Here is a 72,089-nt window from a genome sequence, read left to right on the forward strand (position 1 = left end):
GGTGAAATGTCACGTTATTTTCTTACGTATTTTGTCAAAATATATCACAACGTGAAGATTTCTACCAGATTTCGTTCGCGACTTCAAAGAATTTGCCATTTATTTCCCCACCTCATTTCGGTGAGGAGGGATTTACCAGAAATATCAACGATTCATATATCAATTTGTTGCCTTGTTATCATGTCAATGTTAGGAAAAGATTGCTTCTTCGATCATCATTCGTATCATCATCGATGGTCATCTTCCGAAGTCGCACACGAAGCGCCGTACGCGTGTGCATGTCCATTGCCATTTCGCATTGCATGATTATGACTGATCGAATGCTCATTTGTTTTTAGGCCTATGTGAGAGTCAGCATATACACGCAGAGCAGATGTATCATGGACACCAGTGGATGATAATCAAATGAGGAAGTAATCTAAGTTGTGGTCGGTTCCTGCACGATTAAATAGATCAGTGACTTTTCAGTGGGAATTTGCTGGCTTTTGAATGAAATGAACCCCAATTGTCAAAGCAAATCTCGTTACGCTCTGCCTTCACATAAAGTTAAACAAGACTAATGAATCTCATTGTATTATAGGCAGCTTATCGCTTTCGTTAATCGTAACCAGCTTTGCTATTTTTTTTTCTCCGGTCCAATCGGATTTACATTTCACAAGATGTCCAGCTCATCGCCGAGCTCATCGACCAGGGGGTATGTCTTCGCCATGGCATCGTTGTGCGTGGCAGTCTGTTCGAGATGGGCCGTGGTCGTTGACGCCTTCAACGTCGATACATCGAACCCTTTGATTTTTCAACACAGCGATACAGGCAGTCAGTTCGGCCTCGCGCTAACGCTTCACCGGGAAGGTGGCCAGAATATGTAAGTACATGTGAAGGTAACGATTTTCTTTTGCTGGTATTCCTTTCAAAGAAACCTCTTGGACGTGGATCGCAGGAAATTCGATATTCCAATGTAAACATTGAATATATGATTAACTGGAGTTTTGAAGAAAAAAATCAACTTCAAAGTGGAGTTGTTTTCAGAAACAATACATTCAATGTATTGTTGATCAGAAGCAATACATTCAATGTGATGCAGAACTAAAAACTTTATAAAAGCCCTTATTCATATCCGCAAAATAATCATGTTCCTGGTACTAAATAGGTTCCTGATGTTGACAGTAACAGTAATGAATAAACAATAATAACTTCCATGAAACAACAGTTCTTCTGCTGATGCAAATAACAAAAAATCACGCCAATATTGAAAATATTGCTATAAACACGATAATAATCGGAGTTTGGGGTATTTACTCTTCAATTACCGGCAGAAATATGCTATTTCATACCTTCTCATCCTGAAATATATGAGTGTTGTATTCTTTTTTTAAATCAAGAGTCGGCATCTCCAAAGTCCCCTTTTCAGATTGTAAAAACATGGAGGTAAATCAAACATGATGTCATTATCTCGTTCATTCCCCATTAAAACAAAAGTCCTCACAGATGAATCTCTTTTTTTGTGCGAATGAGCGATTTTTTTTAATCTCTGCGAAAACTATTTTGATTATTATATAAAAAGGGGGCTTATATTGGCAAAACTTGACGGCTTAGCCAAAATCGTTATCAACCAACCTACCACTTTCACTTTTTTACATGTCATAAAGTGTGTAAGTGGTACATGTGGCAGTTTGGGGTACTCAAGGGCAGTTTCTCTCTGGTTGGTGAAGTTTGAACCACGTGATGAATTTGTTAATCAAACAGAGTGGTCTTCTAGATTTGCATTGATTTATACAACGAAAATTGGCATTATCTTGAGTATAATGCGCAAAGTGAACGTATGCGGATTATTCGTTGCTTTTCCCCTACATGCACTCGCGTACGCTTGATGCCCCCCCCCCCCCCCGAATTTTCACCATAAAAAAGAAAGGGAAAGGAAAGGAAAGAGAGTAGATGAAATATCCTATTGTAATTTCTTAATATTATGTCAAAATGTGTCATAAACTTGGATTCTTGTTTTTTTTTAATCAAAATCGTTTTAATTTTACCCGACATGCCATATGACCCTCTCAATGTTTTTTTTTTGCTTATTACCCCACTGCCGAAATGCATATCCAAACGTTTTATGTATGCTTAATACTCCTTAAGCTAGTTAGGCCAAGGCATACTCTAAAAAGTATGTTGAAATGCCAGTGACCCTATTTCCCCATTATCTGATTACATTACAGTTACAATCGAAATCAAAGCGTTTGGGTGTTGTAATAAATGGCTGAATTCTGAGTTACTTCGACAACCAATACATTCCTGGTCGTGTAAACTAATATACAAAACTGATTTAAGTCATGTCCTATAAACAACCAACCCTATTAAAGGACAAGTCCACCCCCAACGAAGAGTTGGTTTGAATAAAATGAGAAAAATCCAACAAGCATACATGTAGCACTGAAAAATACATCAAAATCGGACTCCGATGTAAAATAAGAAAGTTATGACATTTTCTCCCCATTGTCATGTAAAACAAAGTTTTATTCCATTCTGAATACGTGTGATTAACATGATTGTTTTAACATTCGTGTGGTTTAAACAAGATGTTCCTTACTGTCAAAATTGTAAAAAGAAATAGTGAATGAGGGACATCATCGACTCTGATTTGCATAACACTGAGTTGTGCATGTAACTGTTCTATAAAAATAAGGGAAACTTTAAAATGTCATTGCTTTCTTTTGTTATATCCGACTCAGTGTTCTGCTTGTTTGTTTGTTTTTTCTCTCTTTTTATTAAAGGCGAGTGAACTGTGTGTGGTATATTATTGACCATGTGTTATAAATACGTAGTCTTTAAAATATACGTTTTAAGATATCTACTACAGATAATAAATTGACCTATAATTGTTTATGTATAGAGAGACTGAAATGTGTTGAGAGAAAAAGTAAATGTTTTGCTATTTGGTTACATAATTCCAGCGGTATATTGTAATGATTGTGTAGTTGATTAACGTGTTATTATTAAAGTGTGTCTATATTAGTAGACTACACTAGCATTATGGGTCAGGAACATGGTGTGTGTGTGTATTTGAGTTTTGTCAGACGTGTATCAATCAGATATGATTATTTACGTCTGGGACCGACCTTTAACGTCACCAACCGAAAGACGTGACTAGGGCTCGAACCTCGAACCTCTGCATCAATAACTTCCCCACAGCTTGGACTACAGGCGCACGCCACAACGCCCGGTTATATGGTTGGAGTTGACCTTTAAAAAGGGGAATCCAGCCTTGGCCATAAAATGTTGTGTTGGGAAGGAGAAAAATAAATTAAACAGAATGGTGAAAGTTTGAAAGAAATTGGACAAAAAATAAGAAAGTTATAGCTGCTTTAAAATTGAGATCACTAATACTATGTAGATTTCAAATTGGCAACTCAGTAAGTAAATTATGACAAGGGGCAAGGACAACATTCTCATAGGCCATGTACTTTATTATCAGGGATTTGTGGTTTTCTCCAAAGTACCCATTCCCCTGGGGCAGTAATCTAAATATAACCCAGGTAGTATATTGTTTTATGTCCTCATGAAAGAAAAATATAATTTGAAATAAAACTTTTGGGAAAAATGACATTTTAGCCAAAATATGTATTGGAGTACATGGAGGAATAGTCCTTGCCTTACATCACTATGACATCCCATGTGTGGCCAATTTGAAGTCTCCATGGGTATAGTGATTACCAATATTTACAACTTTTAAAAATTCATAACTCTCTTGTTGTTTGTCCAACATTGTTCAAACTTTCACCTATCAACTTGTCTGATTTTTCTTTTCCTTATAAAAACATTTTTTCATTTGGGTTGGATTCCCCTTTAATAACGTCTAGGCAGGAAATGTTTGTTCAATATTTGTAGTAAACATTACTTCCAATCACTTATTCCTGAACGGGAAATTTTTCTTAAAAAAAAACAAACCCTGGACACAAGTCATGCTAGTTAGGCTTACTCACACTATAAAAACAACTGTGGTGTTAAAACTGACACCAATTTGTGTTAATAGAGGACCACACACTGAGGTGTTAAAATTACACTCTAGAGATTGAACATAAAACCAAAGAGTGTAAATGTAACAACCAAAGGTGTTGTAATAACACCTATAGGTGTAAAACTAACACCACCAATTTAACACCGGTGTAAAATAACTGGTGTGGTCCTCTATGTCTATATTTTTGTTGTGTATCAATATGAATACCATGTCTACGTACTATGAAAAGGCTTTATTTTTATATTTTCAGAGTGTAAATTACCCTACGATACTCAATGCCAAGACATCGAATTTCAATTAAGTAAATCTTGGAAATGTTCTATTTTCAATTTGATTTTCAGTTCAATTTCAATTTAGTTATATTATAATTCCGCAAGAAAATAGACATGAAAAAAACAATACGTTACAGTATGCACTTATATGTATTATAACCGAGAGTAACAAATTTGTTATCATACAATTTGCTATCATACCTGCTTCTAAAATTTTAATTCCTATCACTGTCAAATCCAAGATAAAAAGCGATAAAGGGCCACCCTCTCCAGGTTTCATGACAAAGGAAAAAGAAAACAGAAAAAAGAGAGATAGAAAACGAAGAAAATGTAATAGAAAGGGTGAAATATTAATTTTCCGAATAGGATTTTGAAATGTATCCGAAAAATAGAATTTTGTATTAAAGAGGTCAACCATGTTGAATATGTGTTTTTTTTCCTATGCCCCCCCCCCCTCCCAGGCATTGAATGCATAAGATTTAATCTAAAACTCGTTTGGCGCTAGCATTTTGTAAATGCAAGTTTTAATTTCTTACTAAAGCTGCCCGCAAACTATTTCAAAAGCGAGAATCTACGTTAGTGGTTGATTCTTACATAATATATATATATATATATTATATATTTCCTAAAGCAATGGACGAGAAATATTTATAATCACCGGTTTGGGGGAAACAGACTATATTTGAGAACCACTAGAGTGAAACAATACAAACAAATCAAACTGCAGTGCCATCCGAATTCCTTTCACCACTGATCAAAAACATATTTGCTCTAAATTGTTATGCTATATTATTTTGTTCAGATTAGCCTCAATTATTAAAGGATGTTTGCATGGATAACTAGGAAAATGGTTTTTATTATAATAGATCACCCTGTGTGATACAAATATTACGCTTGATTGGAAACGCTCGGTAAAGGTCATTTCACATTTCAGGAAATCTTTTTTGTTGTTGTTGTTGTTATATGGTAATTTTAAAGTGTTTTCTAAACGGAAATAAAAATAAATTCTGCTGAAACAATAAACGTTGGGACTTCTTTGGTTTACAAAGGAAATCAAATATTTCATTTTCACTTTTCTTTTCTGTGGTTTCCTGATAAACTGTATTTCTTTTTAATTCCTGTACGTTTTAACCTTTTTTTTAGCTGCAAAAAAATTATAAAAGAACTGAACTTATAATACAGTATAGTGAACAAAATCAGCCAAACAAGCCCGGGTAAGAGCAATGGACTATGGGTAACTAAATTGATGGAAAAATGATTGATACATATATAAAAGAAATAATAAATAAGTAATGAAGAAAATTGCTGACAAGTATTTCGTACGAAGGTGGACGGAAATTGAAAACCGATTTTGAAAATATCAAAATACAAAATATAACCCGTCCATCATCTATTGATGTAAAAAAAATTCTGAAAAATCGATTCAAATATTTTCTCTAAAGCTTGAGTTCAGGAATGTGATCCTGCTAGATTTCGACGATTTTATTTGCATCTCTTGATTTTCTGAACTATTCCGATGGTGGCTGCCACTCAAACTTGAAAAAAGGAACATGATATCATGTCGTCACCAAGTCAACCAAGACGACATTTCTTCTTAGTCATTTTTTTTTGCTCATGAAAATTGCCCGGTTAGGGTACCAGCAAGATAAATAACCCTTCTAAAATGTCTACCAAGCTCAGATTTCTACCCTGAACCTTGTATGTACACTGCTGACAGAAAACAAGAAAAAAAATAATAAGAGTCGGGTTCTGATAAATGTAACAACTATTAATTTATTTTTTAAACATCAATCATCTCCTTATTCGAGTCATCTGTTATGCAGATTGCAGCATTGGGGACCAATGGGGCAAACACTGAAGTAACAAATTGTTGGCAGGTCGTCGCCTGCCCCCCCCCCCCCCGACTGCATTTCTGGCACAAGATACATGATTATGCGTCCATATTTCATGTATTTAGCAACGGTTTTGCGTTGTAGTTTACACAGATCAGATTTCAATGGCATCCAGCAGGGATAAAATGAAAGAAGAGTAAAAATGGCACTTTTGAGTGTTCATGACTTTAATGTGATTAACCAACCCATTTCCCGAATTACGATAATTCGCCATACCATTTTCTGGAATTTCCTCATTTTACTTGCTCCGTCCAATGGCTGTGATCATCAAGTTACAAAATATGTTTGCTATTAACTTTTTTAATTGCATATGTCATGGTCGCACTGCAGTGAAAGTGAAACATACATTTACAATCCTAAGTATCTAGACAAGTCCGACATTAATTTGTGGTTATATGCCACAATGTAAAAACTTCTTATAAGACCTTGTAAGAAATGGGTCATTCTAGTTTTAAAGATAGAATTACATGCCATGGTATTATGCACATTTTATGTACGAGTATTGTAATTAAGCTAAACAATGTGGCCAATGAGTCTTTCAGTCTTTCTTTGACAAGGGCGAATCCATGACGGGTGTCTGGAAAACGAAGACCGGGGACACGTATCACACTCTTCGTTTTCCAGACACCCAATCCATGACGCACTGAAAGGGAGGTCCACTCAATAAAACAAGTGACAAGCATAAATTGTCCTAATAACCCCCCCCCCTTCCCCCTTTCCTGGTCAATGGCCTATCGGAAAGGGGTAGAGGCAAGGCCTAGGAACAGATGCCCTGTAGACCATTTAATCAACATTTTTTTTATTTGATCTGAAAACTTTTCTTGATTGTCAATTTTGGGGCATGAGAATAGGTGAAAGTTTTTGAAGTGATGATCTTATTTTAATGAATATTTGGATGAATATTTCAATGTGCCCCCTCCCATTTTGCAGCCCTATATTCTTTATCTTTTTTTATTCCATTCATGCAGGCTGTTGGTGGGGGCTCCTCGGGCTGTCTCATCGGGGTATTCTCCGGACATGGGCATAGGACGGAGTGGCGCCCTCTTCAAGTGCCCGATCGATACATCTACCAGTGTTACCGACGCTGACTCCGAATGCCAGGAGATTGTAGTCGATACTACCGGTGAGTCTCTTTACCTTGAACACACTGGCATACAGACGAAGGCGCTTGAAGCCATGCCCCCCCCCCCCCCCATAAGCCATATCTGACGCTACTGCGTTCAAGTCTGAATCGAGAGATCGGAGTATTTTATGAAATTCGATCATGATAAACTCAACACATGATCGTTATTTGGGGGTTATGTACAGAGAAAAAAAAAGAATTATATAAATTATATTTATAAATTATATAATCATATAAATTAATTATATAAGATTAACAAGATCACGTATTCTTAATAAACAGTGAATACAGGCAGATTGTTATCCCATGGCAGATTTGGGGCATTATTCAAATTAGTCGTTGATAAAACTTCTGCTTGCCATATTACCAATAAACCAAGGTGTCGCTGCTTTGTGAATATCATTGAAAGATTTATTCAAACATCAATATGCAAACTCCTTTTTATGATGGAAAACATGCAAACTAAATGAGATCAGTTTGTGTTCTCACAAAACACAAGCCCAACTGTTCCAAGGGTTCCACTCTCCTTTTTGTCTCACCTCCTTGGCAGAGTATTGCCAGCCTGACACTTGCACGATTTTGTGTCACGCATTGGCACGACTCAAGTCGTGCCAGTGCACAAACTAGTCGTGAACTGGCGTGAAGTGTGCGTAAACACGTCGTGACATGTCGTGACTGCGTGCCATGTCGGGACGAGAATTTTGGAATGTTCAAAATTTTGGTCACGAAAAAATTTAGCCACCGGGTCGTGAACTATGCGCAAATTGTTCATGAACTCGTCGGGACGATGCGGGAGGATGCGTGCCAGTGCGCGCCATGCCACGACTGTCACGAATGGTTCACGAACCGCTCACGTCGTGTTCACGAATAGTTCAGCACGACACCGTCCGAATTGCGCAAACTGGTCGTGCCAATGCGGGAAGTGCGTAAACTATGCGCAAAGTATGCGTGAACTCGTCGTGCCAGTTCGTGTCAATGTGGACACTGACGGGCACGCATTCGTGAACTATTAGTAAACTCGTCGTGAACTTGACGTGAACTATGCGTGAACAAGTCGTAAAACAGTGCGGGAGCCTCCCAATTCGTGCCCCAAAATGGCACGACTTGCCACGACAAAATCGTGACCAAAAGTCGTGCAAGTGTCAGCCTGGCATAAAGTTCATGAACAGTTTGCGCATAGTTCACGACCCGGTCGCTAAATTTTTTCGTGACAAAAATTTTGAACATTTCAAAATTCTCGTCCCGACATGGCACGCAGTCACGACATGTAACGACGTGTTTACGCACACTTCACGCCAGTTCACGACTAGATTGCGCACTGACATGACTTGAGTCGTGCCAATGCGTGACACAAAATCGTGCACGTGTCAGACTATGGGCGCCGCTTTTCCAACGTTGGTGATGTCAACATCAAATCTTAATCGAAGGTTTTTTGTATTTATTTATTCTCAATTGAGGTACTTTATTGTCCATAAAATTTGAACAGATACAAGTTTTTACATAATCAAAATTCATATCACATCACACAACAATATTTAACCGAAGGTTAAGTTTTTGAAATGACAGCAAAACTTAGAAAGTATATGGACCTATAGTTCATGAAACTTACACATTAGGTTAATCAAGTATTACTAAATATCCTGCTTGAGTTTCAGGCTATATGACCAAGGTCATATGTCATTTAGGATCATTGAACTTAGGCCATGTTGGGGGGGAATCAACATTGAAATCTTAACCTAAGGTTAAGTTTTTGAAATGTCATCATAACTTAGAAAGTATATAGACCTAGCTGATGAAAATAATAAAAAGACAAGTCCACCCCAACAAAAAATTGATTTGAATAGAAAAAGAAAAATTCAAAAAGCATAACACTGAAAATATCATCAAAATCGGATGTAAAATAAGAAAGTTATGACATTTTAAAGTTTCGGTTAGTTTCGAGAAAAAAAAAACCGTTATTATGAACATCCTGGCTGGAATGCAAATGAGGAGACTATGACGTCATCCACTCACCTTTTCTTTTGTATTTTATTATATGAAATATCCTAATTTTCTCCTCATTGTCAAGTGATACAACGATCAATTCCTCCCTGAACATGTGGAATTAGCATTGTTTAATACTACATGGTTCAGTCAAGTTGTTCCTTATTGTCAAATTTATAAAAAACGAAACATTGTATAATTCAAACAATAAAAAACAAAAGAAAAGGTAAGGGATGGACATCATCGACTGACTCACCTAGTTGTGCAAATCACTATTTTGTGAAAAGCGAAACTTTAAAATGTCATAACTTTCTTATTTTACATCCGATTTTGATGAAAATTTTTTTCAGCAATTTGTTTTTTCTCTATCAATTCAAGTCAGCATTTTCCTGGTGTGGACTTGACTGATTTCCAAGTCACATGATCAAGGTCAAAGATCATGTGACTTGGAACTTTGGCCAAGTTGGGGGTATTTTTTTTTATTACCATAAGTTTAACAGTTTATGGATCTGATTCATATAACTTGGAGATAAGAGTAATCAAGTATCAATGAACATCCTGAGCGAGTTTCAGGTCACATGACCAAGACCAAACGTCATTTAAGGCCAATGAACTTTGGCCATGTAGGGGGTATTTGTTGATTAACCATCATAACTCTGAAAGTGTACGAATCTAAGATTTGGACATATTAAGAGTAATCAAGTTTCAGGTCACATGTCCAAAGTCAAAGGTCATTTCAGGTCAGTGAACTTTGGCCATGTTGGAGGTCATTGTTAAATTGCTCTCACAACTTTCAAAGTTTAGGGTATATATTTCATGAAATGTGGACATAGGGGTAATCACGTATCACTGACAAATCTTAGGTATCAATGTCCAGTGTCATTTAGGATCAATGAACGTAGTATTGTATCATTATATGAATGGTGTTTTTTTGTGTGTGAATTATTCCATAGTATTTTTCAAAATCAGCACTGCTGCTATATATACATGTATTAAATCGCATAATTCAGCTGAGACTGCCAGAGACGCTCCACTTGTCTAATATTGAAGTTTAACTTTTCAGTTGGCATATTTTGGTCCGATCTTTCAGTTTCATGGATTTGAAAAAAAAATGTATGACTGAGTGTGATTTTAGTAACCTGCCATATTATTTCCGTTAAAAGATTCAAATCACTCATGTCATTTGAGATTTGAAGTTATTTTTTTGAGCGAAAAATATTAATTCTAAAGTTTAACCTGTCAGTAATCGCAACAAATATTCATTTAGGCCCTTTTCAAAATACCAGGAATTTAGAGTAGACGCCAAACGTTAATAGTGTTTCAAAAATGCCCTTGGGTTTGAAGTTATTACCAATCGAGAAGATTAAATCCTTATATGTTTCAGATAATATTCAAATTTGCATGAGATGAGTTCATTGGATTTAAAAAGCTAAGTAATTCTGCTATTAAAAAATACTTCATGAAAAAGTCTCTAAGACCAATTTTACTAGTCACCAAATCATTAGTGATCAAGTTGCATAAAATCTAACCATGCTAAGGCTGTGAAAATATTAAACTGCAAATGATCATTCTGAAGACCACCGACAAAGACAAGCGCAGGTGGGACAATACACTGTTATTGCTTCGAAGAAAAATACCCAACACCTGGCTAAAAGGCCATGCTCATCCCCCCCCCCCCAATTACAATTTTTTTTAACCAGAATCATTGGATACATATCCTGTAGGGTGGTCATTTACTAAATTTTAGTCGAAATCATTTTAGATTTCACAAACAAGATATCTGGCATTTATCTTGAAGCGATATCTTGATCAAATTACACACCGAAGAAATATAAAGGTATCGGGTCTATTGAGTTTGTGTTGATCGTTAGAGTGATTGGTTAACATTGGTTTGACTTTTAAAAAATCTGAGCGAGGTCACACTTCTCACCTGTGTCTGTGAGATGTTACAAAAATGAAGCCCAGAAAAAATTGCATTCGAAAATCATTATTTAGTGCTTGAAAAATTGAAATATAAAGTGACCGGAAATACCATCTTAATTTCATCCCATACACTTATGTGCACTATTTAGGCGTCTATAATATTCATATTTACATAATCGGGGTTTGCCTTGTAGTTTTAGCTTTTCATTGTCGATAATGGTTGTTTTCAGGGTCTATTAGTTCTAATTCGTGCAGTTGTACACATGTTTCATCTTGGTTTGAGAATTTTTTTAAAATCGGCTGCTCCCAAAGTTAAACAATACCTTTAAGAGTCATTTCAGTATCATTTATCTGATTATGCTTTCGCACTTTTTGGATGAAATACATTGAAAGTGAAATGGAGCTGAGCTAATTGCCGATGAGGAAGTATGCTGAATTGCTAATTGGTTATAATTAGAATTGATAGTCCCATTAATTGAAAATGTGGCATATCAAACAAAACCAAAAATGAAGCAAAGAATATTTTACTTCATTGTTGAAGAGCTGATGCACTTACTTAGGCCTATAGGTATACTTAGATTCCAGCCAGAGAAAAAAAAATAATCGAGGAAACTCTTTTAGACTCAATCCTATGTGTGGTAACATACAGAAACAAAAACGTGCTGATTCAAGTGAAGAATAGCATTGTTTTTTTCCAAACGGAAATTTGTCTTTTATAATCTTTTTTAAATCATTATGTATTATTATTTTTACTATTTTTATTATTAATATTATTATTACTATCATTATTATAATTATCATTATTGTTTTTGTCATTGGTATTTTCATTATTATCATCATTATCACTAGCAGTAGTAGTTGTCAGAGACGTCAATCCTGGGGGGGGGGGGCAGGGGGGCGATAGCCCCACCAATGAAAATATTGGGGGGGGGGCAAACATATCGTTTTGCCCCCCCCCAAATAATTACGTATAAGTGCAAAAATAAAATGAGATTGTAATGTTACAAAGAAATCAGCAAGCGAGATTGAGATACACAACTCGTTCTTTATTTAAAATCGTGCTCAAAATGTCAGCTTTTCCAATTGTAATGTAAACATTTTCAGCTCGCGCTTCACGCTCGCATGATTTCTTGAGAAAAAACCCATACTTAAATAAATACATACCCATGATTAAATAGGTGAATAGAATGTCCCGTTTGCAGGTTTAAACCTCAAAAGAACTCCCACTTCGATTTGCAATAATCTTTTATTTGATTTGAAACTCCTTTTTTTAATATCGAACTATCGAAAACTTCAGCTCGCGCTTCGCCCTCGCATCTATTGTTCATTTAGATACCTGTCTTATTTATTGGTACAAAAATGCTTAGAATATCAAGCTTTCAGGTCAGAATATAAAGAAATTTATGCTCGCTCTCTGCACTCGCATTATCTGTGTAGTGAGATATATATCCTCCTCTACTACAAAAAGTCCTATAAAGAGGTGCCTTTTTCATGTTTTCAGGACAGTATACGAAAAAAAATTCAGCTCGCGCTTCGCGCTCGCAATAATTTGTTTGTGAGATATGTGTTTTTTCTCATGACATATATATGTGTGTGTGTGTGTGTGTATGTATAGGCCAGGGTGCGTGTGTGTGTGTTTGCTTGTTTGTTTTGAGTGGAACGTTGATTCATGATTTTGCTCCCCCCCCCCATCTGAAAAATGGATCGACGCCCCTGGTAGTTGTATCATTATTAATATAATCATCATCGCCATCAGTATCATCATTTTAAATTATTTCCAGTGTCAGTTCCATTGTCGATATATTTTCATGGGCTAATTATATCATGACATGATAATTATGAAGAAAGATATTGTGGAACAATATGTTATTGGTTTGTACAAGCATTTTCATTATGAACCATGTAGTTTCTTGATGTGTTTCAAAATATGTAAAATGCTTAATTCCTTGTCTTTTCATTATGTTTATAGATAATGAAAAAAAAGGGTAGGCATGCTAGCCATTGTTATTAGTCTGTAAATGAAAATCGAAAATGAGAAATGTCGGAGAATTTTAATTATGCTCAATCAATATTCATTTCATTTATTCAAATATGTTATTTCAAAACTTACAGTACACGTACTTCAAAATAATGACACGGTTCTTCAGAATGAAGTAATCGTCTCTATTGAAGTGGAGTAATGGTTGATTAAAAAAGATAAAACCTTCTAAGACTTTTTTCTATAGCTGCAGTCGGAACAATACGGTGTGACGAAAATCGAAAGAAATGTTTGAGCTTAGAGCTATGGGTGTCGTTTTCAACTTTTGCAAATATTGCTTAGTATACTAAACGGCTAGAGGTTTGCTTTCTGCGAAAAAATACCATCTCGTCTGCATGTTTGAGAGGTTGATATCGGTGTCATATTGCATTACACACTTTCAATTTAAGTCTATTAAAGGGGAAGTTCATTCGAAAAAAGTAAGGTGAAATGTAAACAGAAAATTTAAAGAAAATATTGGTTGGCATTTGACGAAATCCATCTAACAATAAGAAAGAATGTATTTTTTTTTATTTGTGACGTCATGTGCGAGGTGCATTCCCCCATATACCTTGCGATAAAAATTCAATGAAATCCCATTTAGATGGGGGGGGGTGATGCATCAGTGACACACTTTAAGAAACTTGATAAAACCCCTCCTCTCGTGCGCCCCCCCCCCCCACATATAGCGTGTACATTATGAAAAGCTAGGGTATACACTATTTACACGAGCCGAGCTATCATCAACATACGGGTGGATGTTTCCTGAAAATGTTTTAATGTCTCATATTCATTTCACTGTAAACAAGTTCAAACATCTATTTCTTTATTGCCTTCGTCAGGAAATGAATATCTTACGGAGGATCCTAACTTCCAGTCAACGAATGCTACTGGTCAATGGTTAGGAAGTGTTGTACAAAGTGGAGGCTCGGACGGGTCAGTTGTGGTATGTGACATTATTGGTATGATATTACCTTGGATTACAGTGTACATTTCCAGATAATGATCACATCAATTTTGGATAGTTCTTTTTTTAATGATCTTAGGTGTATTACACTATTTTGGGTCAATATTGACCAATTCGAGGAATATTTCTATTTTCCCATTCTTAACCATCAAAATTATATCGACATTATATGGCTGAATGGTAACATGTTATCAAACTCTATAGGATCAGATGTTAGGGTGATTAAAACAAAATTTCATTTCTGATTAGTTTTATTCATCATTCACTTCCAATGAGTTTTTTTTAAACATAATTGCAACAAGAAGTGTCTACTTCTGACACAATTTATATCCTTAACCTAATTACTTAGTATCAATCAAATTTTATTCATGCCTTAATGACAATCCAGGTATGCAGACCGCTGTATCAGTATCAAGCGTTAGACAACAGCGAGAAGATTGACCGATTCTTAGAAGGTGGTTGTTTCGTCATCAATGGGGGTCTGACGTCACCGAATTTGGGGCTGCTGGACACAGTCGAGAATTACAATCCATGCGCAGCAAGTAAGTATTCCTCCTTGATTATCCTTTTAAATCATATCTAGAACAATGCATTTATAATCTTGCTCGCTTTGCCCACTCGTAAAAACAAAGTCTTAAACGATATTGATTATGAAAAAACAACAATAATATTGATACTTCTGTTTTAATCAAATCTGGTTTTTACGAGTACAATGCATTTGAATTGTTGCTCACTCGCTTTGTTCACTCGTATTTTAGCTTAGAAAAATAATGATAATGGTTCACAAAACACAATTTTGAAGTATTATTTATATTCTTTCTAGAGGATGACGTAGTTGGATATCGGAAAAGATACCGATGTGAGTTTGGTGGTAGCGCTGCAGTAAGAGATGTAAGTATAAGCCTATACGGTGCGTCCCACAAAAAAACGAAACTTAATCACAAATACAATAGACAAAGACCTACCATTGTAAAGCTTAGAATCTCCTCTTTCTTCTGAAACTACTAAGATTATTTCTTATCAAAGTTCACGCATTAGCAAGCTAAAACAATTTGATGAGGGGATACTTAAAGTCATTTGGATGGCTGTATCTGGTTTTAAAAAGGAAAACCACATTTTCAAAAAGTTCATTATCTGCTCTTTAATTTGATACCTCAATTACAGAAAATAGTTATGAAATAACAAAGCTCTGGTTATTTGAAATGAGGCTTGAATTTCAATAATTTCATAAAATTAAGAGGTTCTACAGGCTGGCGTTCAAACTCACTTGACACTCCATTTTGCTGACGATCAGCCATGCATCAAGTATTTTGTTAACCTTGCGATAGTTTCTGTGGGAAACCGGTGAAAACATGTTTATTTAATGAAATTATGGAAATACAAGCATTGTTTCGAGGGAACATATATTTTTTTTACTTTTTGTCAAGTTTTTGTGATTAAGGTATCGAATAAAAGAGCAGATATTGAACTTTTAAGGCATGTGATTTTCTTTTTGAAATTTATATACCCCCGCCAAATGAGTTTTGGTACCCTTTATTCAATTTCTTTTTGCTCACTCATGCGGTATTGGAGAATAATCTCAGTAATATCAGATGAATGAGGAGATTATATGCTTTACATTGGTAGGTCATTTGTCTATTGTTTTTATGATTAAGTTATGATAAAATCATCGCTTAATCTCGGGTTCGTTTTGTTTTTTCTGCGACGCACTGTATATATATTGCAATACAATAGATCTACAATACATTCAATATATCACAATAAGCAAGGAAACAAAACAGCACATCTACATAAAGGCAAGAAACGCTTAGTGAATCTACACATTTTACTATTTCATGTTTTTGCTTTTTCTCGATTTTTTACCAAAAGAACAAAAAAAATGTCTATCATGTCCCTTGTGTCACGTGACTGGTTTGGTACACAAGCCAACTTCTATTTCTTACCCCTTCCCCATCTCCCGAGATCGGGGGGGGGGGGGTGCGTTTCATAAAGCTGTTCGTAAGTTAAGAGCGACTTTAAGAACGAATAGTGATCCTTTCTTGCGCGCAAAACAATCGCTAATGACACCATTTGCCACAAGAAAGAATCACCAGTCGTTCTTAAAGCCGCTCGTAACTTACGAACAGCTTTATGAAACCCGCTTGTCAATATTCCATTGGATTAGGTACATATAGATATAGAGGCAACATACAAATGAGAATGCCTCAATACAAGGAATTGGATCATATTGTATTTTTATAATCATCAAAATTTCATAAATACGCCTATTTCTAGAATAATTCTGACTTTTTTTTAATATCAAAATAGGCTCGTATCGTTTACGGTGCTCCGGGGGCCTGTTTATGGAAGGGTAGGTATAGACGTTCTTAAAATATTTCTCTTCCTTGTCAAATGCATCAATCCATGTTACATTTTAAACGATTATTGTTATAGGACATACCGTAGTTGTAATAAACCATAAAGAAGAAACGAATGCAATAACACAAACATTACAAAACATAATTGTTCCGTACAACATGTATAGTGCATTAGAATAAAAACATAGTGATGATTACATTTACACTGAATCTGTACTAGATTTCATCAATGATAGTAACATTCACAATATTGCTACATATTTTCTCATTAAAATGAAATGGATGGTGACTGTTAGAAGACAGATTTATACATACATGTAACAACCGTCATATATCGCGTACATACTTGACAATATTGATCAAAAAATAAATTCCATTCTATCATTTGCCTTTAGGTCGATTTTGGTACACAGCGGGAACAATAGATGACAGTTCTCCTCAGTACTCCTATCCGCAGGGAGCTTGTGCCTTTAAGCTTGATTTTGAATACTACTTTGGTGAGTTTTTGAACCTTGCTAAAAGCTAGGTCCCGTCTTACAAAGAATTGTGATTGATCCGATTAAATGAGAATGAATCATCGTTATATATTTTTTTTATTCTTAAAAAAAGAAAAGTACAAAATATCCTTTGTAAAAAAAGGAGAAGCACTCTGAATTTTCAAGGAAAGGATGTATGTATATGAGCATACTACTGTCTTTAAAAAAATTGAACAAACTTGCAATTTAGATGTTGAAAAAAATTGCTGGCTTTCCATAGTTTTGATTGATTTGATAAATCGTTACTCTTTGTAAGACATTGTCTAGGTCTCAACTCCTTACACAGGTACATTTGTAATTTTGTAGCTTAAAGATATATATCGATGCTGAACTCGGGAAAGGGGGGGGGGGGCAGTCTCATCGCACAGAGGGCCCCGTGCGTAGTGGAAGTGACGTGGCCCAGTAGTGTAGGACCTGATTAAACACAATGTCCGGGGTTCGAATCCCGGCCGCGGCACTTATAATAATAATAAAAATAAACGGTTCTTGTATAGCGCATATCACAATTATGAATAATGTCTCTATGCGCTTCCAAAGGACTTGGATACTATTACCCCAGCTGTTGCTTGGCAGCCGTAATTACTAAGATTGCAGCGCACACGCATTAAGTAATACATTATTGCCAGTACTCATTCACCTCACCTGGATTGAGTGCAGCACAATGTGGATGAATTTCTTGCTGAAGGAAATTACGACATGGCCGGGATTCGAACCCACGACCCTTTGTTTCAAAGTCCGGAGACTGATCCACTGGGCCACAACGCTCCACATATACTTATACCCCATGAGCTATGAAATAACCGTGTTCTTTTATCCATCAGATAGATAAATGGAAATGCTATTCGCATTCTTGGTATCTAAGTGTGCGTTTGTAAACAAAAAGAATATAATGTTTTGTATGTTGATGATTTATCAATAAAAACATAAATTAAAATAATGATAATAATAATAATGGACTCGAGAAATGTAACCTGCCTATACAGGGTTGAAAAATACCTTTATACTGTAAATGTAAATAGATCACGAACTTTCTATGCATGTATGATATTAAATTCATTCTGAAATATTTGCTGATTTCAGGGCATTTTTCAAAGGTGTAACATATTTCATTTGGAAACATGTACCGCTATTTGTTACATTTAATTTCAGTATCGATGGGATTACTAGTACATGTAAATATTTCCCTGTATAAGTAAATTTAGAATGTAATACCTCTATGGTAATAGTATAACCTCTTTGCGCAGGTCATGCTCTTGCGTTTGGAAATTTCCGAGACGGTCCCTCCTCTGCTTTGGAGGTTGCAGTTGGCGCACCACGTTGGAAGCACGGATTCGCGCGGGTAAGTAGAACAAGGCCCCGTCTCACAAAGAGTTGTGATGATCCGATCAATCGCAACTATGGAAAGCCAGCGACGTCAACATCTAAAATAAATCTTTGTTCAAAATATTTTCTAGAAATGATGTATATTCATGCATTCATGGTTCTCTTGAAAATTCACTGTGCTTCTTTTTGGTTACAAAAGACATTGTGCAAATTTCCTGTAGAAAAAACTATGACCCTGGTGGATTTCAATAAAGTTACGATTGACTGGATCAATCGTAACTCTTTGTAAGACGGGGCCCAGTTTTAAAAGTAGTTTAAAGAATAACGAGTCATAAATAAGTATCAAGAGAGTATATTGAAGAGCTTTGGGATCTATTATGAGATGAATGATATCGCTCGTGTCCTGATGATTTTGTATGACGTCATTGTGTGAATATCATTCGCATATCAAAATAGGAGCTATGGTCAGACCCACTGGGGAAACTTGGAAGGCAAAAATACCGTAATAGAAATTTTTATGCCACGGGACTCAGACTGACAATAGCTCTTACTTGTTTAAGTCGGGTTAACTCCCGAAGGCCAATTAATAAACATGCGTATATTGTTATGGCTCTATGGGTCGCTCTGAGAGCTCGCAACAGTAATGGGTCTATAAAATGTTCAGCAAACATGGTAAGTGCCCTGAATTTTTGAGCAATAAGTGGTTTCCCCAAATGATTATCAAGTACTTTAGTCGATGTCCCTAGTTAACCAGAAGAGGGCGGGCCAACGGAGGTGGATGGGACACTCTCTTCGATCGACAGTTTCCAGACAAGGAATAAAGTTGTCGTTATAATCACAACCCTCTTTCTTGAAGCCATGGGAACAATATTTTTTAGTATACCTTTTATTGTCTTTTATAAAAAAGTTCAAATTATTCCTCCGAGGGCAATGGGCCCCAAAACATAGGCATACCCTATACCTAAAGGTATATTGATCAAACCAATGCCTTGAAATGTACACAGAGGCAATATTTCCCACACACATTACAATTTCTCTCGTTTATCATACTTATATGAGACTTTAAAGCACAGTTATTCCATAACAATCTCATAAATATATTGTGAATTTTGCTATAAAAATGTCCAATGTTGCATCATGTCCAAATATAATGTTAAATAGTGTTGAAAAGCTTTCTCTCTTGAAGCCATGGACACATTTTTTGACACATTTTTTTTAATTGTCTTTTATACAATGTTCATTTTTTCCTTCGAGCGCGACGGGCCCGTGACGGTTGGATCGCCACGGCTTTTTTTTTACACTTTTTAAACGTTTGTACTTTCTACCTCTATTAGGTATTCTTGTATGACGATTCTCAGATGGAGTACGATCAACTTTACGCCAGTGATTTAGCCACGTACTTTGGGCATGCCTTGGCCGCTTCGGATCTTAATAATGATGGGTAGGTTCTGAGTACTAAAGCAAACAACTTTTGAAGTCGTAATAAAAACAAAACCTAATATAATTGTGGACAATGAAAAGAAGTTATTCAGGTGCAGCACTATACTTGATGGAAGTGGACAGTAGTTCGATTTCTATTGTCATGTAATTAAAGAATAAGAGAGGAAAGCAAGAAGAAAAATAAGAAAAAGGTGAGTTCTCGATCGACTGAACCTTTGTAATTTTAAGGGGAAATAATATGACATGACCAACGGTCGTCTTACCCCACCCCCCCCCCACAAAAAAAATAAATGAAGTACTCTAGGCGGCACCTGTTACTATGAGAGGCGAGAGAGGTTTAGGTATTTAAGAAGTCCCCTTGAAGAAAGACTGTTGTGTGTTTACCGGCATAACAAAATAAATACAAACTAATCAAATTAGGTGTGCATTAGAGCTACTTAGTAACCGCTCATTTCCAGAGTTGATTTCCAGCATAGAATTAGAAGAAAAAATATGCGTGTTTTCATGACTTCCAACTCTCTGATATATAACTTGTTCATGCAGGTATGATGATCTGGTAGTCAGCGCACCAATGTTTACAGATGAGGAGAGGTCAATAGACGCTGGGTGGGAGGTTGGCAAAATCTTCATTTACTATAATGATCAACAGGTAACATTCATAAACGTTATTTTCTTTAATCTCACTGCGTGTCATACATTTGTCATTGTCTCAGCTTGTGCACTTTTAGCCCAATTGTGTTTTCTGTGTGCCCTCTATTGGTCAAAGATTACGGGACCATTGAAATTATTGTTAGCACTTATTTTAACTGCTTTTATATGCGCCTATAGAGAGATAAATAGTAGTGTGTGTCCTGAAATGCGCCAAATTGTCATGGAAATGAGTAGATGAAGACGACTTGGTCTAGAGATGGCACTGTTCAAGGTGAGGGTGGCACAATGACTTTAAATTATTCTATCAGCTCTAAGATCACACATGAGCAATATTAGGGAGTTTTCGATTTGCACGTCGACTAGTGGACGGCGGCGAAAGTACGGCATAATAGTCTGCTTTGTGTTGATGGTATACAAAGTCAGTCGAGCACATGATTGGAAGACACTGAGCATGTGCAAGCCATTCCTGACACGTCACCCTTATGATGACGACCGTGGATTTCACTCAGATCACTCTCGTTCGAAATGTAGTAAACGAGCAATCAAATCCTTGCCCATTGATTGAAGCCACGTGGCGATTTACTCCGGCAGTTCTGTATATCGTAAACACAAAGCAGACTACTATAACGCACTTTCGTCGCAGTCCACTAGTCGACGTGCAAATCGAAAACTCGCTATTATCAGTTATGACGGGCCATCGTTGATAAACATGACCACCCTATGGAAGCTTAAAAGTGCCACCGAGATGTTGAGATAATTATCTTGGGAAGTCGATATCTTGATAGCAAAAGATAAGATGACGAGATCCTGGATCTCATCATGTCGACATCTTTTAGAAGAGATGATGAGATGACAAGATCCCGGATCTCATCATGTCAACATCTTTTAGAAGAGATGATGAGATGACAAGATCCCGGATCTCATCATGTCAACATCTTTTAGGAGAGATGATGAGATGACAAGATCCCGGATCTCATCATGTCAACATCTTGTAGAAGAGATGATGAGATGACAAGATCCCGGATCTCGTCATGTCGACATCTTTTAGAAGAAATGGTCAGATGACAAGATCGTCGATCCATGATCATGTCATCTAATCATCTCTTCTACAAGATGTCAACATGATGAGATCCGGGATCTTGTCATCTCATCATCTCTTCTACAAGATGTCAACATGATGAGATCCGGGATCTTGTCATCTCATCATCTCTTCTACAAGATGTCAACATGATGAGATCCGGGATCTTGTCATCTCATCATCTCTTCTGCAAGATGTCAACATGATGAGATCCGGGATCTTGTCATCTCATCATCTCTTCTACAAGATGTCAACATGATGAGATCCAGGATCTTGTCATCTCATCATCTCTTCTTAAAGATGTTGACATGATGAGATCCGGGATCTTGTCATCTCATCATCTCTTCTAAAAGATGTCGACATGATGAGATCTGGGATCTCGTCATCTTATCTTTTGCTATCAAGATGTCGACTTCCCGAGATAATTATCTCAACATCTCGGTGGCACTTTTAAGCTTCCATACCACCCTTCTCTTTGCAAAACACACGTATCATGCTAATTACTGTTACTTTTTCAGGGAAGTTTTTCTATCGATAATGTTGACACAATCATTGGGACCGGTGCAGGATGTCGTTTCGGCTATTCCTTAGCAGCTTTGGGTGATATCAATGGAGATGGTTTTAATGGTAAGATATTTTAATATTGTACATTCATTCATTTCATGTTATCATTATTCTTTTTTTTGTATATTGATTGCTTAAAATACTTACGTAATCATTTAAATTCACTGTTAGAAAATGTATCCTCAAAATAAAAGAAGTTCCTGTAATCTTACCAGATTCCGAATCTTACAGGAAATTTGTATTTGGTGTATGGAATCTCACAAATTTTCTCAAATAAAGCACATTTTCCCCCTTTTTAAAACAGTCCTGTTCTACTAAATTGCAGAAAAAAATTCCTGTTTTATGACTTTAAAGAATGATTAGGTTATTGCTCTCTGCAAAATCTTTTTTCTGTAAAATCACTGTTTTTTTAACAGTGTATAGTCTATCTGCTTCTTATCTAAAAACGGTCCATTGCCTTTTATGGTTGACATACTCAACAAAAGATGAGTGTGCCGACTAGGAAAGGCAATGCACAACGGTCGTCCCCATTCTACCATAGGCCTACAATTATTTTTGTCATTTAGATAGGTGTCTGTCTCCTCTCCTTCAGGTCTAACATTATCATGTTACATTCATTCGTTCGTTGCCTGCTTTATCTAAATTGTATTAACTTTTAATTAACATTTTTAATGCATTTTATTATGGTTTTTACTATGTATTTAATTGTGCCAACACCAACTTGTAAAAATGAATTTTCCAGCTCATGCTGCTTTTTCATGTGTGATTGTTAATATGTTTTATTATTAATAAAGACCATTTCTTAATTGAAATTGAATTGTATTGAATATAGCTCATTTATTAGTAGTTTTATAAATTGCAATTATTAAAATATGATATGCAATATGCAAAGCATTTTGCAAATTTGTCAAACGATGTTTGGATTGAATGGTTGCATATGGTCAGTGGCGTAACTACGGGGGGGCATGCCATCGGGGGCACGTGCCCCCCCCCCCCCAATCGGCTGGCCAAAAAAAAAACGGGGAAAAGTAGAAAAAGAGGGAAAAAGGAAGAGAAACGTAGTGGGGAAAAGAAGAAATTGTTGTTTATCATAGTGTTATATTGTGTTATATAACATAAGAAGCATTTTTTCACAACTTTATTTGCTTAATTGTGTCTTCATTGTTCCTGGTGCTCACATAGACTTTTTAACGAGATTTATAAAACTGCTTTACTAAAGCCTCCCGTTTTCAAATCTATATACAACAAAATAATATATTTCCTCGCAATTAGAGTTATTATTGTTTTAAGTAGTGATATATTCTTCTTTTTCATGACTACTGAAAGTTATTGCCCTATTTTAAGGTCTTAATATAAAACATTTCCTGTCCGTGCTAACGTTCGCATTAGTGGATTGGTGAGATTTCTGTTCTTCATGAACTCCTAAAATCAGTCCTTAAAATGTCAATTTTTCTGATCTGAATATCAAAAAGTTTTAGCTCGCGCTTGGCGCTCGCAGTATTTCATTAGTGAGATGCGTAAGATATCCATGATTACGATGACTTCAAAAAGTTCTCCATGTGTTTAGATGTAATTCTAACAGAATCAGCAAGCGCTTGGCACTCGCATTAGATTACTATGGTGAGATATGTATACTCTGACTTAATGGATTCGTAACTATAGTCCTTAAAATATCCATGTTTAGGGTCAATATATACAAAAATTTCAGCTCGCGCTTCGCGCTCGCATCATTTGGTTAGTCAAATACGTAGGGTCTTAGAGAATTCCTACAAACAACCCTTAAAATGCCCCTCTTCAGGTCTATTTTTCCTAAATTTTCAGCTCGCGCTTTCGCGCTTGCAGTATTTGATTAGTAAGATACGTATGATAATCATGATTACATGACTACAAAAGGTGCTTCATGACTGTGTTTAGATGTAATTTTAACAAAATCAGCAAAGGATGGCACTAGCATTAGATTACTATGGTGAGATATTTATACTCTTAATGGATTCTAAAATGTAATCCTTAAAATTTCCTTGTTTAGGGTCAGTATATACAAAAAATTTAGCTCGCGTCTCGCGCTCGCATTGTTTGTTTAACGAGACAGTTAAGTATCATGATCACAAAACAATTTGCTTATGTCAATTTTTAGCCCTCAATATAAAAAATTTTCAGCTCGCGCTTCGCGCTCGCATTATTTAATCAGTGAGATACATATTCGTTTGATGGCACTGCATGTCCTTAAAATATCTCTATTAGGTCAGTATAGCTGACAACTGAGCGCGCTTCGCGCGCTCCCTAAGTGACCCGAAACTTTTGCTGGTGCCCCCCCCAATGCCGTGACCCACGGTACGCCACTGCATATGGTTATTGTTATTATGATTTGTATTATGAATTGACTTCACAGTAATTATACATGGGAATATATTAACTACAACTATTAATCATTTTATGAATTATTTGCAACAGAGGGGATATACATTTCCTTTTACAGGGAAGGAAAGTATAAAGCTTGGTGATTATTTCAGTTATATTTCCATTATTAATGTATTAGATAATATGTCCTATGCACCCGTCCCCTCTCTGTGGTAATAATATCTAATTCTGGAATTAATTTGATGTTACATATTTACATGCTTTGTTATCATGAACTGCAACTCTCAACTTTGATCCATTTCAGATTTGGCGGTGGGGGCGCCCTTCTGTGAAGGTGGTGATGTTGGCAAAGTTTTCATTTACCATGGCACTGGGATAAACTTGCCCCTCAATCTCTCACCACAACAGGTAAACTATTAAATAAATGGGGTTCAGAAACTTGTACGCCCCAACACACACACACCCACTTTCACGCACACAAGTACCTCCTAATAGCAAACACATATTAGATCTAATAAATTTCGACTACATAGTTTCTACAAATTTGAAAAAAAATGGGTTTGATCTGCAACTTGTAATGAAATTGAAATTGTCACTTTGATGCGTGAATCTGGGTTTGGGGAGTAGATTAATAGGCAAGTTAGGGCGATATATTGTATTGGCAATATGATCGTGGTGATGAAAACCCGGAGGGGCCACTTACATTGACGAGTGGATACCATGCGCGACCAAAAAAAACACGTAAAAAGGATGTCTTTTTCACGATAGGGCACGTTACGTACGTAACGTGAAAAGGGTGTCAAAAACACAAAAATAATGAAAATAGGGTATCTATTTCGCTAGGAAAATTACGTGTTTAGGGTCGAATTTGCGGGGATGATAAAACAAACTTCAAAAGTCTTATAAAGGATGTCCTTTTTGCCCCAACACTTCGTGTTTAGAGTCCGATTTGCGCGAGGTGTAGAAGATGGGGTCGTACTAAACCAAATAAGGTAAAGCCGACGACCGAAGGACCCGTAAAAATAAAACATTCCTGTACTTGTTTAGGGGTTCATTTCAGGGAATATTTGCCAAGAGTATATCGTTTTGTTTCCAATATTTGTTAAGGGTAGGGTTTCACACGCCAATACTTGTTTAGGGGTGCATTTTCAGGATATGGAAATTACGTGTTTAGGGTGCTTTTCGAGACCCCATGGTCGCGCATGGTATCCACTTGTGAATGGAAGTGGCCCCCCCCGGGGATGAAAAGGATATTGTAAACATGACATATATGGTATAAATAGTAGACCGGTATAACTTCTGAAGGTTTCCATGGCGAAGAAGAATAGTGTAGTAGGTTTCACGGTACACCACATGGTGTACCGTGAAACCTACTACAGTAGTAGAACGGATAATGGTATTGATGTAAACGTGATAATGATGATATACTGACTGCTAGGAGTGAAAGTAGTATTGAAATACTGGTATGGCATATAAATTTAGATCAATGGTTAAATCGCTACATCGATCTAGGCATTTCTCTTGTCAAAATGATTTAATATTTTAACGACTTTGTAGATCTTGAATCCTCCAGAACAAGGCACACCTCTGAAGTACTTTGGATTTGTGATATCAGCCGGATATGACATCGATCAGAATGATTATCCAGGTCAGTGGCTTAATTTTGAATATGATATTAAGTTGATGGAATGACTGTGTGTTTGAGCTCTTAGAGAAATGTGCCAATTAGATATGATTACTTTCGTATATGGGATCAACGATTAGAGAGAAATACCAGTAGCTGCAGTAAACACTGATTTCATGAGAAAGTCTGTAAAACCAGGCTTAATTGTCAGAATATTGTCGAAGATCTAGATCTGGTACGGTTACATAAACTTAACTTTGTGAAATCTTGAAATCTACGCTGAAAAATCAAATGTTCACTCTGAAGATCACCAACACAGACAAGCGCACGTGGGACAGTGTATTATTATTGCTGGAATAAAGACCCGACGGAAGTGACCGAATCCGCGCTTATTATGCTTATTTCTCAGCAATTACACGATTTCTTCCAGAATCCTTTGGCACATACTTTTTATTCTAACAGACATTTGGGTGGTCATTATATCAGATTCTGTAAAAAAGTCATTTTGAGATCGTTACCAGAACTGGGATTTATCTTTAAAGGTAAATGCTAGTTTTGGTAACGATATCAAAATGAGTTCGTACAGAATCCAATGAAATGACCACCAAAGTGTCTGTTTGTATAAATAAAACGCATGTGCCAAAGAATTCTGGAAGAAATTGTGTAATTGCTGAGAAATCAGCAAATAAGCACAGGAATCGGGTAGGGCGTCGGACCCGACGCCCTAAGCAATAATTATACATTGTCCCACGTGCGCTTATCTGTGTTGGGGATCTTCGGTGTGAACATTTTTCAGCGTAGATTTCAAGATTTCACAAAGTTCAGTTAATGTAACTGTACCAGATCTAGATCTTCGATGATATACTGACAATTAAGCCTTGTTTTACAGACTTTCTCATGAAATCAGTGTTTACTGCAACTACTGGAATTTCTCTTTAATATCGCCGAAAGTCGCAACCAGGGGGGGGTATTCTGAAAAGTCTCGTAAGTTTCCACTTAAATATCCTTTTAAGTTACCCATTTAATGGAGCGCTAATGTACCTCCAAATTCGTATTCTGAAAACTCTATTAGCGCTCAATTAAGTCCCTTTAGGCCACTCCCCTACTGAGCCGAATTAGCCAATCAAATGCGCTCTTACAACGTAAAATTTTCTCCTAGCGCGCAGTGTCTCTTCACTTTGCTGCCTTGCAGCGCAGCGCCCGGCTGCTGCAGGTGCACTGCACCACGATCTTGATAAAAAGATTTTTTGCTGAAATGCTAAAGCATTTGCATCTGAGATTAGAGGTTTGTTATGTTGTTGAAATTAATTGTTGTCTTTTCCCTTTCTCTCTCATTTAATGTACCTTTGTGCTTTTCTCTTTTTTCGAACGCGTTCTGATTTTCACAACTCTCTATTTGAATCCATTTGTAGCTTTCTTTCTTTTTCTTTTTCTTGTTTATTACAATAATTTTTATTTGCCTCTGTCTCGGGGCCATGGTAGAGGGGGTTCTTCTTTAACTTAATTCCTACTTATTTTAAAACTACATACTTTTCATTTATATGAGAAATATTCTCCAACAAAATTTGAATAAACATATTTTAAATATAAAAAAAGCCGAAATTTTATTGATATTTGATGTTGAAACGTTATGACATTTATAGGTTTTTATAGGTGGGGAAAACGATGGCAGCACTCACTATTTTTTCTTTTGTATTTTATTCTATATATTCGTTTAAATACTAAAGGGGTCTATGCTTATTTTTTATTGTCAGAAACAAGGTTTAATTCAACCATGCACATTGCTGCATCTATCGTAATTTGGCAATTTTATTATTGTAAAAAAAGTGTGCAAAACAAAATAGTTTACGATGCTAATAATTAAAGAAAATATAGAAAAATAATAGTCATATTTTCCCTATAAGTACACAAATATTTCTGTCTCCTTTTTCCCCCTTTTCTTATTTATTTATTACCAAATATAGTCCCATTTAAGAAAATCAACTGAGGTGACGTGGCCGAGTGGTCAAGGTGGAGCCTGACTGGGCACATAAAAGTATGGGGTTCAATCAAAGACCCTATTCCTTATTTTACTTGTTTCTATACACCACCTTTTCCCCTTTATTCTTTTCCCTTTTTAGCTCTCTCCTTTATTCTCTTCCTTCCTCCTTCCTTCCTCCTAGTATTAAACCGATTTGATGATATTTATACGAAATGAAAGCCACATTTATCAAGATATGATGAGACTTAATGGACCTCTTATCACCATTATCTTCCCCCACTGGAAAGTCCGCTAATTGAGCGCTATGAGACTTTTCAGAATACCAAAAGTCTCGTAACTACTCAAGTCTTCGCGCGGTCAAAACGCGTACTATTGCAAGTGCGCGCAACGCAACCCTGCCAAATAAGGAAAGGGCACTTAAGTGACTTTTCAGAATACCAAAATGCTAATTGAGCGCTAATTGACCGCTAATTGAGCTTTCAGAATACCGCCCCAGAGCTCGAATCTGTATCCTCTTCATCACTTCGTAAACTTTCATCCATTTACCTTGGAGTGCAAACTTCATAGACATGCCACAATAATGATTAAATGTACATGACAAGGTTTACATGTGTGTATCGAATTAAGGGGATGTGGGTATGGATGAGATGGTGGACGCATTGAATTTAGTAAGCAATTATTATGTATGGCAGTGAGTCCAAACTTCGCGCGTGTCCAAACTTCGCGGACGGTCATTATCTCCAAAACTTGCCAATATCCTTAAAATCTGACATCATCAATGTGAAAAGCGACCTAAAATTACCCTTCGCTGAAAGTTTCTTTAGGATTAGTCCAGTATTCATGAAAATATTGGCAAAAGATCGGCAAATTTGTCACCGTTAGTGCCCGTTTTGAAGAAAGCAACAAGCATCACGATATCACCATTTTACAAGCAGAAATCATAAAAAATGTGAGTTAAATGTGGTACTAACCGATTCCATAGCATTTTGTCATCAATCTGATATAAATATTTCACTTTTTGAGCTCGAGTCTTTGTTTAAATCTCCACAAAAGCTTTGGTGCGCAAAGTTAGGTCACACTTTTTCTGAACGGTTTTCCAGCACAGCCCGCATTCGACGATCGGAATAGAATTTTGAGATCGCGATACCGGCGAAACCCCGTGACCTACCTTACATTTTCGTCCATGATTTTATAGTTTACGATCTTGCCGTCAATGTGGTAACTATTTCTTGAATTGGTTTTGTATAAATTATGAATAATTTGTGGACAAAATTAAGCCTGATGAATATTTTTGAAAAGTGCGCGAAGTTTGGACACCCCATCATAAGTATATGGGCTGATTTATTATTTCATTCCTCACTGTAGGGTCGACATGGCATGTCATACAATTACTCATTTTATATTAAATATCTAAGATAACATTTAGAATAAAACATGACAGAAAATTTTGTCTCTCCACTTTTTATTATCCTGTTAATGTTCCGTACTTTGTTTATCCATTTGTTTTTGTACCATGTAAGTCTATGTATTGTATTATTCATTCTTCTTTGAATCACTTTGTGCAATTTTGATGTAATTTTTATTGAATTGTGGAAATAAAATGAATTGAATTGAAAATGTGCGTGTTTCTTTTTTCTATTTTTTTTTCTTTTCACCTTCAACTCTATCTAGATTTTGCCGTTGGCGCTCACGAGTCTCAAACTGCTTTAATATATCGGTAAGCGTTTTACAATCATAATATAAAATTACATGAGTAGTTTGCATTAAAATGTGTCGTTGGTTAATGAAAGGTTCCCCTTAGGCAATTTAATTCAAATTCAGCAGAAATGTTTTGAACTTATCACCAAACAAATTGAAATGAAACCCTCCCTAAAAGCTGGAACCATTGACTCACTGTTATAACATTGTCAGAAATATGTTTTTGTTTCCATTGGTTTTGTGTGTTTTACACTAATCTAAACAGGAATGTGGTGCTCATACCTCTCTAATTTTTTTTATACTCGAATAATTTTGATACTTTTAATTGTTTTATCATAATCAGGTCGAGAGCCGTGGTGTCGACAAGCGCAGATATATATGTTGAGGAAAACCCGATAAATCTGGACTTCAAGAACATGACCACTTCAAATGGCATCTCCGTAGCAGGGTACGTCAAAATGATAAGAATATCAATTAGTATTCGCAAATTGTAATTTTCCAATCACTCTTTGCATTTTGTGTTCACCAATTTTCGTCTTTGTCTTTCACATATTTTGTTATTTAAAGTCATGGACAACAACGGGGGGGGGGGGCTATTACATTGACGAGTGGATACCATGCGCGACCAAAAAAATAACACGTGCCCCCCCCCCCCGGGGGCCAATCAACTTAACCTGCATGAAGAACAGAAAGTTTTTATATCGATACACGACGTCTGGATGTCGGGCGCACCAGATATTTTGAGGCATTATTAAACAATTAATTAATTTACATTAACTGGATACAATTTGTGGGTTTTTTTGTTAACACTTAAGCTAATACGTGAAACTATATACAGATTCGAACATGTCTAGCTTTTCCACTCGTCAATACAAAAGTGATCCACGGTATTATTGCGCTCACCCCACATCCGCATGGCCCATACTTAATCATCTCTTAATTTCATTTTTTTCAATAAGTTTATATGACATACTGACTCTACAGATTCTACCCCTTTTTTATTCCAAAGGTTCCGTGTCGTTATCTGCATTCAGTATAGTGGACAAGGGGTACCTGATAACTTGAGTGAGTAGCATAAAACATGAAAAAAACAATACGATCAAGAAAATAATTAAAGAACATTTGAATGAGTGACGCAGTGGCGAATCCACAGGACGAGCAGGAGAGAAAAATGATATATTGGATGTGCTTTCAACAGTCTGAAAATAATGGTATATTCAACAAAAATTACGTTTGCATCTTGCCTTTGGCTGGATTGTTATGAATCTATATTTCTGAGACCCAAACATATATTTTTGATCATTAATACAGGGCCATAATACGCAAGTTTCCATTGTTGTGGTAGTAATCTGAACATAATTCAAATACAATCCAGTAAAATGTCCGCAGTGGTATTAATACAAATACTTCGATTTGTTTTTTTAATGTGCGCCAATGATCAGATGATTCTTGCAACAAAAGTGTTATTGCCTGAAACTTTTCAGAGCAAGCATGGCATCCAACAAGCAATAAAAATGCAAGCTATAATGATGGTAATAGTAGATTACGAGACTTACATATTTTGTCCTCCTTTCCTCTACAGATTTCATATACGACATCCTCTTGGACTCGTCAAGGCAACTTATCAACCGTCGAGCCGCCTTCATCAGTAACAACATGGCGAGTCTTAATGGCCAGACTTTAAGTGCGTCACTGGAAGGTCGGACATGCGCGACGCACGATGCATATATCCGGGTAAGCCAATTATATATATACTGTAGCCAAACCGGAGAACCGACTCCTGGGGTCCGTTGCAGAAAGAGTTGCAATCAATCGCAATTCTAAAAATCAAGCGCAACTTGATTTGCAACCAATCAACAGCGCGCATTTGGAACTTGCAATTGATATTTTGACTTGGGTTTAAACGCAAATCTTTCTGCAATGGACCTAGAACGACTTCACTTGTTACGCTTCTTCTAGTAACATGCCATCATCGGTCAGTTCGGAGCAGTTTTGGTCGGTGCACGTGAGTGTGGCATTACATCAGTCGAAGAACTCAAGTGATGTCTTTTTTTTTCTTTTGGTTGTGTGTGTGGGTGAAGGTGTACGTGCGTGTGTGTGTATGTGCTTATCGCAATTCAATGATGAGGATAGTGATATCTGTAGAGAATGGGGATTTGTATATCAAATTGTACAAGCCCATACTGGAATATCCAGGTTGTATATCTGGGCACTTAAAGAACCTGAATTATTCGAGTCACCACGACCTATCAATGATTACCAATAGTTGCCAAGTCTTATTCGACCACTCTCGATGTATTCTTTATCTTGTTCATTTCTTTTATGAAAATTAAAGGAAAGCATTGCAAACATTTAAAAGTGTTGTCGGTTTTTTTTTTCTTCACAGCCTGCAATTAGGGACAAACAGACCCCAATAACTCTTCAGCTTACGCATGGTCTAGATGAAGCAGCTCAATCAAGCTCTACTGTACAACCCATCATGTCTAACCGGGCCACCACAGTCTCTATTAACTCCGTAAGGCGTATTGCTTCATTAAATGAAATAAGGCGTTCTAAAATACTATATTATGTTAGGGGAATTTTGTTATGTCCTTTGTTATCCAGCTATTATTATGGCTAAGGTCACAACTCCAAAATCTAGCCTGCTCGGCGACCGGGCGGTGAGTTTTTAGCCAATTTTGCCCGGGCGCCACTGGTTTTGGGGAACATCGCTAGGTCGCCGCTCAAAATCTAGCACGGAGTTAAGATTTTGGCGGCGCCTGCTCACTTTTGACTCGCCGCCCGAGTTACGCTGGGCGCTCGGCTGGTCGCCGTCCGGGCGCCAACGTAATCGAGCGGTCGCTGTTGAACGATTTAGGTCGAAAATTTAACTCGTTGGATCATCAGCTGTCGAGCGGTCATCGGTCGGTCGCCTGCCACTAGCCGGTCAGAGATCGGTCGAAGATCTCGCGGCGAAATCAAGATTAGACGGGCGATTACCTAAACATTGGCCGGTGGGGGACCGCTCGGAGTTCGATTGGTCGTCAGCCAATCACTGCCCGGACGTCGAACAGATAAGTTCACCGATTCGAATCAGATTTGGCCTTGAGTAATGGGTAATCGACCGGGCACTGTTCCGGCCACCACTAAGTATTTTTACAGCCCGCTCGACTTCTACAAAAATCGTTAGGCGATGTCTAAATTCCAGCGGCGCCCGAGCAGGTTACTCATCGGTCGGTTGCGAATTAAGCCTAAGGTACCAGTTGTACAAAATGTTTCTGGTTTAGCTTTTTACTAATATTTTATCAATTTTTGTTCTATGTTTGCAGTTTGCTATAATAGGGTTTTTCCCCTTTCTTTTCGCCATTTAATGAAATTTGCATTTCAAGAAATTAATTTTTGTGTATTTTTTTTTTACTCAATTACATTTCTACATGTTTACGCACAATCAGTTCCTTTCAATTGTTTTGGGAATTCATTTAGCGTATCAAGCCATTGTCGATCTCATTAACTATTCTTTAATATTTTCATTGATACACGAAGTGAAGGCGTTGGCAAAAGAAATCGAATTAATATGTGATTTGAAATGACTTAATTTTCATCTGCATTTTTTTGTAATTTACATTGTTATTTACATTAATTTGTCATGATAAAATAATTAAAGACATGAAATCGAATTAATATCGTTATTTTCAAAAGCCTTGATATTTTAACTATTTTCCCTTAAAATTGTACATGCAGCTTGTCTTTGCCAGGGATTGTGCGGGCGAAACGTGTTATCCAGATCTCGGTCTTAACACCAATGTGTAAGTTTTTTCTTCAAGTAAAATTTGATTTGTTTTCTCATTTCTAGTCATTACCTGTTTTGTTGCCGTTATTTTTGTTTTTGCATAAATGTGCGAATGGCAATTGTGTTACTGCTGCTACCTCAGTTCTATTAGTTTTTGTATTACTTATCATTTACAACAACTTCTTCTTGCTCTTTTTCTTCCTTCGCTTCTTCTTCTTTTTCTTCTTCTTGTTATTATTATTCATCATTTACAACAACTTCTTCTTCTTTCTATTTTTCTTCCTTCGCTTCTTCTTTTTCTTTTTCTTCTTGTCCTTTGGAAGCGCATGGAGACGTTATTCATAATGTGTTTAACGCTATATAAGAACTTTCAACTCTTCTTCTCTTCCTCCTCCTCCTCCTTCTTCATCACCATCTCTTTTACTGTTTGATCTTCTCCTTCATTGTATTCTTCTTCTCTTGGGGCTTATTTTCCTTATAAGTCTATCTCTTCTGCTCACCCTTGTTGTTCTTTCGTCCCTTCTCCAATCTCCTTTATCGGCTTCCTTCGAAATGTTGTTTATTTTGAATCGTCTTGCTTATATTTATGCCATAATCGTCACTGTTAGAAACAACTTACAAACAACATGTGCAAAATGAGTTTTGACCATTGACTACAGTACTCAATCAGTTAAAAAAAGGTTTTACAACAATGCTAATGCTTCATCGAGATTCCCTATACTCCATTAAATGCCTTGCTCAACATAATTTCCCTTTAATTTACATATCATATTCGTTTTTATTTATGATACAGGCTTAATTTGCACAAGATGCAGCAGCTGAAAACCAAAATTCAATTATACGAATCTAACTATATTTCATTTTTTATTTCATTATTCTTTTAAAAGTCAATGGTATATTATTTTGTTTTAACTTCTATAAACTTTTTATCTACACCCCTCCCATATTATCTCTTTTTTGTCGTCATCGACGCCCAGTTCGACTACGCAGCTGATGATTGGGAAGGCTGAAACTTTCTTGGTTACGGTCGACGTCATGAATAGTGGGGAAGACGCTTTCCTATCTGTACTCGAGATCTTTGAACCCCCTGGCCTATTTTTCGTCAGTGTCCAACGATCGAATACAGTAAGCAGCCAATCAAATTTAATAATTTCAGAATATGCTATTCATATTTTTTTTATAACAAAAAGGTTTGTGAAACGGACAACAGTCATGCCAGTAGTAATAATCATTAAGAGTATACAAGACTATGGGAGATTTACACGCATATGGTAGCGCAAATCCACCATGTTAACGAGCTCTAGATTATGCTTTCCTATTTAGTGATGCTATACGCAAATGTAAACTCATAGAGCATTACTTATATCCTTTCTTATCCATAGGGTACCATTGTGTCATGCTCAAGTTCGTCAACTACAAACAAAAGAACGTGCAATATTGGCAATCCTTTAGGAGCCGGAGACGAGGTAAGATATTGCCATTAGATGTTTGACGCGGTCGCGTAGTATAAATCTTTAAGAAAAAAATGTCAATGAATTAATCAAATTTTAATTACACTGAATTGGTTAATTGAATAGAGATCGTATTTTTCAGATGAAATGAAAACAATATAAATGTTATTTATGATCTTAGTAAACATCGGAATGACTAGATATACCACTAGCGTACCTACAGGGGGGGGGGGCAGCTAGACTGCCCCCTGACGAGTCACAAACGATCCCTGACGACCCACAACTGGCCCCCTCCTGTGAACCCCTAGACTTTTTATTTGCTTGTCAATTTTTTTTTTCTGGTACGAAATCCTTTATTTGTGGTTAAAGACCCTTTTTTTGCTTGTCAAATTTTTTGGCGGACGAATTTGCCCCCCCTGTGAAAAATCCTAGGTACGCACTGAGATATACTCAATATTACTAAATGTTTAACGAGCTATAGTAATAATAAACAACCCCAATATTATTTTCATTTTTTTTTATCCTGAACTTCTTATACATTTCTTTACGATTCCCATTCCCGTATCTATTTTGATAATGTAGATAGAGGCCGAGATAACATAATTCCACCTTTAATATTCATATTTCTATTAAGAAGCCTGATTCAAATTTCACCTTTAAGTCGAAATAGGCTACGTATTTTATAAAGAATTTCACAAAAAAAAGATAAAGCAATGAATAATTATCAAGAATAGTTATGGCACATCAGGTTATTCGATTAGAGGACAGCCGATATTTGCACGAATGGTAGCCTTATTAAGGAGAAATAGATGATTTATTGATACGGACAGGAAATGTATTGTTTTAACGATCGTTTGATCTTATTTTCCAACAGATAACTGTAAAACTACAGTATCAGACGGCTACGTATAGTTCTTTCTCTGGTCCTGCTGTCTTGAATTTGACGGCTCGCAGGTATATATATTTAATGCATCTGGTAACAAGTACATCATGATGCCATGATGCTGAATTAATTATGTACAATTTTCGTTACGTAAGAGAAGAAAAAGAATAAAAATAGAAATGAAATGATGAAAATTAATATTTTATTGTTCGAAATAGAAATAACATGAAAATGTACTTTGCACAATTGATTGTGGGCCCGGCAGCCGCTGTGCAGCGCCAGATCGACGAGGCTCTATCCCTTTAATCATTGAACGCCAAACAGGGTAGCAGCAACTCCCTTCTTTTAACGTCTATTGGTCTGACGCGGCCGGGGTTTGAACCTCCGACCTTCCGGTTGTGAGACTGTCGCTCAACTAACTGAACCAACACATCGGTGCACAGTGGGGGGGGGGTACGGAGTGGGATGTTTCCTGATTCGATTGATAGTTTTCTCCATCTTCCTGAAAGATGATCTGGAATTTAAGTATGACAAAATAAAGTTATATGAGCATTAGATACATATCACCATGTTCAGACCAAGCGTCTGCATGTTATAATGAAGATAAACTCCTTTCTTTCACGATTAATCCTACTTGTTAAAAAAAGAATAATAACATTTGAAGCAAGATAACGATTTCATTTCTTTATTAGTACTGATGCTGAAAAGCCAGGAAGAGATGAAGATAACTTCGCAAGTGTTTCGATCCCAGTCTTTGCATCATCCTCTCTGGTGCTCACTGGGTAGGTATCCATCTTTTTAATCTTAGTTCTCACATTTCATTTTCAACGCTGTTTGATAGATGCACTTCTTCTCTGCTCGCTAAAGGCCCTATCTCACCAACGGAGACGTCGCCGCGACAGTCTCCAACTTATCAGTCGCTGCAGTCGCGGAGACGTCTCGGAGACCAAAATGGCTTGCGCTCTCACCAAGGAGACGTCTCGATGGAACGTTTGAGAGATCATACACCTGACTTGAAGCAGGAGGAGGGATATCAGCACGCGTTCAGTCACGTGGTTTCTGAAGTGGGTCAAACAGTGTGAAGAAGTGTCGCGGAGACGTCTCCGCAATGTATTATAATTTTTTTTGGGTCTCCAGCAGGTCTTCGCGATGTCTCTGAGACGTCTCTGAGACATCGCGGAGACATCGCGGCGACGTCTCAGCAGTCGCGGATATCATTAGTCTCCGAAACGTCGCAGCAACTGATGGAGACTTCTCGGAGACGTCGCGGAGACTAGAAACAGTCTCCAAAAATATCAAACATGTTTAATCTTCTTGCGACTCCTCGGAGACTCTGTAAATTTCATGAGACGTCTCAGAGATGTCGCGGAGACGTCTCTGCAACTAGCAAAATTTGTAGTCGCGAACTAGTTTCAAGCCCAGTGAGATACCCCCTTATGGGAGAACCGTCTTTTTTGTCAAAGTCTAAAGAGATATTACAAACGATTAAAATGGGTCTTTCCAACAGTATTCTTTTTAAGCATCTAATCATCGTTAATCTTTATATTTCACAATGGACATTACGATGAGGATTAACGGCGGGAAGCGGCTATGAAAATCTATTTACAGCAGGTTTCATGCTTAACATGGCTATAACATACGTGACACAAATTTTTTGCCGCAGTTCCTTAGGCCGAGCGTGTCAATCCCGGCCACTTTTTAAAGCCAAAAAGCTTTATTACCAATTATCAAATTCAAAAGTTTATGAAAACACTTGTTAAGAAAATTGTGTCTAATTAAGTAAATCACAACTACCTAACTATAGTTCAACTATCTTTGCTACAATTTCAACCAGTTTTGTTGTTGTCAATCTGTCATTTATTTGCGTATGACAGCAATTCAATTCCAGACACCCTGGTTATTATCGAGGATAGCAATGAAACGGACAGCATTGGGCCTCCCATGAGTCACGTGATTCGAGTAAGTAGTATGTTTTAATACTAACCTCCACTGCTGAAAAATGGTGTGCATTGTATAAGGTTGTGGTTTCTGATGTTTTGGCCCTACATCGAATCGGTTTATTTGGTACCCTACAGAATACGTTCCCTTTAGATATTGGCAGAGTCCTGACGATGAATTAGATTAAGAGTGGTGCCTTTACGTCCCTTTAGAAATAAGATTCAGCCCTTATATTAAATTGATTTACTTCATTGCGCCTTTGCCTCCCGCAATTAGCATTGTGTAAGTCCCATTGGACTACTCGTGGTGCCCGAATGTCACGTTGAATATTCTTCTATCCCTTTTCACTCACTGGATTATTTGTGGTGCCGTTGTAGGTCATTGTTTTTCATAGCACCTTGCTATCTATTGCTCAGAATTAATAGCATCAGGGTAATTTCACAGTCTACAGTGAGGGTGTTCACATTTTGGAATCAAAGTGTTTAAATATAGCCAGTGTGGACAAAGATTTCACAGGGTATTTCCCCCTATTAACACGCTGCTGGCGACACTGTACTGACGCTGAATTATTTCAAGCAAACAAATTAAACATGCCAATTTTAATCCATCTTCAGTTGCAAAACAACGGCCCCAGTTTCATCGGCCCCTCCATCATCGAGATACTATGGCCGATCAGACTCCAGGACGGCACTGTCCTAATGACTGTGGCCGAGGCCTCCACCGAAACAGGCATGCCATGTACTTCTACTTTGAAAATAAACAGTGGCGCTTCAACGGAGGTAAGATTCTCAAGATTATTAAACGGCACCTGCAACCTATCAAGTTCATTTCTATTAGTACATAGTGCTTAATACATCTCTTAATTTGTCTAGGTATCCAAAAATATATTTTTAGATAGTGTCTGAAAGAATACTTTCCTGTGTTAACTCAGTATCCGACGAATTACCAGAAATTACATGTAGATAGCGTTAGATGGCGTCGTCGTGTAGTTTTATGGGGGCAATTCGAAAGCACCTTATCTTTCAAGAACGTCAGGAACATGTCCTAGAATGGATGAAGACTAGACAGATATGTTCCAATATTTCAATTGTTGTACCTTTTTAAAACATATTGGGTATAAGACTGTAAATCAATGTATGATAATATCATCTCTACATGCTGACCACTTTCATAACTTAAGGGGCATTGCAAGAAAACCATGCTCTGTTGCAAATCAAATGTAAATCCTCCAAATTAACCATCAACTTAACTTCTGATTCAAAAACCGAGTTGCAACCCAAATTTCTTGCAAAGCCCAATTTCGCCTGATCATGGACTTATTCTTGATGAGCAGCTGTATGTTGCGTATAATGCCCCCATTACTCATTATTATCATCTCTCCGTTGTGTTGTCATTTGTTATCGTTTGTCCAACAGAACAACATCACCACCTATGAAGACGACGTCAGCAATACTACCATCTACACGTTATGGGCCGATTGCGATTCCCTTCCCGAATGCTTAGTGATCCAGTGCCCTCTGTCTTCCCTTGGCGTCGGGGCGGACGCAGCCGTCATTATCAGCGTAGAGTCGATGCTGTTGCGTGATACAGTGTTCGCAGTAAGTTACTTCATAGGCCAACTTCTTCTAGATTATTTTGTAACAACAGTTGTCTATAGATCGGAAGTTGAGCAAGAATGTAATAACGTTAACGCATCAGCAAGGCTCTGTTTGTTTCGGGAAGTTAAGAATTGTGGGTTGTCAAAGGCCAGGCACTGAGTCAGTATTGATAATATATCGCTTCAATAATGCATTTATGGCTGAGTACTTCATATCATAAACTATAGTAGGTGGGGAAACTAAAATAAAGTATAATCAGTATTTTATAATATATTGGAATTGAATGCATTGGAACCTCTGGGGCCATAGGATAATTCATTGTGGAATATCGTTCCTGAAGACTTAAAGAAAGTGTGTCTCTTTTGAGACTTTTATGAGTCTCCTGAAATTTGTTTTCTTAAAAAAAATTATTGTTTTTGCACCATGAGCACTCACCAGAGTAGATTTTGCGCTTTATAATCCACATTATTACTATTACTATTACTATTATTATTATTATAATCATTATTATTATCAGCTTTATAAGTCATATTATTACTATCATTATTATTGTTGCTGAGGTTTTGATCATTATTATTATCAGCATCATCATCATTATTATCATTATTTGCAGTGAATTCAACAATGAATTATAATCCCAATACCATTTTTATTTTACAGAAATATTTTCTACATTACATAGAGGTTGTTTCCACAGCGTCCGTCTCGGTCAATGGTACGGTGTACCCTGGTATACCTTATTCCCCACACCCCACTGTTTCACCCCTCGAGGTAAGAACTGGTTTTAATTTTGTGTATCATGAGCATGCTCCCAACAATCATCACAGAATTTCGGGGCTAGGTTTATATAAAAATTCACCAAGGTTTGCATTGGATTTGAAATATGACACAACATATGGGTGCGTCGTGGTCTAGCGGTTCTGACTCCCACCTTTTAAACAGAGGGCCGTGGGTTCGAATCGTAGCCATGGCGTGTTTTCCTTCAGCAATAAATTTGTCTACACTGTGCTGCACTCGACCTAGGTGAGGTGAATGGGTACCCGACAATAGTAATTCGTTGCATGCACTGAGTGCCGGTGATGGAAGCTCGAGCTAAAGCCGGGGTAATAATAGCAGCGCTTTGTATCATTTAGCAAAAAGCGCTTTATAAATCTAGCTATTATTATTATCATTATTATACCTGATTTGTTCCTGGTCCGTATTCTTAACAAGATGCGCTTGCAACAATGATCTTGATTGGTCATTGACATTTTACTAGTGGTGCTTATGAATTAACCTTCAAGATTGTACATGTGTTTTATAACTGCGAAATTGAACGATAGATTACCAAACCTCACTGTCAGGTACAATTACATGAAATAGTACAATTACATGAAATAGTACATCATATAGTTATGAACAAAAACATTTGCTAATGGGAGCTAACATAATTCGAAAGGTTATTTTTTCTCTCTCTCTAGATCCAGACAGAGATCAGGGTACAGTATGAGAAACAAAGGGTTTTCATCCAGACCACACCTATATGGATCTACATCGTTTCCTCTATAGGTGGTCTTCTCATCCTCATCATTGTCATCGCAATTCTATACAAGGTAATTTATCTATAATAATTATATAAAGCATATTTCAAAATCTGTCATCTCACACAATGATATGGCTAGTTCTCTTATGTAACGCTTACTACCACTTTTTTTATAACGTCTCTGTGAGCTTCCAAAATGACCAACACCGGCTTCATTAGCCCCGCGGTCTTTTTACACCAACTGAGCATTTCAATGAATGAATCATGACCTTTCTCTATAAACCTTACCTTGGTTTCCCTTGCTGCATGAAATTTACCCCATGACGGGGATCCGAACCCACGACAATCGGATTGGATTGCGAGAGTCAGTACCACAAGACCTTAACACCTCTAGACCCTTCCACCAGGAGTTGTTACCTTCTTACATTAATTTTCCCTACAGCTTTAAAATGTGTGAATTGCGTTGTTTCAAAAGCCATAATTGGGTCATGTTCTTTTGGCTTGGAGTAAAATAGATTTAGAACTTTTATTCAGAGTTTTAGCACGAACTTGAAATGGTCCATTTATATTTGAATGTGTTTTTTCGTATTAACAAAAAGGTAGATAGCATGCATGGTTCTCGTGGGACCTTTCAAGAATGCTGAAACACTGTAGTCCAAATTTGGGTATGAGCTCGATCTTCTGCAATTTAATGCTCAAGGGTGTACTAAAAGCATACCAATGTAGAGAAAATTCCTCGAGATACATAACGTTTTCCAACGGATAGCAATATTCTTTTGCGTTTTACATCCTCTCTGCATCCGTAAGTGCAGTGGGACCGAGCCTGTGGGCAATGTTATTTGTATGCCATAAGAAATCTAACCTGTTTTGGCAAGCGTTTCCTTGCTTCATCAGACCTTCGTTCTCTTTGATGACGTGGTTGTTTTTATTTCCGTGATCTGACCTAATCTTCATTCGGAGGTTACTCGAATTTGACCTTGAGCCGTCAGTCCTCTGGAGAAGAAAAAAAGTTCACATATCTGATCAGTGATATTATTACGAAATTGTTTCTCAATTGTTTTTAGATTAACTTTTTCAAACGTGAGAAATTAACCATTGGGCACCAGGAGCTGCTGGATGACGTCCGAAATGGCAGGCGTACATACCAGGACGCCGTCCGCGTTTCCCGTATTTTAAACCCTCTCTATAATTATGGAGGTAGAATCTTTATGAAATTCGCTCTTTAAGTAGATCAGATGCCGAACCATGCCTTATTAGAGGATGGTGGGACATGGGCAGCTTTTCATTCATTCCAGTAAAGCATTTTGCAACACTGCCGTTGGGGGCGCCTCAACTATGCAACATGATTATATCTCACTTATTATCAAGGCATATCCATCAGTATAGTAATGCTTTTTTAATATTTTATTGAACAACAACAAGATTTAAAATAGAACGCTAAATACTATTTTTTAAATTAGATAATTCAAAAGATCATTTTTGTTGTTATTGTTGTTGTTTTCATGTTCGTATGCTGATATTACTCAGTCTATTGATCATTAAAGTAGAAGAACTCTCCATTCTTTGAACTTTAAGATTATCTTTTACACAACTGTAGATTCATGAAGTGCACATTACAATTACGCCTCTCCATGCAATCAATACATGACATGCCGAATGACGCTCATGTTATCATATACACAAGCTTCATTCTTTGACATTTGCAGGTGTTTCATTCAGCTTCTTTTAGAGACCATGCTCGCATTTGAACTTGTCTGGTTCTCGAAAGACAGTAACTACCAAGATGTGAATTACTCATTTCTTCGACTCTCTCAATCATAATCGAGCTTAGTCCTTGCCTCATGTGACCTGCTCCATGACTATATTGAAGCAAAGAACAGAAAGGAAGGATTTTAGCAGCAGTAAAAGAGAACTAATGGGAAATATAATAACTTGATACATTATCATCTATGAGATTAATAAGGAAATACATGCGCGATGTACCTTTGATTGAGTTCTGATTAACACATAGGCATAACTGACCGGCATAACCGGTGGCATTTGAACTGTTTCGAAGGTAACAAGCATGACAAGTGTGGGTAATTATTCTAACGTCGGAGCAAAGTAAGATAATGGTGCGGATTATTGTTAATTGATAATCTATCCTCATCTAAAAAAATGACCGGTCATACTTTACTTATGACCGTTTATTTTCGGCCATTGGTGAATATATGCGCGAGGTCAAATAAATGACCGGTCACATGCACGAGGGCAACCAATTAAGGATCTATCTCGCCGTCACATGTACAAAACATCTATCGCTATTATCCTAAAACATGTTCCACAATCAGAAACATATCTTCGCCGTTGATATCAATTTCATTGCGACATCATCATCTCAGCATTATGTAGGATATATTTTTTGACTTCAACTATTACCTATTCATTACCTTCAATTATGACATCGTTATCCATGTTATTTACAAAACATGGTGCATTGACTTACTAGCGCATCAATAATTGTTCGCTATCATATCAGGTTTCCGTATTCTCGTGCATTCATCATGCTTATGCTTAGTTCAGATAAATTGATTGATTACTCTCTCGCAGACACATTCTCTTCTTCTTCTCTTTTCCCTCTTTCTTTCCTCTTTTTTTTTAATCTTTTGTTATTTCTTTCATCTCCCTTTTCCCTTTCTTCTACATTGTGGTCGTCGTGTTATTCACTACTCTGCATCTTTGTGTTGATTTCATTATTGCTAAATCGTTAAAGATAATAAGTGTGTGTGTCATTTCTCCTCCCTTTCCGCCATGTTCCGCATCCAGGTGAAGTTCTTCAAGCGCAAGCAGATAACTGAGGAACAGCGAGAGATTCTGCAAGAACATCGGAAGAGTGTCCGAAGGTCCAGGATGTCCGCGCCCGATCCCGATTCCCCACCTCCTGACGACGCCTTGGGTATGGAAGAATCGCCCTTACAACGAGAAGGTTCTGTGGCTGGTCTTATTCAAGAATAATAAAATGTTTAACAAAATATTTTGTGAATAAGTGACATTACCAAACAGTAGGCCTATAGTGCGGGAACCTTCCTACCAGTAGTCCAGATTGGACCTTGATTGGTGTTTGGAACTCTTTCCCAAAGCTAACATTGAGGGCACATGCAGCTTTGAGAAAGGGAACTTCCAAACACCAAGGTCCAATCTGGACTATCCTAACAGCGGACCTTAAAAAAAATTAACATTTTACCATTCCAATCGAATAATCTTGCGGATATAGGGCACAGGCCCATTCTGCATTCATGGTTTTCATGACATTATCGCCACAAAATGCTGTCCAAGATTTTATGAGTATATTGTCGTGATGCACATGAATCTCAGGGAGGGGGGGGGGGTAGTAAGTCGGCTAGTCCTCACTCAAAAAAGTAGCTTCTTTTATCCGAGGGATATTCATAACTACAAGGTTTTTGTACATTTTAATGTATTTGGTGCGGACAAAACACCTTTTTTATCCATTGCTGCTCTAAACATTAACCAAATTTTCTTTTGGGGCTATTTTTATAAAGAATAAAAGTTTTTCTTTCAGGTCATGTGTCTAGATTAAAAAAACATTTTAGTAATGCAGGCGAAACCTATCATCTGTATCATGATACAAAATAACTATTTTCATCTTACAAAAGTTGTTGTTTTTACGCTTAATTTCTGTTTGAGCCCAAATAATTTCATTTGATAAAGCTGAAGATCTATAAGCTTATATAGGTTTTATAAGATGAGGTATTTTAGATGGTTTAGCATCCAGCTTTTCATAGGCCAAGTACACTTAGCAGGTTGGAAACAAGAAAACTGCAGTCTGATTGGTCAATGAGACCACACACCCACACGCACATTCTAAAGGTTTACAGGTTTCCCACTCCAAGGTCGCACTCTACATGTTGTACTCTCTTCAAATTACCCGCGAGTGTTGTTTTGTGAACCTTATCTGCTTATCCAGCTAATCAGAACTCCAGATTTTATGCTAATAAAAATGTCAGTAATCTCATCGAGCATCTTGGTGGGAAAAGCTGACTGTTGACCCATCTTAAAGGTGCCATATATCAAGAGTGGCATTGTGATAAATTACAGTGTTAGCTCTCTGGTGATATAAATACTATTTGAGCCCGAAATAAAAAGTTTTTCACAATTTGCAAAAGAAAACAAGAGGAAGAAAGTCCGTTTTGATACATCTGGTCAGGCCTGAAATTCACTTATTTATTCGTACGGTACAAAAAGATTAATTATTACTTCAAGATGAAGGGGTTAAATTCTGTTAAGAAAGAAAGTGTCACAATGCACGAGGTTTTACAATGAGGTGAATTCATTTACGAGAGGACTTTGATAATTCTTGCTCATTATTTTGCTCAATATCGTACTAGTGACATGCAGTCTGACTGGGAATGGTTGGAAGCTGTGTGCTTTTGTGTAGGCCAATATAGGGGACTGGCGTTCATCATAATTTGGTTCCCATATGATTTGCATCATTTTAGCATATAAGTTTCCAGCGCTGTTTCTTAATGTTCTTCATATTTCTGGGACAAAAAGGTAACGGGTATGTTAAAAAGTGGATACTTTACTTTCCATCGCTATATACCTTCTTCATGTTCTTTCCCTTGTTCGTATTGTTCCACTATTATGCTCTCCTCGCTTTCTGGTGAAGTACAGGACTGAACACAATATTAACGTTTTCATAGTTATTATATAATGATAATATGCAGTGCTATTTACAGTACTTTTTAAAGTTCTGATGAGTGGTATCATTTTTTCCAATACATTGATCTTAGTGGAGCTTGATATGCATTTATATTCCATGGAATGGAATGTATGTGGTCATATGTCACCCGCTTCATGGAGAAAAAATTCGCGGGTTTGATCTCTTGCCGATTCATTACCAAAGACTTATATCGGAACATTCTTCCTGCTATAGTTGGGAATGAGAACGGATAAGAAAATATCTTAAATTAAGGTTATTATGTGTTTTTTTACTTGATATAGCGTGGTCATGACTATGATGGCATTACTTTATCGAAAGATTCATTGTATATTTTGAGGTTGGATTTAATGGCCCGTATTCTGAAGTCAGGTTTAATTTAGACCTCAGTCTAACTATGCATGTGCTAAAATTATGGGGAGCAAAAAAAATATGTTTATATTGCATATTTTTTATGTTTTCTATTTTTTTTTTCTTTTGATTTTATAATAAAGAAAAATATTGTTATCATTACCGGACAATTGTGAACAATGTGTGTGTACGTCATGAGTTGATAAATTTAATGTGTACGGTTAGAGATTTGTGCTACAATTTGCTCTCCATAGTTTAACCACAACTTGTTAAACCACAACCAGAGTTTAATTTAAACCCTAGTTCAGAATACGGGCCAATGTGCTTTTATAGTGTTTATCTTTAAATTTGTATTTAAAAACGATGTACATCATGTTTCCCTGATAGAAAAAACATCGTTGAATATATAGTGTTCACACAGTGGAATGTCGGAAGATGCGATTCACACTGTTAAAATGCTAAAATTAAACCGTGTGAACACGATTCCACAATGTGAACACCTCTACAGTATGAATTTTCACAGTTTGTTATTGTATTGGACTGTGTATAAATGTAATTTACAGAGTTAAAGGGATGGTCTATGCTGGATATATTCATATATCAATAAATAATGTAAAATTCAAAAAGCAAAATGCTGAAAATTTCATCAGAATCGGATAACAAATTAATGAAGTTCTTGAATTTTAAAGTTTAGCATTATTTGCGACAATAGTTATATACACATAATCACTTTTCTTATGTTATTACATGAAATAATAATTGTTTTCATTTTGTTCATGCATGTATCTCCTCTATAATTAAATAAGTTGCAGCAATTAATATCAAACGCACTAATCAGTTATCAAAAAAATGTTCATGGAGACATGCCTAGAACTGTTTCACCGGAAAATGGAAATCTTTAAAATGTCATAACTTTGTTATTCGTTCTCCGATTTTGATCAAATTTTCAGTGTTTTGTTTGCCTGATTTTTCTCTATCTGTTTAAATCGTATCATCTTCAGCCCGGAGCATCCCTTTAAGATGTTCAAATTTACAGTATGACAACGCTGTATTTCACACTGTAAATACACTGTGGGACTGGTTGTTCTTTCTAACATGGATGGTTATGTACTGTGTGTAGGGGTATAGGTGTGGGGGTGCGTGTGCTTGTGTGTAATGCGAGAATGGGTGTGTGAGTGGTGTGTGTGGGTGAGGGTGTGTGATAGGGTGTGTGTGTGTGCGTGTGGGTGTGTGTGCTTGTGTGTGTGTGTGCGTGTGTATGAAAGCATAATATGTTGTCAGCTTATAAGCCTGCATGGTAGATGACCTAACTCAGCTAATTTTAACGTCATTTGGATTATAACATTACTATGTTTCACAGTTTTCTTAATCTATGACTTCTTCATCACCGTATAAAAAATGCACAGTTCTAAGGAAAAAGGAAGAGAGTCAGTAAACAAAATACTTACCATATATTAACCTTGCGAGACTAGATAATTATGATGTGTTTCACAAACATTTTGTTCAGGATAAGTTATTTGCAATAAAATACCGTCTTCCGCTGTTTAGAACGTATATTTGAAATAAATTATATCACCATTTATTGGAATCACACAGTCTGTTCTAAATATGTTTTGTGTATCCGTACATGTCTTGACCGCCGTCGTGTATGAAGCTAACGTGCAAATTTAAGAAAAGATATTTCATTAGCCCTTGCACACCTCACGAATGACCTACGATATTTATATTATTATTTCTACTACTGTACTAATATTACTACTCCTACTACTACTTCTATTACTACTACTACTACTACAACTAGTACTACTACTACAACTAGTACTACTACTAATACTACTACTACTACTACTTCTACTACTACTACAACTACTACTAGTACTACAATACTACTACGACTACAACTACTACTACGACTACTACTACTACAACAACAACAACTACTACTACAACAACAACAACTACTACTACTAGTACTGCTAGTAGTAGTAGTAGTAGTAGTAGTAGTAGTAGTAGTAGTAGTAGTAGTAGTAGTAGTAGTAGAATTCAAGCAGTATATCAAATTTAAAACATATTCAATGAACAAAGAAACGCTTTGGTTGTACCATTTTATATAGTTTGTCCGATATCAATGTCACAGACTTTTTTGTATTAATATTTACCTTTACTCGTTAAATAAATTTAATGACTGATTTGCTCATTGGGTCAATGTAATCTTTGTGGACAGGGGCGGCGGAACCGGAAGGGACACTTCTCACCCCCCCCCCCCCCCCCCCCCGCAAAATAAAATGCCCTTTTTGACAATGGAAAGTGTTTTTTTTTATGAAATTTGCCCTTTTTCAAATACCATAATGAAGTAAAACATAAAACATTTTAGGTTTAAAAATTACAAGATTTTTGGCTTGCGCTTCGACCTCCGTCAATTATTGTTTAGTAAAGCACTCATTCGGTCCTTGCATGGTAACAAAAATGCTTAGAATACCCAGTTTTCAGGTTCGAATATAAAAAAAATCAGCTCACGCTTCGCGCTTTTAATATTCAATTAGTGAGATATGTATCCTATCCTTCAGTCACTACAAATGCTGTCCTTATCAGGTTCCTTTTCTAGTCATTAACAAATTCAGCTTGCGATTTGCGCTCGCGTTAATTCTTTACTTAAATAAATCTTTTTCCAAGACCGAATAAAAAAACTGCTCGGAAAAAGTTGGAATGTTTAACTTTCATGACTTATAAAAAAAACATGAAACGTCTAAATGTTTGAGCTCGCGATTCACGCTTCAACATCTCGCGAGGATGCCCTTTTGACAGAAATTAGCGTCACAGTTGAACAAAATGCGAGTTTTACAACTTTAGATTTGAAAAAAATAAGTGCTCGCTCACTGAATTGTAAAGCCTAAATATATATTTTCTCAATCAGAAATCACTTTAATATGGCTTTGCTCAACTAAATTTCTACAAAACACACAAGTATATCACACAGATAATAAACTAAAATACGTTCCCCTGTATGCGGAATATACTGTGCCAACTTGTTGGTCGAAGGGGAATTTTTTAATGAAATATTCCTAAGTGAGGAAAAAAATGTTTTGAAGACATTACTTTGTCAGCTGCACCCTTCATTTGACCCTACTTCCTTCCTAGTTTTCAGATGTAGAAACCAAAATATTCAGTTATCTCACTAATAAGATCTGAGTTTTCCTACAATTTCAATATAAAGATTCTGTTTTCAATGGAAAATCACATGTTTATCAATTTTCCGGGGATGTCTCAGAACGAAAAAAAAAAATCCCGGCAACTGATAGAGACATCGCGGTGAAGCTTCGAGACTTAATTCATTTATTCATTCTATTTCTATCATTTCTGTCTTTTCGATAGAAAAAAATCATACAATGCACTTCCAAAAAGTATTGGTTAAAGTAGCTTACCTATTGGTGAATAAGACTTTGTTTTCTGCCTAACCAAATCGTTTAACCAAAGTTCTGAAAGATGTTTTCCAGTAAATTTGTTTATTTTGACCATTTGGTCGATCCGACACACATTCACCAACAAATTGGTTAATTTGACCAGTCCCTTTTAAGGATATATATATATATATATATATATATATATTCATATATAGTCATATTAACAACATGGAAATAAAACAATTCTAGAAAGGATATGGGAAACACTGGAATGCTTGTGAGTGAGAGTTTCCCTAAAAAATGGAGTAAATTAAATTGAACAATACTAATATGAGCAGATTAAGTTTGTCAAGGATGTTTTGACAGCAAATGTCAAAATATACTTACAAGTTAAGAAATCTATTTCTATCCGTCCGTTATAGGATAATGGATTTTACTTGCAGTCGGGGCGGGTAACCATGCCAACCATCCACTCTCATTTGATACCTACGGTGGTGCCCTTCACATTTAAACATATACAAGGACGTAACACTCGCTTAGGTTAATTTTGTAGGCCTTCGACTTTCAAAATGTGTCATCAACTCCTTCCATTGCAAATTGATCAGGCTCAGCTTTAATGATCTCCCCCATGGTCACGCATTAAGGAATCGGCCTACTTATTACACGACGGAGAAAAGAACTCGCGACACTACCACATCAAAAGACCTGTTAGCTGGGCTGGAATTACAAGGGAGATTAGGCATTTGCTTTGTATCACATAGTTTTCTTTTGAAATGGATTGAACAGAATGCACGCATCGTTAAGTGGCGCCGTAAACACATAAAAATAAGTAAAGAATGGTCAATAATAACCCAGCCCACATATCCCTTTTTCTGGATCTTCATCATTGTCCTATTCTCGTTCGGTTTCTTTGTTCCTGCTGCTTCACAAGAACAGTAGGAAAAAAAAGTCACCCAGACATGTCAGTTAATTTAATAGTCGGCTGGATTTAGAACTTGTATAACATTTAAGATTCGAATTTCTCTGTATTATATAATTATTAGCTCCGTGCAACGATCTTTACCTTAATGGTGACAAGGTGGAGGATCCGCCAATACTACATTTGATGTGGGGTCATGGAACCGGTATTAGATTAGCTTGTGAAGACATCGGTGGCATTCGATAGTGACAGTGAACTGAAAATCATTCATGATTACTGTGAACATACGGATTAGTCGCTAAAAGGTAAGTTTTCGAGTGCCATCGGCTTTCAGTTGCATTTCCCCGGTCAAGCAGTAAACCTTAAGTACCCCAGGCAGAAAATCCAGTAGGACACCCTCCCCAGCCAATCGGGCCTTTTTTTTCTTAAGTGTTTTATTGATCTATCCAAATGAAATACAGACTTCTGACCATGGAGTTTGTTGTGATTGACAAATTATACATAAAAAAGACTTGACAAAATGCGAAATTATGATTTCAAGAAATCATAATCTTATCATTGTTCTATCTTTAATCCAATTCGCTACTCGGGTGACCTTCACATTAGACATAATTATAGGGCGTGTTTCCTATCACGACAATTAAATATTTGATTCTTAAATTGATTTTCTTTAGGGATGGAAATTGATTATGATTTTTCTCCTATACCAATGGGATTTTGAAAGTTACCCACTAAATGCCACTATCACTGAGTCGTTTTGATTTTGTCTTTTTAAGGGAAGCTACAAAAATTGACCTCTCAAACACCCGGCAGAGGATTGTCAATTTTGGTAACTGTATTTGGTTACTCTGCGTGGATAGGCCTATGATGTTAATTATACTCCTCAACTGACTTTTCTCCCTCTCTCAATACAGACGGTCTTCAAAATATCAGGATATGGCTAAAATTACACATCGTCCTGATCATCCAGACCAAACCAAACTTTAGAAGCGATCCGGGAAGCGATCACCATCTTAAAACGTTTGGTACGTTCGCCATTTGAAGACAAGCAGTACTATCTCTCTTACCTGACACAGTCAAGTGAGTTTGTCATAGTAGGCCTATGCATGGTAACCAATCTAATGGATATCGTCACAGACATAGTCACCAACATGGGCACGGAGCAAACTATCACCGACGTTTACACCGACTGGTCTGCTAACGTTACATATTTGCCGACAAGGGCATTCAGGACCGTGACTGAAGAAGTAACAAGCAACGATGATTATCACCAAGACAGTGTCCGGTGGGTATTTGACCCTCCTGCAATTTCAGCTTTCTTCTTCTTCCAGGTGATCGCTGCCATCCTGGGGGTCGTAGGAAACACATGTGTCTTATTAGTGACGAGCAGATGGAAAGCGAAGATGAAGTCAACAACGGATGCCTTGGTGCGTGCTCTGGCAGTTGCCGACCTCTTGACATCCATTCTGATTGTACCTCACCCTTACGCCAGCTCCGTACCTAACACGATTCTTGGCGAATTCTACTGCAAGGTAGTCACATCTCACATCTTCATGTGGACATCTGTCGTCGCCTCGATACTCACGTTGACTGCGATTTCGATCGAAAGATACTTGGCGATATCACACCCTTTCTTTCACAGACGATCAGTGACGAAAAAAGGAATAAGAGGGTTGATAGTGACCGTATGGATCCTGGCTTTTCTTCTCAATATCAACCCACTTTTTGTGGAGTATGTCGATAAAGTGTCGCACCATTGCGTCTTTAGATACCACCGTCGGGACTTGGCGGGAAAGATGTTTTATGGCGTGATCGTTTTCGTTATCGAATTCATAACACCGTCTACCATTATGGTGATCACGCACGTCCTTGCCTCGCGCACACTCAACCGCGAACTTCTGCGGTTCGAGAAAAAGACCAGCCAATCAGAAACTTTTGGGCTATCTGAAAAGTTGGTCGTGGCAAAGAAAAGAAACATGAATTCACTTTTGATAATCTTCATGACATTTCTTGTTTGCTGGGCTCCTGAACAGATATTCGTGTTGCTTTTCAATTTAGGAATAATTGACCATTCTCATCTCGAAAGCCAGGCATATTCGTACGCCGTGCTTCTAGCTTTCGTTAATTCTTGTGCTAATCCTATAATCTATACCATACGATATCCGAAGTTTAGAACTGCCATTGCTTCAATGTTGGCATGCTGCAGTGGTAAGCATGGCAAGGGAAAGGACGACATTCCCCCTGCCATGCCTGCTACTATATTCTCTCCTGACATGACTGACAATAAAAGGAAAGACAGCGATAACGTTTAAAAATAAAACATTTCCTGACCATATTTGTCGATTTCAACAAGTGTGTCGACTGGAGTGCCGACTGCTTTCTTTTAAATCAGCATGACAAGCGGCCCGTTTCATTTTTATTCTTCAATTATTGCAACCTTGCCGTTATGGTTACTACCAGGGAAAACTTAATTTTTAATTTGTTACAACCCTGTTATCATCATAGGTAATAGAATGCCAAAGTTGTATACCGCAAATCGTATCAAGTCTTTTATTTCAAACGGGCCTCTGAGGGTTGACGGGATTGGAGAATGTGACTTTTCTCAGGTAAATATGTTTTGTTTAAGTATGTCAATGTTTATGGGAGAGATCCTAGTGAACTAGAAGAAAAAACTGTTATGATGACAGTGGGCACTGCAAAAACGCTGCCTAAAATTTTAAGCACGTCGTTTAAGCCCGTCACTCTAACCACTATATTGTTTAAACTTTTTAAACAACTGTTTGAATTTTTAACAAGTTGTTTTAAAAAGTTTGAATAATTACAAAAAAACTGAACAATTAGCTTTTTGCTAGAGTGACAGGCTTAAACAACATGCTATATTTTTTACTGTGGAAAAGGAGCTTTTTTAATCCATGTCGAAGATCTATTTATTTGGCAAAAATGTACAAAATTGTTATAGGTTTTTAAGCCTGGCACATCAAGCAGTTACATAATACTGCTGTAAATTTACTTTTGGGTTGGTCTACTAAACCAGCGCTTCTCAACCTTTTTTTACTCGAGGACCACTTTGACTCTCTGATTTTTTTCGAGGCCCACCAACCAAAATTTTAAGAAAGCGATATGACTACTTGTCTCGACTCAAAGATAGACAATGATTATAATGAGCATATAAGTGCGTATGAATTTCAGTAGCCCGGCCTTTGAGCCCCTCTAAACATATACAACCATTACAACATAACAACTTAATAACAAGAATGCTCAATACCTTCAACATTCGACACACATTGCTTTAATATGGCTTTGCATCACTGCCAGGCATGATGAATCCAAATTTAATGTATTCAGGGTCATATTTTCTTACAGTTACATTCAGAGATTTTTCAATTTGTTTCTTCCCTAGCAATTTTCAAATCGTTTTAAAAAGGTCTATTTTGATGAAAATACGTTTTCGTGAATTTTGAACACAAAGCCCTAAAGCACGTTCGAAACGAACAGTTCAAGAAATAACTGCATTCGCATAGGTCTGGTAAATGGGCAACAATTAACTAAATTCTACACAATATGCATACATGATGAGGTTCACATCAAAGTTAGATCGAAACCATCATAATGTGTATGCATATTGCAACATGCATAAAGCATGCTTTAGCTTTTTTTGACCCACGTAGACCAATCAAACATTCGGGCTGTCGGACAGTTCCAGGACTGTGAAACATAATAGTCCCCCTCTCCATTTTTTTTTCTTCCTCTGCAGCTTCTCGCCGCCCACCTGGGCGAGCTTCGCGGCCCACCGTTTGAGATGCGCTGTACTTTTTGATAGGTTAATAGTGCTAATTTTAGGCCTATTTATCGCTTGAAAAAAAAGTAAAATGTGATTCTGTCGTTACGCTTTTTCCCTGCTTAGGCCTACGTTCGAAAGACTTTCTCTATTGTTTGAGGATTGTCGACACGAAGGCCAGGGTGGCTCCAGAGATAGCTGAGTGCCGCTAGACACCCCTACATCCATCCCGCCTACCCCCTTTTTTTTCTTTTTTTTTTGCTTGTTAATTCCTTAGGGGCAACCGGTTACTCTCTTGGCCCCGTCTTACAAAGAGTTGCGATTGAACCAATCGCTCACAACTATTGAAAGCCAGCAACGACATAATCTAAAGTACGTTTGTTCAAAATATTTTCTAGATATGATGTATATTCATACATTCATTGCTTTCTTGAAAAATTCTCTATGCTTCTTTTTTTTTACAAAGGAAATCGTGCAAATATCCTGTAGAAATAATTATGACATTAATGGATTCCCATATATATAGTTAAGGCCAGATCAATCGTAATTTTTTGTAAGACGGGGGCCCTGGTTATTTACTGGGCCCCGTCTTACAACGAGTTACAATTGATCCAGTCGTTCGCAACTATGGAAAACCAACAATATCAACATCTAGATACAATGTTTGTTCAAAATATTTTCTAGATATGATGTATATTCATACATTCACTGTTTTCTTGCTTCTCTTTATTTTCAAAGGACATTGTGCAACTTTCCTACAGAACAAAAACAAATCATGTCATTGATGAAATTCCATATACTTGAGGTTGATCGTATCAATTGTAACTCTATGTAGGGCAGGCCCACATGGCCCAGGTGTATGGCTCTTGACCGCTGTCCTTTTTTTTTGCGCATATCACTGTTAAAAAATATTTCAAACAACGCTGTTTACCATGTGAATCGCACGGTAGTTGTTGAAACCGTTTAAACAAGTGTTTGAAATCTTATTCAACCGTGCATACATTATTAACAATTAAATATTTAAATTCAAATATTGTTGTTTGAGGTTTTAAAACCCTTGTTTAACTTTTTTTAACAACTACTGTGCGATTCACATAGTAAACTGCGTTGTTTGAATTATTTCAACAATGCACATCCTGGCTTGTATGCAAATGAGGGAGTCGATTATGTTACACACTCACTATTATTTTGAATTCCGATATATATGAAAAAATATAGATTGATTTATTGTTTTATCTAGATTTGGTAATGTTAGAAGACTGGAACCTGATTTGTACACAAATGAGAGAGCCGAGAATGTCACACGCTCACTATTATTTTGAATTTCATTGTATGAAATATAGATTTATTAAGTTTGTTTTATGATATAGAAGACTGGATCTCTATCAAATCATGACAAAATTACAATACTTTTACATCTTTCATAATGAATCAAATGATATTTTAGTTTCTTAGAAAAAAATAGAAAAAAAAATAATTTACTTAATTGACGTCTCATATTGCATAACATGAAAAATAAATAGGGAGTGTTCGACATTCTGCTCTCTCATCTCCTTGTTGCCTATTTGTATATCACCTTTTTTGGGGCAATGCAGCGAAACTTTAAAATGTCAAAACTTTTCTTTGGCTTCAGAATTTTATTAATATTTTCATTCAAGTCAGCTATTCTTGGGAGTGAACTTGACCTATATCACATGTATGATGATATACAGATTGACATGTACATTGTAAGTGTTTCCATGGTTTTTGTGGAGTTGCTTCCATTTTCATCAATTGCTATTTATATTCACTCAGTTCTCCTCTAGCCTTTTATAAGAAGATGAACGCTATATTTTGACGGCGAATAAGGTGCAAACTAAGATGACATAACACTTATCCTACCTAGCAATCCCTTTCCCTTGGCAAACAACATCTATGATATTTTCATTGTATTTTAAGACATTGTAATAGTGGTTTCGTAAAGCCATTACATTCGTTGTTTGTGATTGATTTAGGGAAGGGGGATTAAGATTTCAATGATTTTTCTTATATGACATATCATGTTAAATAATTATAATCATCTCGATTTTGTGTTTAAACGTATTGTTTTTTTTTATATGCCCATGAACTAACTATACTTTCGGGACTAAAATCATGCTAATTGAGAAATGTTATAGATGGTATGGAAAAATTAATATCATATCTTGCTTGACATCGCTATGAGTTAATACATATAGATAACACTCATATTAGCCAAGTTGTATGTATAAACTTAATGAAATAATGTTTTGTTAATTTTTTCAGATGATTTTCATCAAAATATCTGCTATGTTAATGTCAACAATCCTATTTATGTAATAAACATGCCATTTATAACTCTTTATATCTCGTTTGACTTGTTGACGCCAATTATTTAAAAGTCATAAACTGATTTTTTCCGGGTTTTTTTCTAAGTCAAGTCAGTGGGGGACACCTTGTATTTCTGAATAGAATCATTAATAATTGAAATTGTCTTAATATGCACTAACAGTGGCGTGACTACGGGGGCATGGGGGCCACGTGCTCCCCCCCCCCGCCATCGGCTGGCAAAAAAACGGGGGAAAAGGAGAAAGGAAGAGAAACGTAGTGGGGATGAAGGAATTATTGTATTTTATATATTATGTTATTACATTTTATATATTACATCATATTACATAAGAATTTTTTTTCATAAATTTATGAAACATAATTGGCTTAGGGCGTATATAGAGGGCTAATGTGTTCTTCAATTCTGATGCTTGCATTGTCTGGGTTATATAAATATATATATAATCCTGTTGTACTACTACATCCCGTGTTCAAGTCAATATATAAACCAATTATACTTCCTCGCACTTCGAGTATTTATTGTTTATGCAGTGACATATGCTTTTTAATGACTATTTCATGATTGCCCCTTCTAGGGTCTGAATATCAAACATTTCCTGTCCGTGCTTGCGTTCGCATTAGTGGACTGGCGAGATGTCTGCTCTTCATATAAAAAAATCAGCTGGCGCTTCGCGCTCGCATCATTTGGTTTGTGAAATAGGTATGGTCTTAGTGAATTCCTACAAACAAGCCTTAAAATGCTCCTCCTTAGGTCTGAATTTAAAAAAATCAGCTCGCGCTTCGCGCTGTTCATGATTACAATGACTACAAAGGGTGTTTCATGGGTTAGGTGTAATTCTAACAAAATCAGCTAGCGCTTGCATGGCGCTCGCATTGGATGACTATGGTGAGATATGTATGCTCTTTATAAATTCCCTAAAACAGTCTTTAAAATGTCCGTTTCGAGTTAATATATAACAAAATTTCAGCTCGCGCTTCGCGCTCGCATTGTTTGTTTGTGAGAGAGGTACGTATCATCATTACAAGAATTTGCTTATGATATTCTTTCTTAGGTCTGAATATTAAAAATTTTCAGCTCGCGCTTCGCGCTTGCATTATTTGGTACGTGAGATACACATCCGATTATGTCAGTATACCTGGCAATTGAGCGCGCTTCTCGCGCCCACCAAGCGACTCAACGTTTTTGCTAGTGCCCCCCCATGCCATGACCCACGGTACGCCACTGTGCACTATAAAGCATACATGATAAGCATATTTCCCATAACCTTAAACAAATATCTTTAGTGACTTATCCCCTCCCCGGCTCCAAAAACGAGTACAAATTTGCCAATATATAATAATGGATAAAACTTTTCAAATATCACGCACATGCCCATCCACTCCGCGGTCGTTTAATCGCCCATTGTCAGAACAAGCTGGTAAATAAAACTTTATTTCATTTTTGATTGAAAACAGATGGATCCATGTACGGTTTTATACAGTGGCGTACCTGGGATTTTCCACAGGGGGGGGGGGCAAAACAAAAAAAAAATCGTACCCGAAAAAAATTGACAAGCAAAAAAAAAAAAAAAAAAGGGTCTTCAATCTAAGAGCTCTTCAATCGTACCCCCCCCGTAGGTACGCTAGTGGTTTTTTTAAAGCGTTGTGGCCCAGTGGATAAGTCTTCTGACTTTGAAACAGAGGGTCGTGGGTTCGAATCCCAGCCACGGCGTAATTTCCTTCAGCAAGAAATTCATCCACACTGTGCTGCACTCGACCCAGGTGAGGTGAATGGGTACCCGGTAGGATTAATTCCTTGAATGCATGAGCGCTGAGAGGCAGCTCGAGCTAAAGCCGGGGTAATAATAATAATAAAAAACGCGCCTCGGAATAGAATATTTCTAGATAGATGGCGCTATATAAATGCCTATTATTTTATAATAAGGGGAATGGGGACAGAACGCGTGCCTTTTCTTAGGAATGCCTTAAATAAAATCAACCTATGGACAGGGTCACTTCCCCCGTGACGCTCTTGCGCCGTGAAAATTGTCTCTGCTGATTCTGTGATTGAAGTGAGAAAATTATAAGGATACTTACCGTCTCCATTATTGATGATGGAGGATCTTTCACTAAGTTATACATTATGTTTGTCAATATGAAGAGTTTAGTTGCAAAAGGGGCGAATAATTGTGTGAAGGGGTCTTTAATAAAGAAACTCACGTTTATGGTAGTATGAGTAGTTACATTCAGAAGAGCCTTAAAAGAGAGATGTAACTTTGTCTCAAAGTTTAACATGAACTTACAACATCCGTAGATACTCTTGATTTTTATAGTAAAAAAAACACAACATTAAAGAAAAGACGCTTTTGTATGAACTGTGCGGTTGGTGTTTATGCTTACGGTCCGCTTTGCGAGAAAAAACACGTTTTTTGCTCTCACTTATTGCAATATTTTTAAGAGAAACTAAATTGTCCTGATGTACTACCCTATCATGTGAACATAAAATTGGGTATAAAAGAAATCTACCTGTCTTCGTTTTTTTTTCTATCTTGTTCTTTTAAAATTATCATTGTGGGCCTAATCCCTTTTACAAGCAAACTGAAACGAATCCAATCTGTTTTGATTAAAAAGGTGATTTTTCTTTGCCACTTTTTTTCACGTTTTAATGTGAATTTCAAATTTTCTTTGTTTTCATCAGAGCAGAGCGACTAAAAATTTACAGGTTTTGAGAAGAAAACAATAAAATTTATGAACAATGTACCTTACCCCCTTTGACAAATGAGCTCTTCAGAAGAGTTTGTTTTGCAAAAGGGGTTATAAATAGGTCCACTCCAAGAAGTTGTTTTTTGATTCTCCCAATTGCAATATTCTTATGCGAAACCAAATTTTCATGATACCCTACCATGAGAACATAAAATTGGGTATAAAATAAATCTACCTGTCTTCATATTTTTTTATATTCTTTTCCAAAAAAAATCTGAGTGGACCTAACCCCTTTTGCAACCAAACTGAAGTGGACCTAACCCCTTTTGGAAAAAAGGTGATTTTTATTTGCCATTTTAGATCACTTTTTAATGGGAATCTTACTTTTGGTATCATTTTATAGAGCTACTAAAAATCTATACATTCAGACAAAAAAATAAAATTTGATGAAAAATGGACCTAACCCCTTTTGCAAGTGAACTCTTCATATATTTCTCACTTTCTTTTTTTTTCTGGATTGCCAGGACGTAGATAATCTGACCATAATTTCTAACAATTTTCATATAAGTCAAGATATATATTTTTTTAACAGTGTGTTGATCCCATATCTCTATGGTTGATTCTCATCTTCGAGGCTACAGTATACAGGTAATTCATCGATCGGCGGCGCCATTTATTGACTACTAACTTCATTCTTTTCTTTGTGCATGCCTTCCTAAATTCAGGTAAAATTATTTGCTTTCTCAGACGTTAGTACCATAACGTGATGTTCTGAATTTGAAGTAATACAATTTTCATACTCTAAATTTATTATTTCGTGCATTGTAGATTGATAATACAGCTTCTATTATTAATTTCGATTTGAATTGCCGTGTGGTCTATCCACGTTACCTCGCCTCACTTTTCATCGGGTCCCACATGTAGCAAAATGTGTAAGCTGGTAAGTTACGTTACTGTTGGTGGATCAGTTATCTTGGAAAAGATTAAATTCAGTTAAACCAATGCATGTAAGCGAGTTGTAGTACTTTGTCTTACACTGCACAATCTATTAGTTACTAGTATATCTATAATACAAAGATGTTCATTAAGAATTGTATGATTTGTAGACTATTAAGATGAGAAATGTAATCTACCTTCTCTGAGACAGACTCTGAGACAGACTGAGTCTGATCTTTTCTGCAATTATCATCATCATGATCATCCGTTTAATTTCAAATTTTGTTATGAACGTTCATTAGCATGTACATGTAGGGCCTACATTTCCTTTTAGAAATATTTATATCCTCCTCCCCAATATACCTGGTATATAAATTCTGCAAATTGAAAAAAGGTGTTTTTTGTGTGGCCAATGTTTGAATTGTCATTGTGACAGAATTATATTTTTTTAACAATAGAATTATAATGTTGCTTTAATTTAAATGGAGTTTAATCAAATGCTGGATTCTGGAACAAATGTATTGAATAAACACATTTTAATGGTTCACAACCTGAAAACATTTCATACGGTTTCGTTACTTTGTTCCTGAATGTCCCATGCGGCGGATCCGGATATGACAAGAGGCTCAAACTGATGACTTCCCAACTAACAAAATGGATTTTTTTATTTATGTTCTAAAACTATCCAAGTTGTTTCTTGGGACATTTTGTGAAAACATTTTAGGCAGTGTATACAGCCACACGCGTGTGTCTTTACCATCCAGCCACACGCGTGTGGTTATATCCAGAACACCTATCTGTGGATACCGCCACACGCCGCCAATAATAACAGTAAAACACGTATGTAGGTCGGACCGTCTATATCACGATCAAAATATAACCTCATTTCTTCATTAAATTCTTACATTCTAAACCCCTTTGATATCCTTAGATCGTTTCAATTTCATTCTCACCGTCTTCCTTGCTTTTCTTGTCTTGTTACAAAAGGCCGCCTGTTAAATAGCAAATTCTCTTTTTCTACTTGTGTCGATTCTGGCTTCCTTCGCGGTGGCAGACCCATACAGCGTTAGCGCATCGCAGTAGTAGACATACACAGTTTGGGTTTACGTTTGGTACGAATTATGAACTGTGTATGTCTACTACTGCGCTGCGCTAACGCTGTATGCTATGGGTCTGCCACCGCGAAGGAAGCCAGAATCGACACAAGTAGAAAAAGAGAATTTGCTATTTAACAGGCGGCCTTTTGTAACAAGACAAGAAAAGCAAGGAGAGAAGACGGTGAGAATGAAATTGAAACGATCTAAGGATATTAAAGATAAATGCCAGTAGTTGCAGTAATCACTGATTTCATGAGAAAGTCTGTAAAACCAGGCTTAATTGTCAGAATATCATCGAGGATCTAGATCTGGTACAGTTACATAAACTGAACTTTGTGAAATCTTGAAATCTACGCTGAAAAACGTTCACGCTGAAGATCACCAACACAGATAGGCACACGTGGGACAGTGTGTTATTATTGCTGGAATAAAGACCCGACGGAAGTGACCGAATCCGCGCTTATTTTGCTTATTTCTCAGCAATTACACGATTTCTCCCAGAATTATTTGGCACATATTTTTTATTCATACAAACAGACACTTTGGTGGTCATTATATTAGATTCTGTAAAAAGTCATTTTGAGATCGTTACCAAAACTGGAATTTATCTTTAAAAGGGTTTAGAATGTAAGAATTTAATGAAGAAATTAGGTTATTTTGATCGTGATATAGACGGTCAGACCTACATACATATTTTACTGTTATTACTGCCGGCGTGTGGCGGTATCCACAGATAGGTGTTCTGGATATAACCACACGCGTGTGGCTGGATGGTAAAGACACACGCGTGTGGCTGTTTACACTGCCAACATTTTATGGATGTCAAAATGTGGTAGGTTTTAGATGTTTAAAAAAACATTTTATTGGACGTTTTAACCACCCTTTAAAATGTTAAAATAACTCCGTCCACGTCCCCCCTCCCCCACAAAAAAAACTTTTGGAAGTTCGATGAGGTCATGATGGTGATTATGATTGATGGTGACGATAATGGCAATGAAGGTAACAATTTCGCACAACGGAAATCAGATTAATGGCCGTAATGACAAGAATGATGTGAAATCATTGTAACAAGCTTTCTGAGCTTGGTAGCGCAAACTAGTGCTTCAATCACCTCCGAGTTTCTTCTAAGATCGACTTACTCTGGAAGAGTAACGTCTCGACATTTATAGAAATCAGGTGATATTGTGAAATTGACATGCCAGCTTATCTTTTCCTTATCTGAACCAGTTTTCCAGATGTGTTAGCCCATCTGAAACACATGAAAAATCAGGCCTAGGGAGTACTTTATTTTTCGACCCCTTTGTGCAAGTCTTACCCAGAATGGCCCATATGACCATGATGACTGTATACTGCTTTCCATGACAAAAGCCAATATGGCATTTATTTATAAGCATTGCCAAATTTTTTGCACGGTTCCTGAAAGTTCTTGGTTTAGCAATTCGCAATGAAAGTTAGATTTCGATAAACATTGGTCAAAATGCATTTTTATGTATTTGATACGATTTATCAGTGGGAAATGGTTTTCCAGAAATTGTTTACATTCAATTATTTTAAATTAGTTTATTGATTGGTGATTAAACCAAACAATTAGCATGACTACTAGAAGAGTTAATTTAAAGATAAAAAGTTAGATCAACAAATAAAAGGTTTAAGTTAACGGACTATGAACCGCCCCCCAACTTTTGCTTCTATCCTGCTGAGGAAAAGGTGCAGTTAATAGACCGTTGCTTACGGTAGATCTGTGTAGACCCTAATATTGAAGAAAATCAATTGCACAGTGTTGAATGTCTGTAGTCTATACCAACCTCTATATTGTGATTGATCTGTTTCTTGTAGTGAAATTATACCTTTTCCCCCTTTTTTCTATCCATTTAAAGTGCTCTTTTTTCATTGCGATATGCAAGTTCACCATTATTGGCAGTATGGTAGCCCATTATTTACTTGTTCTGATCACAAGTGTATTGTAAAAGTTTGTGTAATGTATCTCATTTTATTTCAGGTGATTGCATGATCCAGACTGATCACAATGGCTAATTGCAAAACCCCAGTGAGTATCCTGCAAGAACTCTGCGCCAAGAAGGGAGTGACACCGGTTTACGACACCATCGGCCAGGAGGGGGCGTCCCATCAGCCAAAATTCACCATTCGCTGCACTGCGGGGGATGTCGTTGGTAACGGGCAGGGGTCGAGCAAGAAGGTTGCCAAGCAGTCGGCAGCAGAGGACGTTCTTCAGCAGCTTGATGTTGAAGTCCCTGCTGTGGAAGATGAAGGAAGGTGAGAAGGCATAAACCAGTTTTTTTTTTTTTTTTTTTGGGGGGGGGCTGATTCAAGGAATTTGCACCTTCTACATTTTATTAATCATCAATGAAAGGGGAAGTTCCCCCTGATGATTTTGATTTTGATAGAAGCTGACAAATAATGGTGAACGTTTGATGACAATCCGTCATATAGAAGGAGAGACATAATTGGTTTTTAACTTCTCAATTGTTGGCATCACATGCAAGCAAGCTCCCAACATTCATTACACAATGTTTAGTTCCATAAATTTCATTTTGTTAATGGAATGTCAATAATGATGCTTAAAATTATTTTTCTTATTGAATGGGGTATGGAAAGATGTATTAGATGATATATCCCACGCACATATAAAATCACCTTCTTTTTTTTTTTTTGAATTGGCATTTTCAGGAATTTATCACATGACATAAGGACGAACCGCTACTGCTCGTCTGTGACATAAAAAATAAAACACTTTAAGAATTCATGATTTTTCTTATTCTATCATGGATATTCATCAACCCTTCAATATTTTTCTTAATTTTTCTGCTTTTATTAAAACCAACTTATCAGGGTGATGTAGTTATATGCACTAGTGTCAAGCGCGTCACATTGTATCCTTACGCAGCTTTCACAGAGGCTGTTTAAATTGAAGTAATTCAAGAAATAGATGTAATTTTTTAATTGCCTTTGGAAATATTCTGATGAACTAGGATGACTCCTACTTCTTATTTTTAATGTACATGTCTACAAGTTCTTGACATAACTTTGTACACTTGTTACATCCAGGCATTAATCATGTTCATGACTCACCCATTGGCCATTTTTATTGAAAAAAATCAATAACTTCTATTCATTTCATTCAACTCTAATAACTTGCTCAGCTTAGCTTGTAAAAAAAGAATTGTTGTATACGTAGATCAGTAAGAATAGAATTAAAAAAGGTATCATAACAATTCTTATCCTACGCTATGTTGCACTGACAAGACTGAATGAATAGTCGGCAACCATTATACAAAAAGGATCTGTGTGAGCAGAGAGCATAAACTGATAAAGTTGTAAGTTCTCAGATGACTGAGTCTCACCTGGATCTTGTGGAGAAACGGCTTCGAGCAAGTCCACTGGCTGACTGAGCTGTTGAGTCCCGACTTGCTCTAGGCAGAGAAAGGATAGGAGGCACGCCGACGGCAGCTCCGTAGCGAAGTCTGGGTTGAATCTGGAGGGCTCAGCTCCGCAGTCAATCCAGGGTACGGTGGAAGCGTTGCAGCGGCCAACCGACCGCGTAGTGGCTCACTCTGCGGATGGACGTACACGAAAGATGAAGACTGTACGGCGATTACATACGTGTATGTGAGAGTCAATGTCCACGGCTATACAGCAGAGAACGAGTCATGGGCCCATGTATTATATATAGCACCGCGAAATATGAATGTGCAAGACGAAAAAGTAAGATGAAAATAAGGTTCTTTCCGTAGCTCGGAACTCCCCAAACGTGCCCAAGGTTGGCCAGGTGGTGATCACTCGAACACACGCTGCCCAAAAATTGATCCAAAACGTCCGGATAACTCAACGGGATTCAGGATTTCCAATGATTCCAGAGGTACGTCTTAACGATTTGAAGCCATGAGAAAAACTGCGCTGGTCGGTCCTCTGCCGTAGCTGGCGCTCTTTCCGATGGCACTCTGCTACTTGCTCACAATATAGCTTATGAGTTGCACAGACGTGCGTACTACAGAATGATGCAAGGTGATACTTTCATACAGCAAAAGAGGCATCAAAGTTATGGTTTTTATTGTTATCATGACTGTGATTAGCGTTCTTGATTCTAATCATGTTCTAGTTTGGTTTCACACATGCTGAATATTCCTCATCAGCCTTATTTGTCACTGGAGTCATTCAAATTAGGATTTTGTTTTACCGTTTGAAAGGGCGGCAAGTTAATATGAATAGATGAATAGGTGTTTAGTTTGGATGCTATTGCCTTCATAGGGCTGATCTCTGAAACCAGCGGAGGGAGACAACCAGGAAGATAGGAAGTTTATTGTCTGCCTTCTCTCATTGAAACCATCATTCAATCCTAAATTGCAAGTGCCAGCCGCAAAGAAACACACCGCCCTTTCGCATGGTAAAAAAATATCATAATTGTAATGATGATTCCAGTGAAAAATAAGGCTATTGACAAATTTTTAGCACATGTAAAACCAAACTAGAATCACAAACACGAATCACAATCACAAATTCAAGTTTCACTCAAATTATGGAGTTACGAGTTTTGCTTGTGAAATGTGCAATGTTTCTAAAGATGAATAACAATTATTACAATAATGATTCAAGATTCACTAGTGAAAAGGCCCATTGTTAGCCTAACAGAGCTCTTTTAAACAGTAAGCCCAGTCACATCTTTCAAATTGTGAAATCAACTCATTTATTGCAATGTGTAAGTACCGTAATGCATTGTAACATAAGGAATCGCTGCCACATTACAGGTTGTAACAGCCTCTGTTTAAGCACTAACAACGTTTCTGTGCAGTCAGAACAGGTATTCACCTTCAAGACTTGACATTGGTATAATGAAAGCTAAATAACATCTTAAGAATAAACTATCTTTGAAAATAGATATTAGAAGCATACACTTTATACAAGAACTTGGATTCAGATTATGAAGTTGAATATTGGATATCATACATAAAAATAATGCTATTTCACAATATTTTTTTCTTAAGTAATGCTACACATTTTCATTTTGGTTTTCATTACAAAAAAATCAAAACTTATTTCAAGTGCAAAAACCCCTACCAAGGTGACATACTACACTGCAGCCCGAAATCTATATCTGTCCACACCAGATAAGTGTTAAACAACACCAGTTTGGTTTTGGTCTAACACCAGATGTGTGTTTATACAATACCAATTAGTATCAAAACAGCATCGGTTTGATTCCAAATTGGTGTTATTTCAATACTTCTCTGGTGTGGACAGATATAGATTTCACAGCTGGTGTTAAATCAACACCAGAGTTTTTGCAGTGTAAGATTAATGTTGCACACAGGAATATCTATGTGTTGGGCAAAGAGATAATGGCAGCCAGGCATAAACACTTTTACTAACCAGAGACGCAGAAGCAAACTCCTACACTTTCAGCGGTAAAAATTCACAAAAATTTTCCTTTAAAAATTTTGTGGTACATTGTACATTACCATGATTATTTCTGTCCAAGCTGGCTGGTCACATGTTTACCACCAATGGGAATCTGCTAAATACTGCGTGATCCGATTTCAACATTGGCTTATGCAGTAGGCCTGCAGGGCGGTAATGTGTCTTCTTTATTCTGAGCAATAATGTAAATGTTGGTCTTTGGTAAAACAATGCAAAATAATGACTTTTCATCATAAAAAAATCTCTTCATGTAACACCCTCAGGTCTCTGAAAGACAACCCTGTGGGCGAGCTGCAGGAGTTGGTGACACTTCTAGGATGGAGGAAGCCAGAATACGAGGCCTTGGAGGAGAGCGGACCACCACACAACAGACGCTTTGTCATTGCCGTTTCCGTCGACAAGTACAAGGAGCAAGGTTTGTGATGATGACCCTTTCCATTCTGCACATGTACAGACCCAGCCAGCATTCTTTTACAGTAGTCACACTGGCCACAAACTGAACTGAGAAGGTAATTTAGATGTTAGTAATGTCTAGACACCTCAAAAGTTCTGGCTTCAGAAATGTCGCATGTAAATTAAAAAAAAAATGCTGGCTGGCTTGTGTTTGATAGTTGATACCAAAAAGTCCAACTGTTAGATATCGTCTGATTCTTGACCATGGTGTATTAAATATATTTCCTGCTTATGGCATTCCTGAAATGCTGCTATTCTCAGGTAAATAAGGTACTACTTACATTCTTGTTTGTAAGATGTGGAAGTGAAGCAAGTGGAGAAGAGTAGGAGTGTGGCCTTAAGATCGGGAATACACTGAATCATGTGGAGTTGAGGTAGGAGGCAATGGTAATTGCCGAGAGTGTAAGACGTTCACTGCCAACTCGTCCACTGACCACATGGTCAGCCTTCATTTAGTCAAATGCCATTCGATCCAGTAACATTTCATCTCACAGCCATTTGGTCCAATAATCACTTTGTCTAATCACCAGTTCGTCTATGACCATTTCATCTCGTAACCAGTTGGTCCAATATTTGTGTTATTTTATTTGCCCAATTAACATTTAGTCTAATCGGACCAAATGGTATATGGACTAAATGGCTATTGGACCAACTGGTATTAGACAAAATGGTGATTGGACGAAATTGCAATTAGACCATGTGGAATATTAGACTAACTGATGGTAGACCAAATGATAGACGAGTTGGCAATTGGAAGAATTGGCATAGGACAAAGTAAATATAATCCAATTGGGCCACTCCCATCCAATGAATACATAAATTCAAGACTATGGACTGAGTGACTTATCATTTTTCCTCTTGGAATATATGTTATCTGTTCACCCCAGGTGTCTCTATTGACATTTGACATATAACTCCATCTTTTTCCGTACAGGTGTTGACCAGAGTAAGCGCCTTGCAAAACGAGCGGCTGCTACCACCATGCTTGAAGTTCTTCACAAGCTGCCCGCCGACATCAACCCTGGCCTCATCAACAGAAAGCCTAAGGTATTGCAGAATTTTTTCCTTTTTTTTCATTAAAATGGGGAGAACAATATCTCTCAAGACTTATTAAAAGAAGCTGCTTCAGTGAATTACGTTCTATCTGGAAGCAGAATATTTATTTTTTCACTATGTAGAAGGAAGCAAGTAACAAAGGAACATTTTCTTTTAAGAAATTTGAGCAAAATGTATGTGATATGCTCGGTGATGTCAAAACAAGGCATTTGTGCCTTTGCCTGACATTGCAACCGGTATCCACTTGATTTTATGTCAATTCGGTCTTATTGTTGATTGGTTCAACCATTTTTTAGACTATAATATACAAATAGTAATAGGCATGAGTGCGATGGTGCAAGATTTTGCATGTGGTGAAAGAAAGATGCTCTATTCAACGAGGCGTTAGCCGAGTTGAATAGGGCCGTTTCTTTCACCGAATGTGAAATCTCGCACCTTTGCACGAATAAGAATATTCGCTATTTGTGTTGTACAGCGCCTCGCAGTTTAGCAAATTTATCAAAATACAAAGAGTTTTTCCTGCAGTAATTTATGAAAAGGGAGCAAAAATATGGAAAGCGAGAAACAAAATCACACAAGCGAACACCTCGGGCAGCATTGCGCATTTAGCCTGCAGGCTATACGCGTATTGCACCTGCATTTTTACTGAGCGCAATGAAGTGCATTGTATTGTGACATCACCTCCTAAAGCCGTGCAACGGTACATTTTGATGGTAAGTCTTGTGCGCAATGGACCGAATGTTTGACATTCACCTCATCTCCCATTTGCTCGCATACAACAAGCTATGTAGGCATTGTACAATTCAGTCTAATAATCAGATGGTCTAATTTGCCAAATATGCAATGTCATGATGCTTTTAGAAATAGGTGTTTGGGCATATGAAAGCAACATTTACTGATTGTCATTTCTTAAAGAATTAATCTTTCTCCTTCCTTCTGAATTCACGAAATTCAAAGGTTAATGAAACCAGATTTTGTTTCCAGAGGGGTACCGGGGGAAAAATGAAAGCAAATATGAAATCTCTACGTGATATGTGATACATGGTGATCAAAATTGCCTTTGTTGAGCTAGTTAACATTCCGCAAAACAAACAAACCAATCAAAGCTTGATTCCTAAGCAGGATGTTTTCATGATAATAACTGTGTTTTTATCTTTTTCTTTTCTATTTTTAAGCAAAAGCACCCGAAGATGCCTGGGCCTCATCGACTAGCCATCAAGAATCTACCTCAAGCTGAAGGCAACTTCATCCGTAGCCTCAAAATGAACGCTCTCAATTTCCCAGGTAAGTATTCAGCACGGTTCCATGACGTTTGCTGCTGCGACTGTTGGTCTCCTCTAAATTCCACACACTAATCGAATGAACAAATTCCACCCTGGGCTTAACACTATAGCCTACCCTAAAACATAAGCCCATATTGCAACCCTAACTCTACATCTTCGATGAAACTAAGCCTGGAGCAATTGTCGCAGGAGCAAATGTTGTGTCACCATTCGGCAAATCAAGCTCATCACTAATACACTGAATTACATAAATTGCTATCCATTTTACTTAATGTGTATTCTCCCCTATTTGATGAATTGAAGGAAATTGCAAAATTTTAATTTCCTGTTAACTCTTCATGCATTCACCTGTAAACCCCCTGTGTGTTGCATTATTTTAGCAGTGATCCCCTCTACGCAGTATAATACACTCTGTTATTTAGAGTGCCATAACTTTTTATCTTATCATTTTGAAAGAAAATGTTGTGTAGCAAACTTGTAGAGTGTTTCCTGGGCTTTCTTATCGTATATGAATTTATTGGATAAATTATGGAAAAATGTATAGTAAATAACATTTTCTAAATGCTTTCTCCTAATACTTCCAACAAAATTTAGCCCCCCTTTTACTTTGGTTCTTGTGTTAGTGGCATGATTTTTATTTATCCACTTGGACTGTTCATTACATAAGCTTTGTATTGATACCAAAATCATGATAATCTGATAAAAATAGCCCATATATAGTGGAAATTAAAGGAGAGTAAATTTTTGCCTGGTCAAGGTACAGTACTCCATTGAAAGGGTCTCATTCACATTCGTGCCATGAGTCACAGACTCCTAACAATAAACCTGGCCATGGTATTGTTTGTGAGGAGGGTTTTTATTGATTTTCTCCTCTCCCTTTTCAATGAACTTCCTGGCTGTGATCAGGATGTATTGATTTTTTTTTGGGGGGGGATAAACGCGATATAAGTACTAATTTTCAAGGAAAACTCAACGATTCTGTAATTTGTAAACTGCGATAATCCGTCGAACGCTAAACTAATGTCGCACGCTCGATCAGTACACATGTACGGTATACACAAACGCCAGGCTATACATTGTAGCTAGGCATGCTCCGGGGCATTATTGTTCGAAAAACAATGGGACAGGGGACGTCTATGGGAAATGTGTGGTTGTGCAAAAATGCGAACGAAACACACCTACGGATGTGCAATAATGCGAACGTAACGCATGAAGAGTTAAAAGGCAAAAGAGGTAATCAGCCATATCTAAGAACAGAATCATTTTTTTTGTTACTGAATTCAGCTTGGAATAAGAAAGAAATTTGTGAAATGTACATTAAAATTCAAGTTTGGTTTATACATCGCTACATGTCAGGAATAATAGGAAATGAGGAATAGTACCTATTCAATTGCATTGATTCTTTACTCGCCCAGTTTGTTTTCTTGGTCATTCAATCGTTGTATTGTAAGTGGCAAAGGAAGCTTTGAATGTCAGATTTGGACATAATGTACTTCCTTTTATAACGTCAAAATATACAAGAGTTAACATTTTCAAATTAAACACCTCCATGTTTCCACCCCTCTTTAGATCCCTCCTACTCTAGCATGCTCCAAGACCTGGGCCAGGAGCAATCTTTCAAAGTGGAGCACGTCCCCATCGAGGAGCAGACCAAGGCCGGCCACTACCAGTGCTTCGTTAGGCTCCACACCGCACCCGTCACCGTCTGCTTCGCCAACGGCCTCTCCCGCAACGACGCCATGGAAACGGCATCCCACAATGCACTGCAGTACTTGAAGGTCATGGCGACGAAAGTGCCTGCGCCGGCCAAGGCGAGTGCCGAATCAAATGGACAGATGCGCATTAAAGCCGAACCCCGCTGATAGAGGCTATATTAATATTTTGTTGCCCGGCCAATGGAAGGGTGGAAGGATGCGCATGTGCGGCGATTTTCAATTCCAGCACACTGGCATGAAAGCAATTGCTCGGTTGCGCACTACGCAAAATGCGAAACGTACTTTGCATGAGTGAGTTAGAATCCTCCTGTCTGAACTGGGAATTGACGTACATGTATGCATCCTAAGGCCCTCAAAGTCAGGCAACAATTTATTTTGTTCCCTAACTCAATTGTTTCCACCTATAGTGTATTTAAAGAGTCTACATTGCATAGGTCACTTCATGGAACTTTACATAGGTTACAAATACAAAAATTAGCTATTTATGCTAATTCTGCTTTTGAAAATGTTGGTATTTTGACAAGTAATTGACAATTTCAGTGATATATTGTTATTTTAATTATATATTAGACTAGGGATTTCCCTAAAAGTGTATATTTCAAACAATTGAATTTCGATTTAATGTGATGGGAAAATTTGCAGTGTTCAGTAACCCACAGTGTAAGTTATTAGAGTTCCATGAAATGGCATTAGTATCTCTCTCTCTCTCTCTTACAGTAATGGGTTTACCAAATGGTATTCTTAATTTTTTTTTTTTATTTTGATAGACCACCAGATATGTGCTTTCCAAAGCCTGCCTCAAACTATGCAATCTGCTTTGAGGGAAGTACTACCAAGTTACAATATGCAACAGCGAGTGGGTAGGCTACGTCCTGATTGAGTTGTATCACTGCATATGATTTTTTTGCAAGATTATGCTCATGATCCAGGATGAAAAGCAAAATTAATTTCAAATCTTAGACGATTGC

At 37.1% G+C, this 72,089-nt stretch overlaps 3 protein-coding genes and 1 long non-coding RNA gene across 4 annotated transcripts in view; 3 read left to right on the forward strand and 1 right to left on the reverse strand.

The window, feature by feature from the left end:
* Positions 1-519: 519 nt before the first annotated feature.
* LOC121426076 (integrin alpha-V-like) lies at positions 520-44,088 on the forward strand. Its single transcript, XM_041622226.1, has 29 exons — positions 520-862; positions 7,139-7,293; positions 14,059-14,162; positions 14,572-14,725; positions 15,007-15,074; positions 16,491-16,533; positions 16,936-17,037; positions 18,321-18,415; positions 19,734-19,840; positions 20,383-20,488; positions 22,087-22,195; positions 24,795-24,898; positions 26,048-26,138; positions 29,767-29,812; positions 30,137-30,241; positions 30,803-30,858; positions 31,376-31,527; positions 32,180-32,308; positions 33,514-33,578; positions 34,540-34,687; positions 34,945-35,028; positions 35,888-35,967; positions 36,589-36,678; positions 37,771-37,855; positions 38,449-38,613; positions 39,250-39,432; positions 40,093-40,203; positions 40,893-41,024; positions 43,760-44,088. Exons 1-29 carry the CDS (start codon positions 660-662, stop codon positions 43,946-43,948), a joined length of 3,261 nt encoding a protein of 1,086 aa, XP_041478160.1. The 5' UTR covers positions 520-659; the 3' UTR covers positions 43,949-44,088.
* Positions 36,204-50,104, reverse strand: LOC121426078. The gene is made up of 3 exons (XR_005971556.1): positions 49,811-50,104; positions 41,817-41,947; positions 36,204-36,410 (listed from the first exon to the last, which is right to left on the reverse strand). It is a non-coding gene; the product is annotated as an uncharacterized LOC121426078 (long non-coding RNA).
* Positions 50,105-50,390: 286 nt separating this feature from the next.
* LOC121426077 (beta-2 adrenergic receptor-like) lies at positions 50,391-54,737 on the forward strand. The gene is made up of 2 exons (XM_041622227.1): positions 50,391-50,647; positions 51,257-54,737. The coding sequence occupies exon 2, from the start codon at positions 51,449-51,451 to the stop codon at positions 52,652-52,654; it is 1,206 nt and encodes a 401-aa protein (XP_041478161.1). The 5' UTR covers positions 50,391-50,647; positions 51,257-51,448; the 3' UTR covers positions 52,655-54,737.
* A 5,044-nt stretch (positions 54,738-59,781) lies between these two features.
* The window catches only part of LOC121426371 (RISC-loading complex subunit tarbp2-like), a 12,523-nt gene continuing 215 nt past the window's right edge, over positions 59,782-72,089 (forward strand). Inside the window, exons 1-6 of the mRNA XM_041622656.1 lie at positions 59,782-59,873; positions 63,181-63,455; positions 66,878-67,029; positions 68,002-68,114; positions 69,299-69,407; positions 70,976-72,089. The exon at positions 70,976-72,089 is cut by the window's right edge and continues 215 nt beyond it. Coding sequence (XP_041478590.1) covers positions 63,208-63,455; positions 66,878-67,029; positions 68,002-68,114; positions 69,299-69,407; positions 70,976-71,268 — 915 coding nt within the window. The 5' untranslated portion in view covers positions 59,782-59,873; positions 63,181-63,207 and the 3' untranslated portion in view covers positions 71,269-72,089. The remainder of the gene's footprint in view (positions 59,874-63,180; positions 63,456-66,877; positions 67,030-68,001; positions 68,115-69,298; positions 69,408-70,975) is intronic.

This window comes from Lytechinus variegatus, chromosome 13, assembly GCF_018143015.1.
Source record: "Lytechinus variegatus isolate NC3 chromosome 13, Lvar_3.0, whole genome shotgun sequence".
NCBI lineage: Eukaryota > Metazoa > Echinodermata > Echinoidea > Temnopleuroida > Toxopneustidae > Lytechinus > Lytechinus variegatus.

Coding starts and splice junctions, on each gene's coding strand:
- LOC121426077 (XM_041622227.1), top strand. CDS start 51,449: ATGGTAACCAATCTAATGGATATCGTCACAGACATAGTCACCAACATG.
- LOC121426076 (XM_041622226.1), top strand. CDS start 660: ATGTCCAGCTCATCGCCGAGCTCATCGACCAGGGGGTATGTCTTCGCC. Junction 19,841..20,382: donor TCGGATCTTAATAATGATGG/GTAGGTTCTGAG, acceptor TTGTTCATGCAG/GTATGATGATCTGGTAGTCA. Junction 33,579..34,539: donor CTCGGTCTTAACACCAATGT/GTAAGTTTTTTC, acceptor ATCGACGCCCAG/TTCGACTACGCAGCTGATGA.